A 71,702-nucleotide genomic window follows, 5' to 3' on the forward strand; every position below is an offset into this window, starting at 1 on the left:
AAGGAGATGAGATGAAAACAACACACCAGGCGTTGAGTTTGGCAGTGTGTTAAGAAAAGGCTTGGGGGGGGGGGGGAGAAATGGGGAGCCTGTGAGAGGTAAGGGGTTGGGAAAGAAAAGTATCGCAGAGAAGTGCCCGAGACATGGAGCGGGGAAAAAGGGGGGGGGGGCGCACGTGTAATGAAATAAAGAAGGAAGGAAAGGGAGCGATAGGAGGGGAGGGAGGGGAGAAGAGTTGAGGGGGAAAAGGGAGATATGGGTGGAAAGACCAGTATAGGGAGGAAGAGAGCAGGAAGAAAAGAAAAGAGCTTGAGAAGATGTGGGAGAGAGAGAAAAAAAAAGGGGGGGGGAGAGAGTCGTTGCTCTGCTGTTTCAGTAGTAGAAGGGAGCAAAAAAGAAAAGGAGAGGCAGGGCTTCGACTAAGAGTTACAGTTTAGAGTCAGGGCGAAGGTCGGCTCTCAGGTCCAGTGAGATCCGAGTCCAGCCAGGGTTGCCAGATTTTGAGGAAGGAGTCATGTGTTCTGCTGATTCTACTGGACATTTCCTCGAATCTGCCAATCTGGGCCACTTGGGTGAGCCAGTCCTGTCTGGAAGGAGGGGTTTGTCAGAGCCAGTTAATTGGTATTAGGCTTTTAGCCGCAACTAGCAGGTGGGTAACTAACAAGTCGGAGGAGGGGACATACGAAACAGAGGGACAGCCTAACAGGACTCTCTCAGGGGAGAGTTGCATGGTCGTACCTAAAAGTGCGGAGAGCACAGATTCCACTTCGCGCCAAAAGGGCACGATCAGGGGGCATTGCCACCAAATGTGTACATGGGAGCCGACATGCGCACTGCATCTCCAGCAGAGGTTTGAATCAGAGAGACCATGGGCATGTAGAAATTCAGGTACTTTGTACCAGCGAGTTAGGATTTTAAAGTGGTTTTCCTGTAGACGCACACACCTAGATAGACCATGCGGTTAGTAAGTATGCGTGATACCTCAGTGTCAGTGAGAGGACGTTTAAATTCCCTCTTACGCCTCTCCCTCTTAGTCTTACGCCTCTCAGCCAGAATGTTGGACCACTCTTCCTTTGCAAACTGCTCCAGGTCTCTCTTTATCCAGCAGCAATTTTAAGATCTCTCCACAGGTGTTCAGTGGGATTTAGATCTGAACTCATTGCTGCCACTTCAGAACTCTCCAATGCTTTGTTGCCATCCATTTCTGGGTGCTTTTTGATGTATGTTTGCGGTCATTGTCCTGCTGGAAGACCCAAGATCTTGGAGGCAAACCCAGCTTTCTGACACTGGGCTGTACAGTGCAACCCAAAATCCATTGGTAATCCTCAGATTTCATGATGCCTTCCACACATTCAAGGTACCAGTGCCAGAGGCAGCAAAACAACCCCAAAACATCATTGAACCTCCACCATATTTCACTGTAGGTACTGTGTTCTTTTCTTTGTAGGCCTCATTCTGTTTTCGGTAAACAGTAGAATCATGTGCTTTACCAAAAGGCTCTATCTCGGTCTCATCTGTCCACAAGATGTTTTACCAGAAGAATTTTGGCTTACTCGAGTTCAATTTGGCAAAATGTAGTCTTGCTTTTTTATGTCTCTGTGTCAGCAGTGGGGTCCTCCTGGGTCTCCTGCCAGAGTTTCATTTCATTTAAATGTCAAAGGATTGTTCACTCTGACACTGATGCTCCCTGAGCCTGCAGGACAGCTTGAATATCTTTGGAACTTGTTTGGGGCTGCTTATCCACCATCTGGATTATCCTGCGTTGACACCTTTCATCAATCTTTCTTTTCTGTCCATGCCCAGGGAGATTAGCTACAGTGCCATGGGTTGCAAACTTCTTCATAATGTTGCGCACAGTGGACAAAGGCAAATCTAGATCTCTGGAGATGGACTGTAACCTTGAGATTGTTGATATTTTTCCTCAATTTTGGTTCTTTAGTCATAAGTGTTGCACACACTGACACACAATGCAAAGACTAAGTGAACTTTCTCTCCTATTTATATTCACAAAGGGGTGAGGAAAATGGCCTTGCACGAGCTGTTTTTTTTTATTTTTATCAAAAGGAGCAAACCAGGGACAGTAAAGAAGGCGAATTTACAGCAGTATTGGGCACTCTTAGGTTCAGTGCACATTTCGCCACAGATCCCATGGAAACCAGAGATCTGGAGCTACTACTTAGCCTCCAGGACCCTGAGGTCACATCGAGTAATACCACCAAAGAGCTCCCAGAGTTCAAAGGGAGAAAAAAAAAAGTAAGATTTTGTTCCCTTATACAGAGCGGCAGCAGCCTGGACCACTTCACAACCAGGGTCCTAAAGGATGTCAAGGCTCTTACTTACCCCATTCCACAGGCTAACCTTTCACAAAAAGAGCATTGGATTGGCAAAAAAACAGGACTTGGTCATATAAAAAAGGCCGATAAAGGCAACAGCATAGGGATCATGTCGGCGGAACAATACCAACATGAAGACTTTTGCCAACTCTCAGATGTCACTACCTGTCAAAAAATATTCTGATCCCGCTCCCAAAGTGCTCTCCTAACTACGGACCTTCCTTAGGCAAAAAGTTGAGTCACATCTATCCCTCAAGGCCACAGTGGTACTTTCTCCCAAAGGTACACAAAAGCCTCAAGAGACTACCGGCCAGGCCTATTATCTCAGGCATCAGCTGGGTTATGGAATACCTATCACAATATTTAGATCGGTTGTTGAGTCCAATCCTATCGGATATTCCGTCGTACCTAAGGGACACAAACGACTTTCTAGCTTGCCTAATGTAGATACACCTCGAAGAGGGATGACGCATTGGGTTCCATTGGCGTGGAATCATTGTATACGAGGATCCCACATGAGGAAGGCATCCAACCGATCGCAGAATTCTGCAAAGCAGCAACTAAATCAGAGGCGTACATCAACTTCGTTACAGAAGATCTACGGTTGGTGTTGAGCAATAACTACTTTTAATTTGATGGAACATGGTATAAACAGGAGACAGGCACAGCCATGGGCACGCTGGTCTACTGTACCTATGCAAACACCTTTCTTGCAGTGATAGAGGCCCCGATGATCTACTCCACTGCCAATCCATCTCTGAGGTACATTTAAGCATATAAACGTTATGTGGAGGACATATTTCTTGTCTGGTCGGGGGCAAAGAAAGTTTTGAGAAGTTTGTCCTGTATTTGAACAGTGGTAATACAATGAATATGGCTTTTACCTTTGACTATAATGATGTGGTTGTCTCCATAAAAAACTCAGAACTACAGACTGCAGGCTACAGGAAACCCTCTGCCCCTTTGTTACATGCTTAAATGCAGCCCTAAATGAAACTAATGACAAATCAAGAGAGGAACTTATCATAAAACCTAAGTCCACACTTCCCCCTTCTCCAAGACACTTTGACTTCTCCTTTAAACATAGTGAAATTTCTAGTGCTCTGGGAGCCTCCAGAGTGAGCTCTGCAGGCACGGCTAAGGTGTGGGCAGCCAGTCCTGTCTCCACGGCTGGCAGTACCGCACTGTCTGCTGCAGGAACAGCTCCAGCGGGTGACAACTCTGAGGCCTGGGCCTCCTCCTGCAACCCCCTGTCCGCTACCATTAGCCGATGCTGCTGCCTGCCGGGCGCTGTCCTCCCCGGGACACACAAGCTTCAGGTTACACTCCACATCTGTCTTTACGGGCTACGAGGCTCTGCACCAGTACACTCCTGCTGGAGGCCGCCGCTGTGCCCAAGCTCTCAATCACCGGGAGTCGCCTCCTGTTTACCGGGACCGCAGCGGCTCTTCAGCAGCTGGCCCAACCGCCATGACAGCCCCTTAACATTTCTTTACATCCTGCTCTAGTTACTATTCTTTTCCATCTCATAAAATTATGACATCGCTAGGATATGCCATCACTTATGACCCCCCCTCACTGACCCTGAATTTTCACTACTACACTCTAGGGCAGTATTTCCCAACCAGTGTGCCTCCAGCTGTTGAAAAAAATACAACTCCCAGCATGCACGCACAGTTGTAGTTTTGCAACAGCTGGAGGCACACTGGTTGGGAAATACTGCTCTAGGGATCTGTGCGAGTATTCCCCTAACCCCGCTGATCATTAAGTGATTGCATTTCCTATTGATGTGACATTAGTTTGTAATACTTAAAAGTGTTATTGTTACTTATAAGTATTATTGTTATTGTTACTTATGAGACATCTTATAAAGACCCTTTAGCTGTAATTTATAAACAAGGCGCTAGGAGGTTTGCAATCGGATCCTGCAATCGGCTGCAAGCTAAAAATCAGACAGCGAGCTCTCACAGGTATATAATAAAGAAAAAACATTTATTGTCAGGTGGATTTACACAGTATTGTCTAGAAGAATAAATTATGTCTTCTTCTGTTTCTTCTTCTCATTCTCTTCCTTCTCCTTTTCGATCTCTGCAACGTATCTCTCGATCTCCTCAGGGCTCAAGATCTACCAAGAAAGCAAAAAAGTTGAAAATTCAGCGGGGGGCGGGGGTTGTCTAACTTTTCATGCACCTTCTAGCCTTACACTAAAAAATGCAGTATTAGCTTTACTTGAAGTTGTTGCTTTAAGTTTAATTCCTATAAATAAATAAAAAGACACTGCTATTAAATAGCTCTGCCCTTTACTACACCATAGCCCTATAGCAGTGTTTCCCAGCCAGGGTGCCTCCAGATGTTGCAAAGCTACAACTCCCAGCATGCCTGGACAGCCTTTGGCTGTCCAGGCATGCTGGGAGTTGTAGTTTTGCAACACCTGGAGGCACCACGGTTGGGAAACAATGCCCTGTAGTGATAAGAGATATGTATAGCGCAAGGCCATGGCTACAAATTGACTTCTCTATAATGTACTAAAACCCAATCCACTGCATCTCACACGCCAGCTAAATGAGTGACCAACTAAGGGCTCATGCACAGAGGCATATGACGGCATGTGAGAATGTTAGGAGCAGTAATGTGGCATCCATATCAGTCTCTGGGATCATACGCCACCATTGTGTATCTGATTATATATAGATGGTCACGTGTATATAATGCAGTACAGAGGCAACATATGGTGGCACATACAATACTGCAGAACCATGCCACAGGAACTCCGTGTTCACATCCTGCATGCAATGATCCCATCCTCACCTTTAGAGGTTGGTCTCTCCTCATGACGGCCAATTCAATATTTTTACCTCCAGACTGAACAACCTGGGGAAAAAAAATTATAATAGGATTATTAGAGCATACTTGTAACAGGATAACTATTGTTCTTACAGAGTCTTAAAGGGCTGATCTATGAGTTTATGAAATTACCAATGCAATAAAATGTTATAATATATAAAAGAAAGATTACTTAAATGGGCACTGTCAGATACAAAAACTTTGTGTTGTACATCTTGGCAAAACATTAACCTTTCTAATATACTTCATAAGAAAAATGTTATTTCCTTTTTATAGAAATCATGGCTTATAAAATCATGGCCCAAGCTGAAGCACAGGCATGAACAAAGTCCAGTGAGGGTGGACTAGTACTCCTCTGTACTCTGTCCTATCAGACAGAGGAGTGCTATCAGACAGGAGAGAGCACAGTGGAGTGCTATCAGACAGGAGAGAGCACAGAGGAGTGCTATCAGACAGGAGAGAGCACAGTGGAGTGCTATCAGACAGGAGAGAGCACAGTGGAGTGCTATCAGACAGGAGAGAGCACAGAGGAGTGCTATCCGACAGGAGAGAACACAGTGGAGTGCTATCAGACAGGAGAGAGCACAGTGGAGTGCTATCAGACAGGAGAGAGCACAGTGGAGTGCTATCAGACAGGAGAGAGCACAGTGGAGTGCTATCAGACAGAAGAGAGCACAGTGGAGTGCTATCAGACAGGAGAGAGCACAGAGGAGTGCTATCCGACAGGAGAGAGCACAGAGGAGTGCTATCCGACAGGAGAGAGCACAGAGGAGTGCTATCCGACAGGAGAGAGCACAGAGGAGTGCTATCCGACAGGAGAGAGCACAGAGGAGTGCTATCCGACAGGAGAGAGCACAGAGGAGTGCTATCCGACAGGAGAGAGCACAGAGGAGTGCTATCCGACAGGAGAGAGCACAGAGGAGTCCTATCAGACAGGAGAGAGCACAGAGGAGTCCTATCAGACAGGAGAGAGCACAGAGGAGTGCTATCAGACAGGAGAGAGCACAGAGGAGTGCTATCCGACAGGAGAGAGCACAGAGGAGTGCTATCCGACAGGAGAGAGCACAGAGGAGTGCTATCCGACAGGAGAGAGCACAGAGGAGTGCTATCCGACAGGAGAGAGCACAGAGGAGTACTATCAGACAGGAGAGAGCACAGAGGAGTACTATCAGACAGGAGAGAGCACAGAGGAGTACTAGCCCACCCTCACTTACTAGACTTTGTCCATGCCTGTGCTTCAGCAAAGCCATGATTTCCATAAGGAGGAGATTCAATATTCTTATGAAGTATATTCGAAAGGTTAATGTTTTGCCAAGATGTACAACATACATAAAAAGTGTTTAAATCAGACCTTGCACATTTAACTGTTTAATTCCCTCCTGCGCCAGCCACCTATGTTCTTGTATCCCCTCGTGTCCCTCCTCCCTCCCCAATTACATACATTCATGTGACCACTACAGTTAATCACAGGCATCAGTAGTGATGCTAGCATCTTTCGCATGTGATTGCTGAGGGTATATATTGGTTGTAGCAGTCACAAGGCGAGTTAAAGGGGTACTCCGGTGAAAACCTTTTTTCTTTTAAATCAAGTGGTGCCAGAAAGTTAAACATATTTGTAAATGACTTCTATTAAAAAATCTTAATCCTTCCAGTACTTATTAGCTGCTGAATGCAACAGAGGAAATTCCTTTCTTTTTGGAACACTGATGACATCACGAGCACAGTGCTCTCTGCTGACATCTCTGTCCATTTTAGCAACCGTGCATAGCAGATGTATGCTAAGGGCAGCATGGTGGCTCAGTGGTTAGCCCTGCTGCCTTGCAGTGCTGGGGCCTTGGGTTCAAATTCCACTAAGGACAACAATAAATAAAGAGTTATTATTATAATGACGTCGGCAAAGAGCACTGTGCTCGTGATGTCATCAGAGAGAATTCCAAAAAGAAAAGAATTTCCTCTGTAGTATTCAGCAGCTAATAAGTACAGGAAGGATTAAGATTTTTTAATAGAAGTAATTTACAAATATGTTTAACTTTCTGCCACCAGTTGATTTAAAAGAAAAAAGGTTTTCACCGGAGTACCCCTTTAACCCCTTAAGGACCAAGGGCGTACAGGTACGCCCTTGGTCCTGCTCTCCTGATATAACGCGGGGTTACACAGTAACCCCGCGTCATATCACGGCGGGCCCGGCGTCATAGTGAAGCCGGGACCCGCCTCTAATAGCGCGCGGCGCCGCGCGCTATTAACCCTTTAGCCGCGCGCTCAGAGCTGAAAGCGGCTAAAAGCGAAACCGAAAGTGGCTGGCTAGCTCAGTCGGGCTGTTCGGGATAGCCACGGCTAATCGCGGCATCCCGAACAGCTTACAGGACAGCGGGAGGGCCCCTACCTGCCTCCTCGCTGTCCGATCACCGAATGACTGCTCAGTGCCTGAGATCCAGGCCTGAGCAGTCATGCGGCAGAATCATCGATCACTGGTTTCTTATGAGAAACCAGTGATCAATGATGAAGATCAGTGTGTGCAGTGTTATAGGTCCCTATGGGATAACAATGATCAGTGTGTGCAGTGTTATAGGTCCCTATGGGATAACAATGATCAGTGTGTGCAGTGTTATAGGTCCCTATGGGAGCTATAACACTGCAAAAAAAAAGTGAATAAAAAGTGAATGAATATCATTTAACACCTCCCCTATTAAAAGTTTGAATCCCCCCCCTTTTCCAATAAAAAAAAAAAAAAAAAAACAGTGTAAATAAAAATAAACATATATGGTATCACCGCGTGCGGAAATGTCCGAATTATAAAAATATATCATTAATTAAACCGCTCGGTCAATGGCGTGCGCGCAAAGAAATTCCAAAGTCAAAAATAGTGCATTTTTGGTCACTTTTTATATCATTTAAAAATGAATAAAAAGGATCAATAAGTCCTATCAATGCAAAAATGGTACCGTTAAAAACTTCAGATCACGGCGCAAAAAATGAGCCCTCATACCGCCCCATACACGGAAAAATAAAAAAGTTATAGGGGTCAGAAGATGACAATTTTAAACGTATTAATTTTCCTGCATGTAGTTATGATTTTTTCCAGAAGTCCGACATAATCAAACCTATATAAGTAGGGTATCATTTTAATCGTATGGACCTACAGAATAAAGATAAGGCGTCATTTTTACCTAAAAATGTACTACGTAGAAACAGAAGCCCTCAAAATTTACAAAAAGTTTGTCGCACAATGATTTTATTTTCCGTTTCACTGTAGATTGTTGGGCAAAATGACTGACGTCATTACAAAGTAGGATTGGTGGCGCAAAAAATAAGCCATCATATGGATATTTTGGTGCAAAATTGAAAGAGTTATGATTTTTTAAAGGCAAGGAGCAAAAAACTAAAATGCAAAAACGGAAAAAACCCCGGTCCTTAAGGGGTTAATCATGGATTTAACAGAAGACTGTACTGCATCCACTGTAATTGCTTAAGATATGTTGCAAGAATTGGACATTGATAGCCTTATGATAGACCATCAATATTAAATTGGTGGAGTCCAACTTACAGCAACCCTATAGTTCAGTAGTGACTGTATCTAGTATTGAAGCTTGTGTCTTTCACTTTAAAGGGAGAAGCTGATTGGCTTTGGTGCTAGGTTTATTATAAAATATTAAAGTTTTTGAAAATCCCTATAAGCTATTTATAAGACCCTTTTTAAACTGCATGTGTTGATATTCTGTGCAGGGTCGTTGCTCATAAGAAATAAGTCTGAGTTGACCTACAGGCATGCCTTCTTGTTTATTAATATAGTCCCTGAATCTTTGTTTGCATCCCTCTGCGTAGGGAGATTTTGTTCTATGCTTATATTAAAAATGAAAATTAATTAAAAAGAAATAAATGAAAAGTCTGGGACAGTGGCTTTCACCAACTCGCACCGCAACTTTAAAGTAGTTATCTATGGGACCCGTGTTCCCTAACCAGTAGCTCTGCAGCTATTGCAATAGGCTTGGTACTTACTTCCAGCAGAGCCTTTATAACCAGCTTTATGGTCAGGTCATCTGTCTCAATGGCTTCATCTGTGTAATGTTTCTCCAGGAACTCACGGACAGACTTGGCTCCTCTGCCGATAGCATTGGCCTGTAGGGCAACAGAGCAGATGATAAAGTCTTGGCCATTCACCTAGGTCAGTGATCTCTAAGCTGTGGCAAAGCTACAACTCCCAGCATGCCCTTACAGTCAAATGCTGTAAAATGACATGCTGGGAGTTTGCAATAGCTGGGCAACCACAGGATGGAGACCACTGAACTAGGTACCCCCCCCCCCCACAGAACGGTGGACTCACTTACTTTCCAAGCATGGTAAGTGCCTGAAGGGTCTGTCTGGTAGAGACGAGGAGTTCCATCAAAGTCAAATCCCACAATCAGAGCAGAAATTCCAAAGGGCCGGCGGCCATTGCTCTGAGTGTAACGCTGGAGGAAACAAAGGTGCCAAGTTGCTTTGTGTACTGCGTTAGTTTTGATAACATCCCTCTCTTCTGCCCCCTTACCTGCTTTAGGCTGGCAATGTACCGTGTGATGTACTCGACTGTCACCGGGTCCTCTACTGTCAGTCTGTGGCTTTGACACTCCACGCGGGCACGATTAATTACAATGCGAGCGTCTGCCGTGAGCCCTGGTGGGACAGACAATGGCTTTTGTTATTCATGGAATCAATTCTCTTCGATTAGTTACACAAACATGGCTGCTTTTTTTCCCCCAGAAATAGCTCCACAACCGTCCATAGGTTGTGTCTGGTATTGCAGTTCAGCTCTTTTAAAATCAATGGGGCTGAGCTGTAATAAAAACACAGCCCCTAGACAAGGATGCTTGTGCTTTTAGAAGAAAGCAGCCACGTTTCTCTATTCCTGGGAAAACTCTCAGAAGCATTTGTTGGCACCACATCTAAGTCTCTGCAGTGAAATTTAGTGGTACAACTGTGACGCTAATATGACTTCAGTGCTGGTTACAACATAGGCAAGACGTGGTTGAAAGTTTTAAAAACATTCCAAGTTGACTATTTTGCTACAGAAATAGAGCACAAAACACAGTAATGCAGCGATATTATCAGGACATGCTGGGCCCTACCCTTAGGTAGGATCCAAACACAGGGATGTGGAAATCGTATCGCCCGATGCCAGGGACATGCAGTTCTGGGCACCTGAATTCTTCAGGCATTTAGCCCTGCTTTGTGCAAACAGTGCAAAGTACCTGAAGAAATCACATGACTGTGCAATCAGTCTTGCCCCATCACTATAGCGAGCCACACAGGACCCCAGCATTCCATCACTCATCACCTTCCTCAGGATGAGGTCCCGCAACACCAGCTACCGCCGGGCCTGCCGAAATGCTGTGCCCTGGAGCGCACCGGGGGAAACAGAATGGGTAACGCAAAGCAGGGGATCGGAGAGAAGGGGGGGGGGGCAGTGCATTTAATGGCACAGGGGGATCAGAGGTTGGCATATAAAGGCACAGGGGGATCAGAGGTTGGCATATAAAGGCACAGGGGGATCAGAGGTTGGCATATAAAGGCACAGGGGGATCAGAGGTTGGCATATAAAGGCACAGGGGGATCAGAGGTTGGCATATAAAGGCACAGGGGGATCAGAGGTTGGCATATAAAGGCACAGGGGGATCAGAGGTTGGCATATAAAGGCACAGGGGGATCAGAGGTTGGCATATAAAGGCACAGGGGGATCAGAGGTTGGCATATAAAGGCACAGGGGGATCAGAGGTTGGCATATAAAGGCACAGGGGGATCAGAGGTTGGCATATAAAGGCACAGGGGGATCAGAGGTTGGCATATGAAGGCACAGGGGGATCAGAGGTTGGCATATAAAGGCACAGGGGGATCAGAGGTTGGCATATAATGGCACAGGGGGATCAGAGGTTGGCATATAATGGCACAGGGGGATCAGAGGTTGGCATATAATGGCACAGGGGGATCAGAGGTTGGCATATAATGGCACAGGGGGATCAGAGGTTGGCATATAATGGCACAGGGGGATCAAGAGGTTGGCATAAATGATACAGGGGAAGAGAAGATGTGGCACAGGGGAAACCCACATTTCTAATGCTGATACTGGGATAACGTTGTGCATTGTAAATGCGCAACGTGATACGCGTAATTTGCTGTACGAGGAGGAGTGTGTCACCAAACTATGCGTGTCTCATAAGGGTGTCACCAACATGAAAAGTCTGGAAAGCTCTGACTTAGGGGGTATAATTGTCTAAATGGGAGCCTACCTGATGGGTACATCTCTATCTGGGGGCCTGTCTATCTACTGGAGAAGCCCTACCTGATGAATCATATATCTATCTAGCAGCCTGTCTACTTACTGGAGGAGCTCTACCTGGTCATACCTATCTGGGGCCTTGTCTACCTGTTGGGAGAACCCTTCCTGCCTACCTGATGGGTGACAAATCTGGGGCTCTGTCTACCTACTGGGGGACATATCTATTTGGGACATTATTTACCTACTGGGGGAGCCCTACCTGCATATCAACTTAGGAAATATATTTATCTGGGGCCCTATTTACCAGCTGAGAAAGCCATACATGTCTGCCCACCTGATAAAGGGACATACCTACCTGAAAGGGGGGATTGGGGGATGTACCTACTTAATGGGGTGGACTAACTTATTAGGGGCCCTGTTCACCTAATGGGGTGACATACTGGTCTTCCTATTAAGTTTCTATTAATAAAGACTTTATTTGCATGCTATTTTGGTTGAATGTGCGGAGGGTCACATTCCACTACAGGGACAGTTTTCTTCGGCGTTATGACTGCTCAGAAATACACCATCTCCAGACGACAATGCACTTTCGAGTGGTCTCCAACAAATGAATTGTAATTCTTTCAGCATAGTCTGGTATGCGAAATTTCAGGGGCAAAACATCATCCACAGAAATTCTGTAGTGTGAATAGTGCAGCAGAATCTTGTTGAAAACAATGGGAGGCTGCTGCACTAATTATCTGCGTTGAAACTACAGAGCGGAATTCCGCTCGGAAAATACATGGTTTTCTTTTATGCCATCTAAATAAACTTACCAGCAAAAGCCATGAAGACGTTCTCATCCAGCGCACAGATCTTCCGCACCGTCCTCTCATCCTGAAGCTTAGCTACAGATTTCTTCTCAACACCGAGGACCACGATTTCCTTCCCTCGTACTCCAACCTAAAGCAGACAGTCACACTTAAAGGGGTTGTCCAGAATTAAAGAAACATACCTGCCTTGTTCCAGAAAGCGCCACCCCTGTCTGCAGGTTGAACATGGTATTCTGTTTCGGCCTTGTTCATTTCAATAAAGCTTAGCGGCCATTAGTGAAACAACCCATGGACAGCGTGGTGCTTTTTCTAATCCTGTACTACTAACTTGAGAGAATTCAAAGATGATTAATCAATTTTAAAGGGGGGGGGGACTCTTGCTCTAAACGTAATCAGATAAGAAAGTTCTGCAACTTTTTGATCAATATTCTAGCTAGTATCAAGATCTCCGCTTGCTGTCTGTGAAGAGGGTGAAAACTGATCACAGCGTTTCCCAACCAGGGTGCCTCCAGGTGTAGCAAAACTACAACTCCAAGCATGCCTGGACAGCCTAAAGGGGTGCCCACCCGACCCTGATCTAACCGGGAAGGGGGTGCCCACCCGACCCTGATCTAACCGGGAAGGGGGTGCCCACCCAACCCTGATCTAACCGGGAAGAGGGTGCCCACCCGACCCTGATCTAACCGGGAAGGGGGTGCCCACCCGACCCTGATCTAACCGGGAAGGGGGTGCCCACCCGACCCTGATCTAACCGGGAAGGGGGTGCCCACCCGACCCTGATCTAACCGGGAAGGGGGTGCCCACCCGACCCTGATCTAACCGGGAAGGGGGTGCCCACCCGACCCTGATCTAACCGGGAAGGGGGTGCCCACCCGACCCTGATCTAACCGGGAAGGGGGTGCCCATCCGACCCTGATCTAACCGGGAAGGGGGTGCCCACCCGACCCTGATCTAACCAGGCAGTGGGTGCCCACCCGACCCTGATCTAACCGTGAAGGGAGTGCCCACCCGACCCTGATCTAACCGGGAAGGGGGTGCCCACCCGACCCTGATCTAACCGGGAAGGGGGTGCCCACCCGACCCTGATCTAACCAGGCAGTGGGTGCCCACCCGACCCTGATCTAACCGTGAAGGGGGTGCACACCTGACCCTGATCTAACCCGGCAGTGGGTGCCCACCCGACCCTGATCTAACCCGGCAATGGGTGCCCACCCGACCCTGATCTAACCCGGCAGTGGGTGCCCACCCGACCCTGATCTAACCCAACTGTGGGTGCCCACCCGACCCTGATCTAACCGGGAAGGGGGTGCCCACCCGACCCTGATCTAACCGGGAAGGGGGTGCCCACCCGACCCTGATCTAACCGGGAAGGGGGTGCCCACCCGACCCTGATCTAACCGTGAAGGGGGTGCCCACCCGACCCTGATCTAACCGTGAAGGGGGTGCCCACCCGACCCTGATCTAACCGGGCAGTGGGTGCCCACCCGACCCTGATCTAACCGGGAAGGGGGTGCCCACCCGACCCTGATCTAACCAGGCAGTGGGTGCCCACCCGACCCTGATCTAACCAGGTAGTGGGTGCCCACCCGACCCTGATCTAACCAGGTAGTGGGTGCCCACCCGACCCTGATCTAACCAGGCAGTGGGTGCCCACCCGACCCTGATCTAACCAGGCAGTGGGTGCCCACCCGACCCTGATCTAACCGGGAAGGGGGTGCCCACCCGACCCTGATCTAACCAGGCAGTGGGTGCCCACCCGACCCTGATCTAACCAGGCAGTGGGTGCCCACCCGACCCTGATCTAACCGGGAAGGGGGTGCCCACCCAACCCTGATCTAACCAGGCAGTGGGTGCCCACTTGCCCTATTTCCAGTACCAGAAACATACCCCAGCTCACCCAATTTCCAATACAAGCCCCCTAAATTTAAGGTGGCCTACTGTATTCCTTATTGTGCTCAGAGCCCTCTTCTTATATCTTACAAGTACATTCTCACAGTTTTCACCAATGCCGGAATTATATATGACCGGGGGTTACCCCTTCTTCCTACAGGACAGAGTACCCACTAACACCTCGCTCCTCCATACATAACCCGGAGGTCGCCCCCCCAACCCATTACAATGCGGCTGCCTGCTGGAGGGGACGAGCAATCCTCACCGCGGTTGATCCTTTCTTCACGGCCTCCTGGGCATATTCCACCTGGAAGAGGTGCCCGTCCGGGGAGAAGACAGTAATGGCCCGGTCGTAGCTCATGTTCACAACGGGTTCTGGCTGCTCACAAACTGAAAGCTACTGAAAACAGCGCACTCATCCACCTCCTATTCACAAAGCCACTTACCCTCCCCACTTTACGTAAGGGTACGGACACTCCGCTTCTCTACGCTACGTAATTAGCGCAGCTAAACCCCACCCCCGGGATCCTACGCTACCCGGTGCTTTAGACAGGAAACCCGGCTTGTGGAATGTACCATTTTTCCCTAGGGGGGTGTTATATTTAAACATTACCCTTAACTAACCACTGTGTAGATAAATGCTATAAATTAGATTTCAATCGTCTTATTAAATATAAATCTATACTAAGGAACAAGAACTGACTGTGTATGGGTTATCAGTATAAAAACGAGCTGCTCCATTGCTACTCGCTCCCCCCTGTCTGCAACATAGAATAAGGCTCCTCTGGCTAGTAATAGGGTGCAGATATTAAGAATATCTGTAATAATTTATCCTGCTGTCACCCGGGATCAGACACGCACAGGGGCACAGGGGGGAATCATGTCTGTGGCTTTTGCTTCAGCCAGACCAAGAGGAAAAGGAGAGGTCACCCAGCAAACTATACAGAAGGTAAATGATCTGCAGGGGGGGGGGGGGGGGGGGGGGGTCTGATGGCACCAGGTTTATTCTAAGGAGGGGGAGGGGGATCAATCCCTCATGTGTCATGCATAGTATGGAGAAGATGCAATAGTGCCAGCTCCCACAATATGATTGATTGACATGCATGCACTATATATATATATATATATATATATATATTATATATGCACATTGCATCCAGATTTGCAGGAGGATGTTGGGATGTGCAGGTGCTGCTTATCTTCTGTCCTCTAAGATGTCATTTGCCTCCATGATGACAGAAAGAGCAAGATGCATCCTTAAGTGCCTCATCCTGATGTCTGGATTAGGGAGGAGGGCTTGAAGGGTGAGGCTATAAATCACCATTGTCTGTCAGCTCCTTCCAGACTCCTCTTACTGCTGGGCACCCATCTGATCCATAATAATCTTATAATGGATTGCCACTTATAATCTGCATTGATGCCTATGTGTTGCCCACCCTGGAGATGAAGTAGGAGGATGCATCTGTCCTGCGTGACGGTAGTGAGCGTTGCAGAATTCTACACATTTGGGACAGTTTTAGGGGGATTCGGTTGCAGGGTTTTATTTGCAATGCAAAAAAATAAAAAGTCTGATTAGTGCATACCTGTGTTATGAAACTACAACTCCCAGCATGCCCTTTGTTGTAGCCTTACTATAAGGCTGCATTCACACCACGTTTTTGCAATACAGTACCCGTATACGTTTTCAATGGGAAAACCGTACGGAACCATATTGAAAACCGTATGCCAAAAGATGCATCAGGTTGTGTCCGTTTTCCATCCTGTACGGTTTTGTCAGTTTTTTTTCCCCGTACCCAAAACCGTAGTCTACCATGTTTTTTGGTCCGGGTGAAAAACTGTATTAAACCGTATACGTTTTTTTTTTTTAAACATGGGAGTCAATGGGAACCGTTCAGAATCGTAAGTGCGTATGGTTCCATACGGTTTTCACCATACGGCTTTTGACTTTCCACAGTTTGTTTTTTTCTTGGAATTTCAATCAAACGAGTGAAACTTTATTCAAAATGGAGTGAAAAGTTAATAACTTCTAAGTTTTTTTCTTACAAAACGGATGCAACCGGACATCATTTTTCAAACTGTATATGGTTTTTAACTGTATACGGGTTGAAATTTGTACACACGTTTTGATACAGTTTAGTCCGGTTTTGAGGAATCCGTTTTTCATCAAAAACCTGATACGGGAACTGTATTGCAAGAACGTGGTGTGAATGCACCCTAATATGACTGATGGAATTCCCAAAACTAGTATCGCCTAAGGCTGGGTTCACACCACGTTTTTCAAATACGGTTACCGTATACGGTTTTCCGCTAAAAAACTTATGGCAAAAACCGTATACAACCGTATGACTCCAAATTAAAATGTATACGGTTTTTCCCCGTACGGTTCTATCCGTTTGCATCAGTTTTTGCCAACGGTTTTGCTATTTTGTTGGAATTAGTTTTCCATCAATTTAATAAAGTTACTATTGTTCTATTGAAATTCCAATCTGCGCATGTGTCAACTCCAAAAACGGATTAGAAAAACCGTGTGCACCCGTATTCTGAAATTCTGTGTACGGTTCTCATAGACAACAATGTTAAAAAACCTGCATACGGTTCGCATACGGTTTTCCAACCGGAGGCAAAAACGTGGTCGACAGCGTTTTTGCCTACGGTTGAAAAATCGGCAAAACCGTATCCGAGGCAAAACGGATGCAACCGTACACAACATTTGGAATACGGTTTACAATGCATTTTCTATGCATACTGTTTTGTATTTTTTGCGGAAAACCCTATACGGTTACGGTATTTGAAAAACGTGGTGTGAACCCAGCCTACGGCTGAATTCACACGTGGCAGAAATTTCCGCAACCGAAAATCCCTTCCATTGATGGGAATGGGTTGGTTGCAGCAGGTGCATGGATTTCTGCTATACCCATTGGGATGAATGCAACAGGTGCAGAAATTTGCGCAAGAAATCTGCTGTGTGCGAATTCGCCCCATCACGCCGGTAAATGCATAGTGCAGCTTTTGACGCCTGCAGAGGGAGTTTTCTGCCTGATCTCACCTGTTGAACAGTCAGAAGCAACCTGCCGCTAGGACTGGACGAGCTGTGAGCTATTGATCTTCCTGAGTATTATCTGTAACCACCATTCAGTCTGAGTTACTATTGATTCTATGCGAGGTTGGCAATTGTAAAATGCCTATCACAGTGGTCTTCAACCTGCAGACCTCCAGATGTTGCAAAACTACAACTCCCAGCATGCCCGGACAGCCGTTGGCTGTCCGGGCATGCTGGGAGTTGTAGTTTTGCAACATCTGGAGGTCCGCAGGTTGGAGACCACTGCAGCAAAAATGGTGCATAAGAAGGGTGACAGTGGTGTTATTTATAGCTATAACTAGGCTCTCTTTCACCAAGGGTAAAGGTTTATTGCTGCCCTAACCCTGGCACCCACTAGCACCCAGGGCACATGTCCGCCTGCTCCCACCCTAGGTGCCCCTGCTGTTGCTTTCAGCAACCAGTCAGATTTGGTTAGGTCATTGTTTCCCAACCATCAGCTCTCAAGGTCATGCAAAACCAGGGCTCAAGTCCTGCAGGAATGCATGGGAACTGAGTTCCTGCACTTTTTCCACAGCAGGAACACTGTTCCCATTTTCAGGATTTGGGTGAGTTCCCACACTTTTTTTCCCCAGGACTTGACCTTTGGCCTTTGCCTGTCTGGGCATGATTGGAATTAGAGATGAGCGAACTTACAGTAAATTTGATTCGTCGCAAACTTCTCGGCTCGGCAGTTGATGACTTTTCCTGCATAAATTAGTTCAGCTTTCAGGTGCTCCCGTGGGCTGGAAAAGGTGGATACAGTCCTAGGAGACTCTTTCCTAGGAATGTATCCACCTTTTCCAGCCCACCGGAGCACCTGAAGGCTGAACTAATTTATGCAGGAAAAGTCATCAACTGCTGAGCCGAGAAGTTCGTGACGAATCAAATTTACTGTAAGTTCGCTCATCTCTAATTGGAATTGTAGTTTTGCTACAGCTAGAGAGCCACAGGTTGGGGAACACTGGGTTAGGTTATAAAATTATAAATAAAAAAATTAAAAAATTCCTTTTTTTTGTTAATGTCTAGTTTGAAACAGAAATCTGGATTATTATTATTTTTTGTTAAACATGAAATGAAAAATGGGAAAAAGAAATTAATGGAAAATATGAATAAAAAAAAATTATTTGGAAAAAGAAAATAAATAAAATACCCTTAAAGGGGTACTCCAGTGAAAACCATTTTTTTTATTTTTTAATCACCTGGTGCCAGAAAGTTTAAACAGATTTGTAAATCACTTCTATTAAATTTTTTTTTAATCCTTCCAGTACTTATTAGCTGCTGAATACTGCAGAAGTAGTATTCTTTTCTTTTTGGAACGCAGAGCTCTCTGCTGACATCATGACCACAGTGCTCTCTACTGACATCTCTGTCCATTTTAAGAACTGTCCAGAGTAGGAGAAAATCCTCATAGCAAACATATGCTGCTCTGGTCAGTTCCTAAAATGGACAGAGGTGTCAGCAGAGAGCACTGTGCTTGTGATGTCAGCAGAGAGCGCTGTGTTCCATAAAGAAAAGAATTTCCTCTGTAGTATTCAGCATCTAATAAGTACTGGAAGGATTAAGATTTTTTTTTTAATAGAAGTAATTTACAAATATGTTTAACATTCTGGCACCAGTTGATATAAAAAAAAAAAAAAAAAAAAAGTGTTTCACCGGAGTACCCCTTTAAAATTAGAATGTAATGTGGATGTTATATGGCACCATGTGGACACTGTTTGGCACTATGGGTATGGGATTTATGTGGGCAAAGAGTGCCACTTTTTGGGCGCTTCTGGTGATGCCAGGAAAATGCCTGTCACCTGTAGTAAATGCTGTCATAAAGGCTATAGAGCAATATTCCACAACCTGAGGCTCTTCAGTCTGGGAAAACTACAACTCCCATAATGTATTGATCTGTCCGGGCATGATGGGATTTGTAGTGTCACAAATCCCAGGCGCAGTTTTGTCACGGGTTGTGGAACACTGCAATAGGGCATCTATGCATATGCAAGTCTGTGTATGTGAAAGGTGCCCACGTGAGCCATATTGGTGCTTCTCATTGACTTCCACATTTGCAGACAACTTGGAAAATGAAGCATATTTTCTGAGAGCATCAGGAAGAACAGTAATTGTAAGATTTCTACATAGAGCTAAAATGTGTCAAGATAATTCCTAAAAGAGCCCTGTGCCATACAAAGCCTACAATGGGTGGTAGTATACTGAGCCCAGATAAAGCCTTGAAGATCCTAGGGCCAAGGTGAGCCCATATGGAGCATTAGGGAATTTTCTGCTGCATATTTTCCTACCCATTGAAGTCATTGGGTAGCCAAATACGCAGCTGATTTTGCTACATACTGGACTCAATGGGTAGGAAAATATGCAGCAGCAAATACGGCATGTGTGACCCTACCCTAAAACTCAGTCAGGGATTAGCAAAACATGGCTGATTTCTTCTAAAAACAAACAGCACTCTTTCAGTTTGTTTGTGGTATTGCAGCACAGTTCCAGTGAAGTGATGGAGCTGAGTTGTAATACCACACCCAACCTGATGTGGCACTGTTTTTTTTTTTTTTTCTTTTGTGCAAAGAAACAGCTAGGTTTTACTGATTCTGATTAAGCACTTAAAGGGGTACTCCAGTGAAATTTTTTTTTTTTTTTTTTTAATCAAGTGGTGCCAGAAAGTTAAACATATTTGTAAATTCTATTAAAAAATCTTAATCCTTCCAGTACTTATTGGCTGCTGAATGCTACAGAGGAAATTCCTTTCTTTTTGGAACACTGATGACATCATGAGCACAGTGCTCTCTGCTGACATCTCTGTCCATTTTAGGAACCGTGCATAGCAGTTGTGTGCTAAGGGCAGCATGGTGGCTCAGTGGTTAGCACTGCTGCCTTGCAGTGCTGGGGCCTTGGGTTCAAATCCCACTAAGGACAACAATAAATAAAGAGTTATTATTATTATTATTATTATTATTATAATTATAATGATGTCAGCAAAGAGCACTGTGCTCGTGATGTCATCAGAGAGAATTCCAAAAAGAAAAGAATTTCCTCTGTAGTATTCAGCAGCTAATAAGTACAGGAAGGATTAAGATTTTTTTTTAATAGAAGTAATTTACAAATCTGTTTAACTTTCTGGCACCAGTTGATTTAAAAGAAAAAAAGGTTTTCACCGGAGTACCCCTTTAAAGAGGACCTGCTTGTTTTCCTAATGTGTCTATTTTAATAAATGGTTGTCTTCTTCATTAAACAGTATTTCTGCTATTCTTCCAGGAAATGTATGAGTAAATTGTCACCTGCTTGTGACCACTTGGAAGTGTGTCCATGCATTGTCTTACACTGTCCTATCAGTGCAGACAATATCAGACTGTGTAGGGACAAATCCATTTGCATTATGCTGTTCCTCTCTTATTCCTCCTGTCAAAGTTCTAAGAAAGGATGCTCCAGAATTGTAATTTCAAGGAGAATGCAAGTATTTAAAAAAAAAAAAAAAATATATATATATATATATATATATATATAACAAATCTTGGGTGCTGCTAAATAATAGAGAAAGTCACCTAGCCATTGTCACCCTGTACTACCTACCAGCTTCCTACATGATAATTGGGCAGAGAACTTCTTTAAGGGCAGCCTGATCTCTGTAGTGTAAGAAAATGAAAATTACTGTACACCAATTTATTTTTCTACTTTATGCAGAACAATTGCAAACAATGTAATTTTTTAATTTTTTGATAGATGCTGGATGAGAACCACCACTTGATCCAGTGTATAATGGATTATCAGAGCAAGGGGAAGACAGCAGAGTGCACACAGTGAGTACAGCCCAACGTTCATAGGGCCCGTGCACACTATGAGAATTTTGTGCAGAATACAGCTTGCAGCAGCCTTCACCACAATTGCCACATGGGCATTAAAGGAGATCTCCAGCGAAAAGTAACTTAACCCCTATCCACAGGATAGGAGATAGGTAGCTGATTGCACGGGGGGGGGGAACCGCTGCCCCCCTTCCCCCCGACAATCACCTTGACTGGATCTGAAGCTCAGTGAGTAGCACGTACTGCAGACGGCATGCGTTCCATTCATTCCTATGGGAGTGTTGAAAAGACCCGAGTACACCACTCGGTCATGATCGGCGCTGTCATAGAAATGAATGGAGCGCGTGCAGTCTACCAGAGATAACACGCGCTCCTCACTGAGAACATCAGGCTCCCTTCCTGGTGATGTACAGGTTGACCCAGCTGTTGGACCCCCCGTGATCAGCTGCTTATCCCCTATCCGGTGGATAGGGGATAAGTTGATTTTCCCCAGAGTACTCCTTTAAGCACCATATTATTGACTGTAATGCATTTCCAGGTGGATTCCGGCAAAAGAATGAATGGAATCCAGATTAGTTTGAAAATTTCGCTACAGAACTTCCAAAGTGTGCACAGAGCAGCAGAATTCAATTGAAAACAGGAGGGGGCTGCTGCAAGTAAAAATCTGTGTGAAATAATTCCAAGCAGAATTTCCATAGTGCGCATCAGCCCTAAATGGGTTCACAGGCGGCAGATTTGTGGCAGAATTTCCATTCCCCTGTGTGAGGTTTTAGTGGCAAGCACGTGAATATCTGCATGTTCCATTGAAACCACGGAACAGCCACAGATATTTCTGCAACAAATCTGACAAATGTAAATTCACCCTAAGGGTACGGTCCCGCTAACCCAGTGTATTTCACGCAGTGCAAAATGTGCTGCGCAGCGGGAAATACGCTGCTTATTCTGCCATGAGCATATACACAGGGTTTGGAGGCGGGACTGTGATGTGCGGCCTTGCCCCCCCAAACCTAACAAAGCACACAGGGCTGCCGCCGGGTAGCCCTGTGTGTATGCCGATCGGTGAATACATTTTGTGCTGCATGAATTACGCTGCCTAAGCGCTATGTGGGACCGTACCCTAAAGAAACAATGAAAGAAGTGACACAAGAAGATAAAAGTTTATTTTGAATGTTTGGATTTTCTGCAGCACAAGGATAAATTCACACAGGGGGAATAATTTCTGCAGCAAATACGCAAACAATCTTGATCTATGGGGGAGATTTATCAAAACCTGTGGAGAGGCAAAGTAGCCCAGTTGCCCATAGCAACCAATCAGATCGCTTCTTTCATTCTTAACAAGGCCTGTGAAAAACGATCTGATTGGTTGCTATGGGCAACAGGGCAACTTTGCCTTTCCACAGGTTTTGATAAATCTCCCCCAATGTGTGTGGATTTTGGTGTGGGCATCCTACTGCATTTTTTTTTTAAATGTGGAATCTGAATATAAAAGGCAATGGTTTTAAATTGGAAAAATATTAAAAGTCCAAAAAATTTTAAGTCATGGTAAAATTTTAAAAAAATTACAAAATGCTGTGGTGAGGAACTGTGTGGAAAAGCCTTGTGGGGTGTAGGTTAGTTGGGGTGTTGCTGTTCTAGATGCTGAAAGGGCGCTGGTAACCCTTGTCACTCGTGACGCCATGGTGAGGGTTAAATTCTGTAATGTTGCTGGGCCTATCGCCACCCTTCCCAAAAGCGATAGGTGCGTGCATAATAATTAGATTCTCCACAACCACTGTTGTAATTAAAACTTGCAGGAACTTTTACTGAAGAATTTCTGAAGCAGGCAATATCAATAACAGTCCAGATAACAAAGTCCATTTATAACTGGGCAGCGATTGACAGTTGGTTGGGATCAGATAAGCTTAATGTAGCTTCTCATAGACTCTGTAGCATAGATCCGCTGGATTTAGGGGAGCGTTTAGGTCCAGTGATCTTTGAGAGATCACGGGGAATTGTAAAGTCTAATAGTCTCTAGCATAGGCCGCGGCCGCGGCCGCAAGGCTTTGGGCCTAGTTCTTGTCTTTGGAAGTTGCGGAGGTCCTACCTCATCCAGAGTCAGCAACCCAAGAGAGAGAATAATGGCGGCCGCTCCCTTATATGGGCAGGTGCTGACCGTTTTGGATTGGTCCATAACAACTGTCACTCGCCGTGACATTGCATTGTGGGTGATCACATGTCATGTGAACCACCAAAGGTCCTTCAGAAAACCAAAGTTCTGAGCTAAGTCACATGACCCGCAGGTCCTGCAACGCGAACAAGGTCGGAATCTTTAATAGACATATTTACATGTTTATTTACATACATATTAACTAACTAAGGGGTGATGAGGGGCTAGCTAAGGTAGAGGACCCCCACTGTTCCTTGGGACTCTGTCTTTAGGGACCTCACCACAAGGTAACGTATGAAATACGGTACCAGGACACCACAATGCTATCTAAAAATGCTACAGAAACTGACGCGTTTTGAACCACACTATTCTTAATCATGGCATGATTTATGGTTTTAAAATCCACAGTTGCACATTTTGCAGCAAACGTAACCCTACAAATTTTTTCCATCCCCATTGATGTCAGTGCGGAAAATTGGCAACAAATCCGTGTTCTTTCTGTTTCCGTGACAGAATTGATATGCTGCGTGTTTTTTTCCACATTACATGAATAAGATTTGTTACGGTATTCCATTGTGAATTTTATCAGCATAGATCTGAAGGTAAAATCTGCAACATTTCCTTCCTGTGTGAATTTACCCTTATAGAAATGTTGCAGAGAACATCGGGGCTTCAGTGGTAGAAGGAGATTGCTTGTGTGGCATGTGAGGGTTGGCAGGAATGGCATGCTAGTTGAAGGTAACAGGAACTAACAGGCCATTGTTTATAGGGATGCTGTGTCTGTCACAGTTATGAGGCCATTGTGGTTGTCACGATCATGTTGATACTGTAGAGCCATGTTCTCCAAACTGTGTACCTCCAGCTGTTGCAAAACTACAACTCCCAGCATGCCCGGACAGCCGCTGGCTGTCCGGGCATGCTAAGAGTTGTAGTTTTGCAACAGCTTGAGTTTGGAGAACACTGCTGTACAGTGTCACACAGCATACATTTTACAAAATGTCCTACTGGACATTCCATCTGTGGTAAATGCCGACTCCTCAATCGGCGCTAGGACCGGCACTGTCTCCATAGATTGCAACGTATCTCCGATCGGGGTCGGCAGAAAGAACTTACATTTCAAATCTTTCTGTGGAGGCCAGAATCTGAATTTCCGTGGCTGAAATTCTGCCGTGTGCACGGTGCAGACGAATCCTATTGAAAACAATGGGAATCTGCTGCTACAGAATTTCCAAGCAGAATTTTTCTGCTGGATTTCGCTCAGAAATTCTGCCACGTGGAAGAACACTGGCCTTAGTAGAACACTGCTATAAAGGATAAAAAGCAGGCCTCTGCCAAAGTGTCAGGTGATGGATCAGAAAGTATGTCCCCTACCTGTTGCTCTCCAGCTGATACAAAACTACGGTTTGCAAAACAACAATTCCCATCATGCCCTGATAGACTTCGGCTTGCAGTACTACAACTCTCATCATGCCCTTACACCCTTAGGGTTGCAAAAGTATAATTCTCATCATGCCCTGCGGCAGAGTTGTAACTTCTGGCCCTTGATAAAAAAAAATCCGCAACCGAGTCCCATGTGGCATTTATAATACTGGTCTCTTATGGGGTAGATATGCTTTGAGGCCCCCTTAGACACCAGGGCCCTGGTGTGAATTCTACTTCTGCACCCCTATAGCTATGCCCCTGCCCTGAGGAGCTGTAGTTTTGCAACAGCTGGAGAGCCTCTAGTTGGGGAACACTGGTCTAAGATTTAGGAAGGGTTTCTACTATGGTGGGGTCAGGAGGCAGAAAGTTACCTATTTCCATTGCTGGAATATTTTTACAGTTTAATGTAGAGTTATGTATAGTGCTGCATGTCACCCCTATGGCTATTTCTTGCAGATATCAGCAGATCTTGCACAGAAATCTGGTATATCTGGCAACCATAGCTGATTCTAATCAGAATATGCAATCTCTGCTTCCTGCGGTGAGTATAGATGTCCATGTTCGGAATCCTCCTTCCCTTTCCCATAGTAAGAATGGTTGTGATCATTGCTCAGATTTTCTTACGTGTCATAAGTCATCTCGCAACTAAAGCAGTTGGGGCATCTATGGATCTATGGTCATAAGGCCAGGTTCACATAACGCAGTTTATTTTTTCACATTTAGGGTAGGATCAGACGTAACGGATCCGCAGCGTATTTTACGCTGCAGATCCGCCTGGTGACCTGACCCATTTTGTGCCTCCAGCTGTTGCCACCCCTGTTCCCCCTCCTCGCTCCACCCCTGGCCTATTGCAGCGGCAATCCGCCGCTACCAGCAGCCACACAGGGGGCCTGTGAGTCCCCGGGTCCACTCAGAGGTCTGAGTACACTGCACACGCGTAGTGCACTCGGACATCGTTGCTGTCAGAGTGCACTCGGTGACTCGCAGGGCCCCTGTGTGGCTGGCGAGCAGGCCAGGGGCAGAACAAGGCAGGGGGGCAGGGGTTGGTAATGGCAACAGCTGGAGGCACAAAATGGGTCGGGTCACCGGCGGATCCGCAGCGCAAAATACACTGCGGATCTGTTACGTGTGACCTTAGGTTAGGATCGCACATGTATTTGATGCTGCAGATGCGCTGCCAGCGGTCACAGGGAGATGGCAGAGCGAGCTCCCTTTAGCTCTGTGTGTCTGCTCATAGCAGCAGATTTCCGGCGGGCAGTCATGAGCTGACACTCAGAGCTACCCAGCCGCAGCAGGGCTGCCACTCTGATTGCTGGCAGCGCATCTGCAGCATCAGATATGCTGCGGATGCGCTGTGTGTGATCCTAACCTAACTCTTAGCTAAAACTCAGCTAAACCCATCCTCATCTGTCTAAAAGCTGAACTTAGCTTTCTGCAGTGTATTGCTTTCCTCTGTTATGACTAGCCCGCCGTAGGATTTGCATGCAGGTGTCTGATCTTTAAAAGGTTTTTTTTATTCTGTCTGTATGCAAATAAAGCACATCCACTTTTCTAATGAAAGGTTCTGCAGCTATCTAATATACTTTGTGTTTCAATTCCTCGCTGTTTTCAAGATCTCTGCTTGCTGACAGTAAATAGTAACATTCTTCCTTACACCCAGAGAATAAAAATCCACCCTGATCATGCCCAGTTGACATGGGTGTGCATAACCTGCACCTTTATGTGAGCACAACAGCACTATTTCCCTATTTGTTGACAGCAAGCATAGCTATTGAAAAATTTGTGCAAATGATACGATGATTTAGAATTTTCCATCAGGCTTGGAAGGATTACTCGTGTGGCATTATACCAGATCTTATGGACAGATACTATTCTAAAGGATGAGCCCCATGCCCCAAGAGACTCTTTTAGCTATAATCATTTTCAAGATATCAGATTGCTGTCAGTGTGAAGCAACATGCTTACTAACATCAATAAGAGGAAACCCTTTGAAGTCCTAATACTTTACACCAGTGTTTCCCAACCAGGGTGCCTCCAGCTGTTGCAAAACTACAACTCCCAACATGTCATGCTGGGAGTTGTAGTTTTGCAACAGCTGGAGACACCCTGGTTGGGAAACGCTGCTTTACACAGATGAGAGCTTGTTACGATTGTATCCAGTCTCGACAATGCTCTGCAAGCCAAGGCTAGCTCACAAATGTCCAGCATAGTGTGCAGCATTTTTTTTTAACCCAGCTAAACCACATAGGAGGGCAACGATGCCCGGTGGTCTATAGTTCTAATGCCGTTTCCTTTTCATCTTATGGAGCAACAGATAGGACATATGACGCCAATGATCCAGCTTGTTGGATTCAATGATCCCAACCAGGGTGGCTCCAGATTGCCAGACATATGTGAACCCGGCCTGGTATATATTCTAGTCTGCCCTGATACATTGTAACAAACTACCAGGGCAGGGAGAGTTTATTTTATATATAGATAGATATATATATAGATATAGATATAGATATATTTTTTTTTTTTTTTTTTTTTTTTTTTTTTACTGACCATTCTTATGCATTTAGCTTACGGGGGATTGTGTAGCCTGAACACTATGATAGCAAATCCACAGCTGTGAAAGATTAGATAGCATGGATTTTCAGCCTCTGTATGCCTGTTCCTATTCACTGACTGCAAACAGAGATCTTAAAAATGGCGAGAAATTTAAAACACAAAGCATATGTGTTTATTATTATTGCATTCGTAAGGCTGGCTCCTTATTACTTGCGCATGAATACTAATATATTGAATATTAGGCAGTAATTCAGTGTTCCCCAACCTGTGGCTCTCCAGCTGTTGCAAAACTACAACTCCCAACTCCGGGAGTTGTAGTTTTGCAACAGCTGGAGAGCCACAGGTTGGGGAACACTGCCCCGTTGTTTGGTAAGTGCCTATCATGTAGCAACCTAATCGTCATTCGTATTGTGCCCCCACTCTGTACTATTTGCCTATGAAATGATGTTGTTTTACTTGCAGCCTCCAACACAGAGCATTAATCTGGGCCCCGGAGGAATGAGCCAAACAGGCCCCAGCCAGAGCCTTCACACCCAGGGCAATCTGAGTGATGCGCTGGGTGCCACCTTGCCGCCCTCCTCCCTCATGCAGAGCCAGATCAGTAATGGTAAGGCCCCTCCTTTGATGCGTTACTGTTGCCTAGCAACAGAGGTGCTGGTTCTTAATGGTTATGAGACCCCGTCTGACGGAGATGCCTGGCAGGGGTCCTGGGGACGTTTCTGTGTCCTTGTATAGATTACTGACTGCTTGTTTGTGTAGAAGTACATGCGTGTGATTACGTGTTATATTACACACATACATATATATATATATATATATATATATATATATATATATATATATCGATCTCATCCCGTTTAATATATATATATATATATATATATATATATATATATATATATATATAGTGTGTGCGTTATTATTTATAGTTTTGAATTTACTTGATAATTTTCTTTATTTTTCTACAAAAACTATTTTGTTGCTCTATGGTCTTTTCAGTGCTCAGCGTCTAATTTTTCTCCTCCTTTTTTTTTTTTAAATAAATGTTTTTGCAATAGGCCCCAACCATGTCACCATGCAGCAGTCTGGTCAGACCACTATGCCCACCACTAGTATGAGCATGGCAGTCAGTTCTCATGGCACAGCCCCCGGGTATAGTCACACTGTGCCCAGCTCGCAGAATATGCCAATGCAGAGTCAGAGCAGCATAGGCAACTATGTGTCAAGGGCCAACATTAACATGCCTACAAACCCAGGTAAGTGGAGCACAATATCCTAGATTATGATTAAAAGATAGATAGGTAGGAGATTGATTGATATTAGTTAGATAGAATCAAAAAATGATACCTCCTAAAACATAACCTTTATTATTAGACGCATAAAACGCCATCCAGGCCATAAAGCAGTAAACATGTAGTCTAGCAAATAGAATTATTGTATAGTTGTATGGCCGGGTATAGGGCAATAACCTTGGGGAGGGATTTTTCTTCAGTAAGGCTGGGTCCACACTACGTTTTGTCCCATACGGGAGCGCATACGGCAGGAGGGAGCTAAAAGCTCACGCTCCCGTATGTCACCGTATGCGCTCCCGTATGCCATTCATTTCAATGAGCCGACCGGAGTGAAACGTTCGGTCCGGTCGGCTCATTTTTGCGCCGTATGCGCTTTTACAACCGGACCTAAAACCGTGGAAGACGGCTAAAACGTTGCATCTGTGATGTTTTGGTGAATAAAAGCCACATTACTTCACACATCCTTGAGTGCTGCTGATTTCACTGTGGATGTATCGGACCCTGACCAGTTTTACTCCAGCTTGCACCAACCCTTTATCTTCAGTGCTGCCCATTTCTCTGGACATTAGATAGATAGATATGAGATAGATAGATTGATATGAGATAGATAGATAGATAGATTGATATGAGAGAGATAGATAGATAGATATGAGATAGATAGATAGATTGATATGAGAGATAGATAGATAGATTGATATGAGATAGATAGATCGAGATGAGAGAGATAATAGGTAGATAGAAAGAAATTAGAAATATGGATGGATAGATAGTAGATTGTTATGAAATAAACATAGATATGAAATAGAAGTTCTGTATTATATAGACAGATACTGTAGATAGAAAGTAGATCAATATGAGATGGATGGATAGAAATTAGATATGAAATGAATGGCTAGATTATTAGATAGCCAAGAAAGTAGGAAGAGCAGCTCAACCTCTCAAATATGCAGCAGCAGGTGCCAGCGGTGAAAAAGGTCCCGGGTCAGGGGTCCCATAGATATCCACACCAAGAAAACAGGGACGCAGCACTCCAATGTAGAGCTGGCACTCTCCAGCGTGAGAGACTGCAATTGGGCAGTTGAAACGTTGTTCCTTGATGTCAGGTCAATAAACCTTTTTTCACTTTCTACATTGGAGTGCTGCGGGCCTTGTTTTCTTGGTGTAGATTATTAGATAGATATGAGAAATGTAGATGGATGGATAGTAGATTGAGATCAATATGTACATATGAGATGTATAGATAGTAGTTCAATATAAGATGGATAGATAGATATTAGATAGGAGATTGATTTGCAAAAACTGATATTAGATGAATATGTACATATGAGATGTATAGATAGTAGATCAGTATAAGATGGATCGATGGTAGATCAGTGTGAGATGGACAGTAGATTGATACGAGATGAAGATGTATAGATAGGTCAGTTTGAGATGGATAATTTCCTTTTTTACACCACATGCTCTCATCTTCTCTCTTATCAGTGTCTATGATGCATCAGCAAGCCGCCAGCACCCATTACACCACAGCACAAGGAGGAGGTCAGCATTACCAAGGCCAGTCCTCAATCTCAATCATGAGCCAGAGTAACCAAGGTAGCGGCATGATGGGTCAGAGGCCCCTGGGGCCCTACAGATCATCTCAACAAGGTAGAGTGATTTAGTGGGCATTGTCCATGTCAAGTTTCACCATTAGGAGGCACATGCATATCACTGTGTTACACCTCTTATTAGAAGCCTGGGATTTCTGATGTACCTTATCTTTGTCCTCTGTCTAGGTTCTGCTCAGCAATATCTGGGTCAGGAGGAGTACTACAGCGAGCAATACGCACACAGTCAGAGTTCCTCGGAGTCTATGAGTCAGCAATATTACACAGATGGTATGTCTTCAATTTCTCTTAGCATACATGTACTTAAAGGGGAAGTCCATGATGAGGCCTGTTTTAACATTTAGCATACAGATGCCAGTCAGCTATTGCTCTCTGGTATCAAGCGTTTATGCTAAAGATAGTGTTTTGAGTGCACAGGCGCACTGCAGTAACAGCAAGAGGTTCGTAGAGACAAACCTCTGCACAGACAGCCTATCAGATTAGAAGAATGGCGTTTAGTGATCCATTCTGTACTGCAAGTAAAATTGGACCTCACATGTGAAGCTGAGGGTGTGGAACAGTGTCTACACAAACCATCGGAAGAAGCTTGCATGACTGCTACAAGCCAGTCCAGCTACAGGTGTTCCATTGACCTCACACCAACGGGCGCTGCTTCCTAGATGGGGACATGATGTCACAGCCACGCCCCCTAATGACATCACACCACGCCCCCCTCCATTCATGTCTATGGGAGGGGGCGTGATGGCCATCACGCCCCCTCCCATAAACATGAATGGAGTGTACATGGCTGTGACATCTTGTCCCCATCTCGGAAACAGCACTCGACACAGAATACCGTGACCTGCACAGAGATCACGGGGGGGAGTCCAGCAGCGGGACCCCTGCGATCATACATCTTATCCCTTATCCTTTGGATCCGGAATACCCCTTTAATTGAATTTGGTGGTGGAACCAACAGACGTTTGGTGTGACCCATGAGACGTTTCCCAATACAACAATGCCACACCACATGTTGCTCGTACTATTTTGGTTCTTGGTGTTGTCATTTCAATGTTGAGGAGTGTAGTTGCATTTGTGACTTAGAAAATATTCCTGTTCACAGCCTAAGGTAAAAACAGAAAGAATAGACCTGCTGCTTAGAAACTGTCTATCCCTATTATTATGTCTCTATTACTTTTAGCGGATAATAATGTTCTCCTGTGATTTGCATCTAAGGAGGTTGCAAAGGATTAGAAAAATGTGGCTGCTTTCTTCACCAAAAGAGTACCACCCCTGTCCACAGGTTGTGTGTGGTATTGCAGCTCCTCCTTATTTAATTTGATGTGGCCTAGTTGCAATGCTAGACATAGTCCATTGAAAGGTGTAAATGTAAGATATCTTTTATTGGTTTTTTTTAATTTATTTTATTTATGTTTTAATGCCACAATAAGGGGCTACACACTAGGGGTGTAAGAAAAAATCGATTCACTCGATTATCGTGATTTTTCATTTGGCGATGCTGAATCGATTAAAAATATTTTTGAATCAATCCTTTTAGGGATGTGGAATTTGTATCTCCCGACGCTCGGGACATGTAGTTCCGGGCGCCGGGCAGGTGAATTTTTCCGGCTCGTGCAAGCAGGGCCAGACCTGACAAGCGTGAAAGCGCTCTGGGTGTATGGAGCGGGCTCCCGACTCGTGTCCGCTCCGTACTCTGCAGCCCCCGGCTTATTTCAGTAGCCGGGGGCCGCTGATGCATCACCGCCGCTAATATCCAGCATGCGGCGCTCAGCAGTCTGTATGGAGCGGGCTCCGGACTCTGCAGCCCCCAGCTGTTTTCAGTAGCTGGGGGCCACCGCTAATAGCCAGCATGCGGCGATCGCGGCGGCTGGCTATTAACCCTTTAGATCGCCGCTGTCAAAGCTGACAGCGGCATCTAAAGGGATCTGTGAATGCTCCCTGGTGGGCTAGTGGGGTGGATCGCCGGAGGTAGCCAGAGGGCTTACCTCTGCTTCCTGCTGTCCTGTGGCTCTGTCATTGATAGAGCCTGGCTTGACTGGGCTCTATCAATGGATCGCAGATCAATGGAGTTCAATAAAACTCTATTAATCTGTCTGAGGAATATAATAATTCCTCCTAAAAGTCTAATAGTGTATAAAAAAATAAATAAAAAAGTTTTAATAAAAGTGTAAAGACATTGTTTGAGACAAAATCGCAATATATCGTATCGTCATACGTGTATCGTGATACGTATCATATCGCCAAATTCTTGCCGATTCACTCCCCCTACTATACATGTGTTTAATGCTGTTCTCTTACCTAGGACATGGCGACTACTCATACCAGCAGTCATCGTACGGTGAGCAGAGCTATGACCGGACGTTCGATGACTCCTCCCAGCACTACTATGAAGGAGGTTAGGGAAAGCATCATACTGCATGTGGTTAATAAAACTAAACTGTGCAGAAAAGTTATTGTGAGCATCACCCACCTGTCCATTATTTAGCAGGAAACACCCAGTACAGCCAGCAGCAGAGTGGATATCAACAAGGGACAGGTCAGCAACAGGCGTACACCCAGCAGCAGCAGTACACCAACCAACAGAACTATCCCGGGCAGCAACAGCAGGGATATGGTAAGTGGGGCTGGATATACAGTGCTTGCTTCAGTTTGGATATATGGCAGGAAGCAACATAGCCCGTATGTTGCAAAACTAAAACTCCCAACATCCTAAGAATTGGTTCTTCATTTCAGTTCCAGCACAGGGCTCTTCCTCACAGTATTCAACTTACCAGCAAGGCCAGAGCCAACCATACTCAAGCTACCGGGCACCACAGAGCGCATCGTCTGCCCAGCAACAGAGGCCCTATGGCTACGAGCAGGTAGTAAACAAATTGTTGTGGTATAACTATTTGTTGTCACCCCCCCCCCCCCCCTCAGGATCCTACAGTTGCCATATATATCATGTGTTTCTATTCTATATGCCGCCTCACATATGTCTCCCTTGACCTCCATTTTGAAGGAACTTTTTAGGGGACACTCAATTATTGAGAAAGGTCAATGAGTAGAAGGACTTAGAAGTTCTGCCGTTTCCTAAAACCGTTTTGAAGAAGGGTATAAAGCGCAATGTAATCCTAATCCTCTCCCTGTTTGATTGGGGGTGAGGTTTATCTTACTAAAACTAACAGATACTTCAATGCGGATTGAGAAATGGGGGGGAGGATCCTGCTGCAGTAAACTAGCTCCCAGCCGAAGACTGATCTGACTGGGGCTAGTTTAGCCGTTAAATGAAAATTGTTGTGTCCTCTCCTCATAAAAATTGGCCGTTTTTGGTATTTTGTCTCCACAACTCATAGAACATCTTGAAATGTATTTTTCTCAAGATACCAAGGTGCTGTTTGTCATAGTGACCATTTCTTTCCTTCTCATTTCTTTTCTTCCTTTGTTTTGTTTTGACCTATTAGTCGGTCACGCTTCATATCTACCTACATTTCTTTATGATTACTTATATGTTTTTGGACTCTAATATTGTGTGCCCTGTTTGTTTTTGTCTTACAAACTTCACGGGTCTGATTTTCTCTTTCTGTATAAAATAACTAGAAAATTTCCATTAAAAAAAAAATAAAAATAAAAAAATACCAAGGTGGATGGTCAGACATATGCCAGTCTAGGCCTGTACATGGGAGGTTTTTGAGTAAACATGTCTCCTCATTTGGGCTGATCTCTGCTCAGCCTTTATGTTGGGCACTACCCAGACCTTGCTTGGCCTGCTTTGCGTCTCCTTCTAAACACTTTATACCAACTCTTGTGTCTTTATTGATACCAACCCTTGTCTATATCTTTCCATACAGGGTCAGTACGGAAACTACCAGCAGTAAGGATGTGTTGTGAGCATGGTGCCTCTGCTGTATGGTTGGGAGAACTTTGGATGATACCTGACTCTTGCCACAATGGATTCTGAGATTTCCAAGATGAAGGCTTCAAAACTTCCCAAGGAAAGAATAAGAAGTCAAGAAAGAAGTTTTGTGACAACCCAGCCCCTATGTTATTAGACCCAGCACGCAGTATGGTTTCTAATGGATCAGACTGAGTCAGAACAGCCGGAGTCCAGCCCTCTGTGACCCTGCAGATCAGCAGAGTGAAGGGCCACCGACAGTGGTTAATCCATTCAGATGTCTTAACTGGTACTGCAGCTCAGTTTCATTCAAGCGAATTGGACTATGCTGCAGTACCAGGCATGACGCTGTGTCTTTGTTAGCAACAAAGAAGATTCTGCACTCGATGGAGCATTTTAGCTCATGATGCCATCAATGTTTAGGCTCCAGGAAACCGCTTAAAGTCACAAAGTCCACATTTGTCATAGAGGTCTAGAAAGCTGTGCTATATATGCAGCTGTTTCAAGGAGCCATCATATTGTAAAGGCCCCTCCAAGCTACAGTTTGGTGGAGGTCCTTTAGGTCTGTTTACCTCTAATATAATTAGAAATTCAGAAAGCTGAGATACATGGAGGTGGTTTCTGTCAATCTGCTGTAATTTGTTCTGTGTTGCTGTCCCTTTATTTTGCTGCTTGTTGAGTATCCTGAGGGTCAGACCCCCACTTATCAAACATCAACAGGCCATTAATGTTTAGATACCATTAAACCTAACAAGGTCCAGGAAGATGAGATATATGAAGCTATTTTTTTACGGCCCTTATACTGTTGATGTGATTAGGGGGGAATAATATTCTGTCACCGAAGTATTTCTTACCCTTTCTATAAAGTAGACAGACCTTGAAGGGGTACTCCGATGCTAGACATCTTATCCCCTATCCAAAGGATAGGAGATGTCTTATTGCAGGGTCCCGCTGCTTGGGCCCCCAGCGATCTCCAGCAACACCCAGCATTCTAAACAAATGCCGGGTTCCTGTGGCAGTGGTTGTGACATCACGGCCATGCCCCCTCGTGACATCACATCACACCCCCTCCATTCATAGACATGAATGGAGGGGGAGTGACATGACGTCACAAGGGGCTTGGCCGTGACGTCACAACCACTGCCTCCGGCTCTGAGCGTTGTGAACAAAATGTACCGGAGTAGCCCTTTAATCCGTCTTGCCTTCTCTTAAGCAGCGGATAGGTAGTGCTGCCTCAATAGACTGTGATGTGACCTCCACAGACTTTAAGCTCATTTGTCTGTAAAAAAAACAAAAAAAAAAAAAAACGAAAAAAAAAATTAAGTACATACCAAGCTATCTGTACTCAATTGCTGTGGACTGGCAGCCATCTTGCCCTCTCGCTGGCACTGACTTCAAAGAACTGATGGCAAACCTCATTACCCAATGGGCGACATGCTGGATTGTATTGGATTTCCATACTTGCTGAGGGAAGAATAGGGTGGGATTCCGTGTCTCCATGCTGATCTTCTAGTCTTACTATGAGTGCACTCCCGGGGTATGACTGTGTATATTTGATGTCTGGAGAATATTTTATCAAAGCACTTTTGGAGAAGCAGAATCCTTTTTCTTTTGTATGTATATTATTCATCATTGCTTTAAGAACTGTACAGTACATATATGTTGTATGTTCTGCTTTCTTAATGGTTGTAGAAGACAAGTGCAGTGTTGCAGCACGACAGGCTGGTCAAGGAGAGACAGCAATATATATATATATTTATTTATTTATAAATTAGATTTTATTTAGATTTTGTTGTTTATTTTGTTATACACTGAATGTGCTCCTTGTTCTGATTCTTCATCAGCCAAGTAATATTTAAAAAGGTCTGTGCTTTTTGGCTTATACTGGATGATTAGGGGTAAAGGAGCTGCGCATCAAAGGTTAAGGTTCTTGCCTAGGATTAGAAAAAATGTCTATCTTTCAGAAATAGCGCCACACTTGTCCACACGTTGAGCTGCAGTACCAGGCAAAGCCCATGACAAGAAGTGGCACTGTTCTTGGAAGAAGGTAGCCATGTTTTTCAAATTATTGACAACGCCTTTCAAAGCATTCTGTCTACCACTAATACCATTGTACAGTTTATACATAGACGTAATCTACATAAAATGTTATATCACTATATACATACATTGCATTATTTATCTGTACTGATCCTGAATTACATCCTGTATTCTACTCCAGAGCTGTGCTCACTATTCTGCTGGTGGGGTCACTGTGTACATATATTACATTACTTATCCTGTACTGATCCTGAATTACATCCTGTATTATACTCCAGAGCTGCACTCACTGTTCTGCTGGTGCAGTCATGCATTACATTACATTACATATTCATAAATTACATTACTTTTCCCGTACTGCATAATATCCTGTAATATACCTCAAAGCTCCACTTACTGTTCTGCTGTTGGATTTATCCTGTATAGGGTCAGTTTACACATGAACATTTTTCTTCTGTAGATTTGCTTTAGCAGATTTTGCTGTCCATTAAAGGGGTACTCCGCTGTAAACATCTTATCCCCTACCCAAAGGATAGGCGATAAGCCGTTAAATAGCGGGGGTCCCTCCACTGTGGCACCCCTGTCATTCGGTGCACGGAGCAAACTCCGCTCCGTGCCTGTTGACTGGCGATGCTGACCGCCATGCCCCCTCCATTTACGTCTTTGGGAGGAGTACTATGTACTAGCCTTCACGCCCCCTCCCATAGACATGAATGGAGGGGGCGTGACGTCACGAATGCGGAAGCTGCAAGCTTCCGTGTTCCAGCCGCTGCCGCTGCCAGCCTGGAGATCGCGGAGGTTCCCAGCTGCAAGACCCCCGCGATCTGACATCTTATCAACTATCCTTTGTATAGGGGATAAGATGTTTACAGCGGAGTACGCCTTTAACTTCATTGGGTAGAAAAATCTGCTAAAGTAAATCTGCAGCATATCTTTAGCAGAAAATACACGCGTGTAAACATGTCCTTATGCTCCAGAGCTACACTCACTGTTCTGTTGGTGGACGATGTGAGTCTGAATCAATACAGGATAATTAATGTATTTTCACAATGATTAAACCAGCAGAATAGGGAGTACAGCTCTGGAGTATAATACAGGATATAATTCAGGGTCAGTACAGGATAAGTAATGTAATGTATGTACACAGTGACTTAGCTATCTATATACTCTTCCTAGAGCTGATGATGGTTGCCAAACTTATAAAATTAGCTTTTTATTTCACAGCTAAGTGCCAAAGGGGCGGAGCCAAGCTGCTCATTTGCCATAGCCTGCTATATCTTTTTATTTGCCCTCTTCTCAAAGCTCTTCCTTGAAATACAGGGCTCTGTATGTTAACCAAAGAGGGGCTGGGAGGTAAGGGTGGGCAATAAGTTGTGCCAGGTTGTGGCACTTGAGAAGCCCTACCTTCTTGACACTTGAGAAAAAATAAACTATTTAAGATGTTTATCAACCTCTATTATCTCCAGAAAGGGTACAGCTTGCTTTTATACCCCAGCAGCTCACAGATTTAATTTAAAGTGGTATTCCCTCTTATGTAATGACGACTCGAACGCTTTTACAACATGACTCTATCACAAGTAATAGCTGTCCAGTGGGCCTTATTGAGAGTGTATACCAGAGGTCTGGACATCCAGCTGTTGCAAAACTACAACTCCTAACATATTGGCTTTCCAGGCATTTATATGATTTGTAGTTTTGCATTATCTGGGGGTCCACAGTTTGGAGACCACTGTTTTATACCATCTCCTACTATGACCATTGCATAATGTTACATACGTCCTCTAAAAATGTGTAATGCAAAGTGACTGCAAGGCTGGTTCTACTAGGTGATGTTTAGTTCAGAACTATTACTAGATATCATTGGTGCTCCCCGGATCACAGTGTTTGGGGAGGAAAAGATTTCCCTCTGCTATAATAGCAGTGCCATGTAATGGTAAGGGGCCCTGGTGTATGTTTTCCATAGGGGCCCTTCAGACATGGTAAATGACATTTCTACTAATTCATTAAAGGAGCACTTGAAGAAACCTTACACACTGTGCTAATCCTAGTACAGTGCCTGAGGAGGCAGGGCATGGCACAAGGGATTTAAGATTAAATCCCTGTCATGATCCATCCCCTAAAACACTGCCCCATTTATACCAGTGTCTCAGTTTTCATGCAGTGTTCCTTTTAAAGCATTTATACTATATGGTACAGGAATCCTTACTACTACAAGATACAGGACTATACTGTAAGACATCTTGTGGTCTAAGCTGGTAGTAAAGAGTATCTAAGCTGGTAGTAAAGAGTATCTAAGCTGGTAGTAAAGAGTATTCCATTGGAATAAACTATTACCTGTACAATTGTTAAAGGGTTTGTTCAGGATTAGATGAACATGTTTGCTTTCTTTTTGTAAGGCTGCATTCACACTAAGTTTTGTCCATATGGGGACTGGATCGAGCTGGGAGGAGGGAAAACCGGGCGCTCCTGTATCCCAGCCGGACCCATATCTCTTTCATTTGAATGAGCCGACTGGCGTCAGATAGTGAGTCTGGTTGGCTCATTTTTGGCCCATATCCAGTTTTCTGGCCGGACTATAAACCGTGATATGCTGTGGTTTTCAGTCCGGCCAAAAACCAGATATGGGGCATAAATTAGCCGACCAAAGTCACTATCTGATTACAGTCTGCTCATTCAAATGAAAGAGATATAGGTGCGGCTGGGATACAGGAGCGCCCGGTTTTGCCCTCCTTCCAGACGGATCGAGTCCCTTTATGGACTTAGTGTGAATGCCCCCTAACAGCGCCACAACTGCAAACAGGTTGTGTCTCGTATTACAGCAAAACTCTATTGAAGTAAATAGGGCAGAGCTACAATATGGTAGACAAGCTGTGGCAGTGACAATAAGTGACAATCCCTACAATAGCTCATATAACTAGTTGTCACGCTGTATATTTGTATAGCCCTCAATATGTTTTTTTTTTTTTAACTAGGTAGCACTTACCGTAATTTTTGACAGGTATTGTTGAGAGGACACCGGCCATGAGTCTTATTTTCTCTCATGCATTGGTCTGTCGTTGTTTGCATTTGTTATAACTTTCTGCATTTGTAGTATAGCAGTGGCTCTGGGGTGGGTGGACAGATTATAAATGTCATTTTTTTTTTTTTTTTTTTTTTGCTGTATGGTTTTAAGAATTGTCCTGAAGTTTGCTTTTTATGAAGAATATAGAGAAAAAAAAATATTTCAAAGAAATGCTGCTGTGTGTCCTGTGTCTTATTATTCCAACACTAAGCGGAAGTCCACTGAGGACATGGCTGGTACTGGCAATTTGCCATCCAGAGACTGTAGACAGTTTGTTGAAGACAAGCAGACTAAGGACATGGATTACGGGAACCATGTCCTGTGGCATGATGAGACCAAGATAAACGTATTTGGTTCAGAAGTGTCAAGCGTATATGGTGGCAACCAGGTGAGAAGTACAAAGACAAGTGTTTCTTGCCTACAGTCAAGCATGGTGATGGAAGTGTTATGATCTGGGCCTGCATGAGTGCTGGTACTAGGGAGCTATAGTTCATTGAGGGAACCATAAATGCCAACATGTACTGTGACAGACCATGATCCCCTCCCTTCAGAGACTGGGCTGCAGGGCAATATTCTAACATGATAGTGACCCTAAGCGCACCTCCAAGACGACCACTGTCTTGCTAAAGAAGCTGATAGATTAGCCAAGCATGTCTCCAGATTTAAGCAATACTGAGCACTGGTGGGGGAGCACAAGGTTTCTAACATTCACCAGCTCGTCATGGAGGAGTGGAAGAGGACTCCAGTAACAATCTGTGAACCTCTGATGAACTCCATGCCCAAGAGGCTTAAGGCAGTGCTGGAAAATAATGGTCACCACACAAATTATTGACATTGTGGGCCCAATTCAACTATCTACCTACCTGGCTATCAGCCTAGCTAGCTAACAACCTACCTACCTAACTACTTATCTACCTAGCTACTTACCTACCTGGCTAGCTACCAGTCTTCAAAAATACAGACAAAGGATCACACTCATCATATCAGTGTAGAAAAAAAGAGTTTATCCAATACAAAACGCAAGATGCATATACACAGACAAGTACGCAGCTCTAACGAGTAAATGGGTGACAGCTGTTGTGCGTGCGCTCTACATGCTTCTTCAGACCCTGCCTTCTTACACTCCGACACTCCTTAAATCCAGTACCTGACTGACGTAAGTAAGAAGGGGTGTATACTTAAAGGAGAACTGCGGAATATAAAAATTGGCCCCCATACTGCCGGCAGTAAAAAAAAAAAAGATGTACATACCTTCCTCCGCTCCCCCGGGGCCTCCGGTAACCGTCTCCGGTCTCCGCCATCTTCTTCCTTGTTGCCGGTGCTCGGAGAATCATAAAGCGCTCAGCAAATCACCAGCAGCGAAGTCCGACTTGGCCGACGATAGGCTGAGCGGCAGTGTGAGAACGCTTCAGGACACAAAATTCTTCATTACACCGGCACCTGCTGCCGGGGCCGAAAACGTCACACTGCCGCTCAGCCTACCGCCGGCCGAGATGGGACTTCACTGCGGCTGGTGATTGGCTGAGCGCAGTAAGACTCTCCGACCACCGGCAACCAGTAAGAGGATCACGGCGGAGACCGGAGCCGGTTACCGGAGGCCCCGGGGGAGAGGAGGAATGTATGTTCATCTTTATTTTTTTACAGTATGGGGGACAATTTTTATATTCCGGAGTTCTCCTTTAAGATAAAACAAGAGTAAGTGCAAATTAAAAACAAGCAAAACTCAAAGAACTATGCCCTATGCAAATACACTGTAATCTAGTCTATCATTCAAGCCCAAGTTTCCCTGGGCATTTGGTTTAATTATCCATTTAGCTTAGGCACAGAGCAAGGCTGTCCGCCTATCCACTCCTTCCTTTCTGTTAACTCTCTCGATACCATGAAAGACTAAATCACAGTGATTACCATTATGACATTCATTTACATGTTGAATGAACCTTGGTGACCCTTTCAATGTCCTGATGTAATATACTGTATGTGTTCTCTGAAGTGTACATTAAAGGGGTTATCCACCATTAGGTGATTTTAGTAGGTACCTGGCAGACAGTAATGGACATGCTTAGGAAGGATCTGCGCTTTTCTTGGGTCTAAATGGCTATGTTGTGAGATTACCAACACTGTGACTAGCTTTTTGTGAACTGGTATTTCCTGTTTGTTTTCTATTTATTTATTTATTTATTTTTTACTACAAATACCATAATTCCATTTTCCTCCCTCCCACACATCAGCCACCCCACCCATTGAAACATAAATGAGCTGAATCCATTCAAAAGACCTGTGGCTTTCAATCAGGGTGCCTACAGCTGTTGCAGATTGATCTCTCTCCCACCAAGCGATCGCTCCACCCATTGAAGCAGACAGGCTCCCTGTCATCAGCTGACTAGTGAGTCAGGTCTCAGCCACATTGCAACCTGGGAAAAATCTGAGACAACAGTAATTTTGTATGCTGTTAAAAATAAATAATGGGGTGAAAATCACAGAAGAATTGTGAGAAAACCGTCACACACAGGTACAGGCACTATATTATGAACTACACTAACTTTACAGCCCCTGTAGTATAGTCAAATAAAAAAATCCTGGAATACCCCTTTAACAGGTCTTTCAGTACTTCTCATATAAAACCAGCCATTTGTGCAAACTATGGCATAAACTACCCATTGTGTCCTACATGTAATTGGAAAAAAGGAAGTAACAGCGCTCCGTGGTGTAATAAAAGAGGACGATAAAAACATATAAAAAGCTGTATAAGCTGCTCAGCTGATATAGTTGTGTATCCACAGACACAACAATGGTGAGCATATGATATAAGGGTGTCCGCAGCCCTCCGGCTTATAACAATGGTAGAGAGAAGTTGCTTCGAAGGAGACGCCGGCTCAACGTGGCGCTGGACACAGGCAGCAAGAACGGGTAAAAGCAAGGATGTTTATTTGTCCCAGAATGCGACGCGTTTCACTGCAGAAGCAGCTTCATCAGGCATGGGGGAGAACAACAAGGTAGTGCATTTATCCTAGTACTAATTAGTCACAGCAGGAGGAAAAACTCAGCGGACCAATGAATGCTTGAGAAATGCATTTACAATTGAACTAGAAGCTATAAGGTCATGTAATAACCTAACTTATACATAAAATCTACAAACATATATTTAAACCACTAATACAAAATTCCAAAATTAGAATAATAATGATAAAGATGAAAAAAATATTTCTCCAGCATTCATTGGTCCGCTGAGTTTTTCCTCCTGCTGTGACTAATTACTACTAGGATAAATGCACTACCTTGTTGTTCTCACCTATGCCTGATGAAGCTGCTTATGAAGTGAAACGCGTTGCATTCTGGGACAAATAAACATCCTTGCTTTTACCCGTTCTTGCTGCCTGTGTCCAGCTCTACGTTGAGCCGGCGTCTCCTTCAAAGCTACTTCTCTCTACATGTAATTGAATTGTTAACATAAATGTCAACACCACCAATGGGGAAATGTTTATAAGGTAGAAAATAGAGATTCCGTAGTCTGAACCTAGCCTCATAGTAAGAAGAAATTTAAGAAAGAAGAGAATAAACTATTGGGAGAGTTGTGACGTATGAAGGAAATGTATTCAATAAATTCTTCACGGTGTATAACTTTGATAAATTAAAAATGGCCCAGGAGCAGTCTGAAAATTTCTGTGTTAAGAAGGCACAACAAAAATCTTTTTTGCGATCTCCAGAGGGTGCTAAAAAATGGTTGTAGGCATGTCTACATTGGGCTTTGATGGTATTCCCTTTAAAATTTAGAAAGAATTTTCTGATGTCACAAGTGGAGAAAAAAAGCTGGCACTACTAGTAATGATGCGCAATGTCCATACACAGTGGTCCCTTTTGCCGGTGGCGGTATGCGTACAATACATGGCACAAAGGTGGTGGTGCAAAGACTACAGCAATGCAAATGTAATTAATCCAAGAGAAGAAATGAAAAGGCTGCACTCACCGCTCCGTTTCTTCAGTGCTTTACTTTGGATGCATAGTGGGGGTACTCATAGTGGGTGCTTTCAAAGGCTAGAGCGAAGTATGTTTTGCGCTGTCCAGCCATCGCCTGCCCCCCCCCTCCCCATCGGAGCCAGACGATGCGCTGATCGACGTGAAACATACGTCGCTCTAGCCTTTGAAAGCACCCACTATGTGTACCCCCACTATGCATCCAAAGTAAAGCACTGAAGAAACGGAGCGGTGAGTGCAGCCTTTTCATTTCTTCCCTTGGATTCATTTTCTGATGTACTCCTCCCAATACTACTTATTGTTGTAAATGAATCCTGTATAGAAATGGACCTCCCCCTTCAATGAGAGAAGCTAATATAGTTCTTATCCCAGAAAAGAATGGAGGCATCAGCGAATTAGGTCATATCGGCCAATCTCGCTACTGAACACTGATATGAAGATCTCCCTGCAGCACCCGCATTCTATGCGGGGCTGCATCTCCAGGCTTGGAAGCCCGGAAGTTTCTGGGACTGGAGATGTGACGTAACACCACGCCCCCTCCATTCATGTCTAAGCAAGGGGGCATTATGGCCTGGAGACGCAGCCCTGCATAGAATGCGGGTGCTGCAGGGAGATCGCAGGGAGTCCTTTAGATAGGGGATAAGATGTCTAAAGCCGGAATACCCCTTTAACATTTTAAAGGGGTTATCCACCATAAGGTGATTTACCTGCCAGACAGTAATGGACATGCTTAGGGATGATCTGTGCTTATCTTGGGATAAATGGATATGTTGTGAGATTGCCATAATGCTGTGATATTTTTGTTCGTTCTCTCAAACTACATGTCCCATAGTTCCTTTTTGTAAGTGTGAGGTGACTTTCCTATCTTCCACACATCAGCCACCCCATCTTTCCATACTATTTCTTTATGCATGTGCGTGTGTAAAAAATAAATAAATAGTGTATGATTAAAGGGATCAAAACATTTAGTAATACGATTCAATAGAATTACAGATAGATGTTCAAGGGAATAACCATGTGTATAGCAAAACGTGTTAATGCAATCCTTATCTGTGAGAAATATTTTCTTGAAAATTTCAGGGGTGCCAACATTTTCGGCCATGACTGTATATATAAAACGGACAAAAAACGTCTAAAGACGTACAACATGTCTGATGTTTTAGACACATCTGTTTTGATTCTTTTAGCATACGATTTTCGTCCATTTGTTTCCATAATACGTTTGATGGATGAAAATATCGTGATCACAGCCTAATCTACAGCTGAGGGTGATGTATGGCATCCGTCACAGTGTTATGAGGGTACACCTCTGTCATCTTATCATCTATCTCAGGGGTTCCCAACCAGTGTGCCTCCAGCTGTTGCAAAACTACAACTCCCAACATGCCCAATGGCTTTCCTGGGTATGCTGGGAGTTGTAGTTTTGCAATAGCTGGAGGCACACTGGTTGGGAAACACTTGCACACATATACACTTTCTATCTCTTTCTCTATATAAATAACTATAACGTGTAGATAACAAAGTTACTAATAGCAGTAACATGTTTTTTTTTTAACAATCCTTTAATGGTTGGGTTTCTCGTTCACTATTTGCAGCTGCCAGTGAGATTTTAAACTACAGAACAGAGCAGTCTGGGAGGTTCTGGCGATGACGTATTTCCTGTTATCGCCGCCGATGCCTAGAGTTCAACGTGTCTGCACAGCGCAGTGTGTATACGGCGCGGCCATGTTTACGGAGACCAAGTTACCGCATTGAATACCGGGCGGCTTCCACAAAATGGCGGAACTGTCAGGGTGACAGTGTATTGAAGTGTGTGGAGGATGGGACGGGCTGGAAGGTGAGCAGCATGGCGCTAATGTGGGGTGATATTAGAAATAACCTACTTGTTGCTAGCGCTGTGTTATATTACTAGTGCTGGAAGTAAGCAGACAAGTTATATAACTTAGGGACCAGCGCGGGAGTCTTATTGTGTTCTGCTATCATGGTACTTGTAGTTCTTGACAATGTCCTATGGGTCATCATGTATAATCTGCAGTAAAACTAAAGGGGGTTTCACTTTATGCAATAAGTATAATAAAAAAAATGCAATTTCTCTACTTTTTGTTTTAGTTCCTTACTATTTCAAGATCTCTGCTTACTGTAAGTGAATAGAACCCTTCCTGCCGGCCAACAAACTGCACAGATGTAAAAAAAAAAAGTTCTAGAGAATTCAAATTGATACATTTTCCCTGCACTGATACATTGTAACAAACTATCTGGTTTGGAGAGATTTTTCCTGCTGATGTGTTTAGTTCACAGGGCATTGTCTAAACTGGATGCAGTTTTCAGGCTCTGGATGGAGACATAGCCTTTCCATTCACTGACAGCAAGCATCTGTCGTGCAAAGTATATTACAAAATTGCTGAACTTTTTATTATGCATTGGTTAAAGAGGACATGTGACCAACCTCACAAAATTGAGATTGCATTATCATTAAAGTTGTACTCTGGTATTGGACTTTCTTTGTATCATACTGCCCAGAAGGCCGGTATTTATAAACAAAACAAAACAAAAAAAAAAACACGCACAACCTAAAAAAATTAGTTTTACCTCCTGTCTGTGACTCCGGTATCCTGAAGTCCTTTTTTTTATTTATTTTTTTTATGCCGCCAATCTGGGCAGTATTTTCCTCTTTAAATATCTTAGGGTGCCCTGATAAAACACAGTTTACAGTTTTACAGTTTCTTGATATGCCCTTCCGTTCCTGGGATATGAAGGTTTATAGTATGCCTGACTATTAAATGGGTACTCTCATTAAAGTATTTTTTATTAAAAAGATTATGCTAAAATAAACATATTTCTAATATATGTTAATTTAAATTTTTTTTTGTTTTAACTGTTTTTTTCACATTAGAAAACCTGGCCACTAGGTGTCACCCTACATGGCTCAGGAATCCTTTTCACCCCCCCCCCCTTACGTTGAGCACATTCGGACCACTCCTGGCCGGGCATCGTGGTCCGAAATGCTCGTACACAGCTCGCTCTCTGCCTGTATATGAAACAGGCAGAGAGCGCGCATGAAATTTGAATATCCCCGCCCCCTTCATATCTCCCTGCCCTGTAAAATGCCTGTGTGCGCGCTCCTGAGTGGGAGCGCAGCATATAGGAAGAAAGGTGGAAGCGATCCTCGGCCAGATGGGGAGGGGGATTAGGGAAATTTAAGTTAATGATAGCTACTCTTTAAGAAGATTGGTCAAATGGGCGTGAACTCTATTTTAATAATAGAAGTGACTGGGCGGGATCATACAGTCAGTGGGTGTGTATTAGGCAGACACGCCCCTCATTGTACAACATTCACATCTCATGATGGTAATAATTCCACCCATCACCTGATTCTATAACTCACACCTATTATTAAAATTAAGTTCACGCCCATCTGACTAATTCTCTGAATTGTCAGACTATAAACCCTCATATCTCAGGAACGGAAGGGCGTATCTAGAAACTGTAAAAAGGTTTGGTTGATCAAAGGGGCTTTTTAAAGGGGTACTCCCGTGGAAAACTTTTTTATTTTTTTAAATCAACTGGTGTCAGAAAGTTGAACAGATTTGTAAATTACTTCTATTAAAAAATCTTAATCCTTCCAGTACTTATTAGCTGCTGAATACTAAAGAGAAATCCAAAAAAGAAATGCATTTCCTCTGATATCATGACCACAGTGCTCTCTGCTGACCTCTGCTGTCCATTTTAGCAACTGTCCAGAGCAGGAGAAAATCCCCATAGCAAACACATGCTGCTCTGGACAGTTGCTAAAATGGACAGCAGAGGTCAGCAGAGAGCACTGTGGTCATGACATCAGAGGAAATGCATTTCTTTTTTTTGATTTCTCTTTAGTTTACAGCCCCTAAAAAGTACTGGAAGGATTAAGAATGTTTAATAGAAATGATTTACAAATCTGTTTAACTTTCTGGCACCAAAAAGTTTTGCACGGGTGTACCCCTTTAAAGGGAGACAGTATGCCATAAGTCACATGTTCTCTATACTGTAGTGGGTGGGTGGATAGCAGAGTGGAAGGGATTTACTGAAGTAATTCTATCCACCCACCTACTGCAGCATAGAGAACATGTGACTTATGGCATACTGTCTCCCTTTAAAGGGGTACACCCGTGCAAATAACATATATATGTGACTTATAACATATTGTCTCTGGCCGCATGGAATGCTAGGAAAGGTCAAAGACAGCAGTAAAATAAAAATACTTGCATTACAGAACTTCTCGGTGTGAGTCCCTTGTATGAAAAACGAACAAAGCAGCGCATGTAGGTTATAGAAGCAAATTACAGGAAGAAGAGCAGGTAGCCAGCGCGGAATAAGTAGAAATTCCCATTTATTGAATAAAAACAGAGTTACAGGTCAGCAAACAAACATGACGCGTTTCAGGCGTATACCGCCCTTAGTCATATAACGAATGTTTGACCATCTCTCTCATATATAGTGGGGAAGTGATCCGGAAAGGGCCAAACATCCGTCTCTCACGGGTCATTTAACCCCTTACAAACCATAATGCATAAAGACATATATGTATGTATAAATATACCAAAAATTCTAAATGTTAAAAAGATGATGAACATGAATGTGTCATGAATAGTATCATGTACATAATGTAGATAGTATAGATAAAGCCATATAATCCAGGCATATTCGTCTGTATTCGTACAGATAATGTGACATACATAATGAACGAACAAGATTGATGTCAGCGTTTGAATGAAGAGTCTCCATTAACAAAGTGTAATGTGGATGATATATCATAGAGGAAGGACGTATTTGTTGAAAAATAAATAAATAATATTTCCAAATTAATAATGTAACAAAACGTCCTGTCTTCTATTAAGACCCCCCGGGTAACGGTTGCAAGCAAATTACAGTATTATAACTTGGCATCTTAGGCTCTCAGGCTGTCTCTGCCATGCGCGTGCTGGAATTCACAGAGCCCGGGAGAGAGCGTGCCTCTAAGGGTGCTTTCACACTACGATTGTAGTGTATGGTTGCTGGATCCGGTTGGGAGGGGCGAAAACCGGCCGCTCCCATATCCCAACCGGATTCGGCCCGAACCCCATTCATTTCAATGAGCCGTCCGGAGTCAAACGCTGACTCCGGTTGTCTCATTTTTCCCCGAATACGGTTTTCTGACCGGACCTAGAACCATGGTATACCACGGTTTTAGGTCAGGTCAAAAAACTGTATACTGGGCAAAATGAGACAACTGGAGTCAAAAGCTGACTCCAGTTGTCTCATTTTTCCCCGAATACGGTTTTCTGACCGGACCTAGAACCATGGTATACTACGGTTTTAGGTCAGGTCAGAAAACTGTATACGGGGCAAAATGAGACAACTGGAGTCAAACGCTGACTCCAGTTGTCTCATTTTTCCCCGAATACGGTTTTCTGACCGGACCTAGAACCATGGTATACCACGGTTTTTGTTCCGGTCAGAAAACTGTATACGGGCCAAAATGAGACAACTGGAGTCAGCGTTTGACTCCGGTCGGCTCATTGAAATGAATGGGATTCAGGCCGGATACGGGAGCGGCCGGTTTTCGCCCCTCCCAACCGGATCCAGCAACCGTAGTGTGAAAGCACCCTAACACTGCACATGCGCACGGTGTCAGACGGGGGAGCGAGCGCTTGCTCGGTGAATTTGTGCGTGCACGTCAGAGCCAGCAGGGGCGCATGCTCTGCGGACCTGTGTGTCTTATTACACAGCGGTCCCAGCACTGTCAGAGAGGATAGGTGTGGCAGCTGCTGGGCTTTGCGAACTCCAAGCCACGCCTATCGACTATGGGTGACCGCCGAAAATTTTAAATATGAAAAAAGATGAACAAAGCACAGCGAAAGGTATGGCTGTATTTAGTTTCATGACATCAGTACTATATTGGTAGCAAATTAGGGACATTTGTGCCGCTATATTGCAGGTAGCCATGCAGAGTGCACAGTTGTGGTCCCAGCTCAGTGGTCTCACTCGTACGTTCCGGCTGTGCAGAGCTGTTACTTCCCAGACTATACCCTCCGGAGGCTTGTCGCCTGCCCCCCATGTGTCACATCTCCGCCTTCTCTCTACTGGATCCCCTTTGTGTGCCAAACTACGAAACTTAGTCAAAGGCAAGAAAGATGTGACGGAAAAGAAGCTGGTGAGTAGTCGAACCAACTCCTACTTCCTTACAAAATATATAACAGTGGTCTTCAACCTGCGGACCTCCAGAGGTTGCAAAACTACAACTCCCAGCATGCCCGAACAGCCGTTGGCTGTCCGGGCATGCTGGGAGTTGTAGTTTTGCAACATCTGGAGGTGCGCAGGTTAAAGACCACTGCTGTAGTAAATATAGTGTGTATACATATATATTATTTTGCATAATTTTCAATTCCAGACTCGTTATTTTGTCGATCATCGTAAAGTCCGCGTGGTGGGAGGAGCCGGTGGAGACGGGGCGTCCTGCTTCCATAGTGAGCCGAGAAAGGAGTTCGGAGGACCAGATGGGGGAGATGGTGGAAATGGAGGGCATGTGATATTTAAGGGTAAGACCTGTTATACCATCATGACACATATAGTGAATATTTACTACCTATATTCTTTTTACTGCTCAAATACCTCTGAGATAAGATAAGAAATCTATCTTTTTACATATACAGCATATTCTATGCAAATGTTTTCCCATATAAATATCACAGAGATTCCCGTAATATCCTGAAAATCCCACGCAAGTAAACACTTGAATCCAAACGAACAAAAAACGTGGATGCGGATCAATTACTTTATTGAGGTATAAACATTAAAAACTACAACAATGAAGGCCAAGGGGCCTATGCAAACATATAGATCCAGTGACATAAATAAAATTGAAACTGGACACACAAAGAAAATAAACTGCACAAAAAGGGCACTACCTCAAGGAAAGAACCCCAAGCAAGTAGGGTAGAAATGGCAGATATAGGGATCACTCAGGTGAGTTAGAACCAACCATAAATAAGGCATAGATTAAGCATATTCATATTACCTAGTGGTATAAAACTGCAAATGAGGAGCGCCAGTGCCCGACGTTTCGCCACCAGTAGGCTTCTTCCGGCGCCCCGTCGAAACATCGGGCAGTGGCGCTCCTCATTTGCAGTTTTATACCACTAGGTAATATGAATATGCTTAATCTATGCCTTATTTATGGTTGGTTCTAACTCACCTGAGTGATCCCTATATCTGCCATTTCTACCCTACTTGCTTGGGGTTCTTTGCTTGAGGTAGTGCCCTTTTTGTGCAGTTTCTTTTCTTTGTGTGTCCAGTTTCAATTTTATTTATGTAATTGGATCTATATGTTTGCATAGGCCCCTTGGCCTTCATTGTTGTAGTTTTTAATGTTTATACCTCAATAAAGTAATTGATCCGCATCCACGTTTTTTGTTCTTTTGGATTCAAATGTTTTCCCATGATAACTGTGTAGTCTGACACATTAGTTGCCTCGCTTCCTTTCTTATGAGCCCTCTTCCAGATTACCTTTCAGTAAGTAGAAGACAGGTGATCGTTCTCATCAGTCTTCAGGCTCGTTCCCATCCGTGTTGGAGCTATGTTCGCAGATACCATTTAAATGGCAGGAAAAAGTTACAGATGGTTGTTGTTGTTTTTTTCCCGCTCAACTTTTGCGAAACAACAGAAACACCAGATAGAAACCCGCCGGACTGCATTCAAAGTCAATGGGACTAGCTGGTAAACGGACCTCTGACGCAGATGTGAACCTAGCCTAAGGGTGCATTCACACCATGTTTTTGCAGTACAGTTCCTGTATACGCAGAGCAGAGTTGACACAGCTCACCCTTGTGCCCTCGCCACGAAACGGACAGGACTGGACCCCAGTCCAACAATAGTAGTAGAAATGAAGAGAGAGTCCAGCGTGGTGGCAATTCAAGCAATGCTCGGTACTTTATTCAGCAATCAGCCAACATGGAAGACAGGTGACGCGTTTCGGCCACAGTGCATAGCCTTAGTCGTACTAAGTCGACTAAGGCTACGCACTGTGGCCGAAACGCTTCACCTGTCTTCCATGTTGGCTGATTGCTGAATAAAGTACAGAGCATTGCTTGAATTGCCACCACGCTGGACTCTCTCTTCATTTCTAGTTCCCGTATACGTTTTTAATGTGAAAACTATACGAAACTGTATTGAAAACCGTATGCATTGACTCTCCATTGAAAACCATATGCCAAATGATGCATCCGTTTTGCATCTTGTACGGTTTTGTCCGTTTTTTCCCCCTGTACCCAAAACCGTAGCCTACCACGGTTTTTGGTCTTAGTGATAAACCGTATGTTTTTTTTTTTTTTACATGGAAATCAATGGGAACCATACAGATCCGTATGTGCGTACTGTTCCATCCGGTTTGCACCATACGGTTTTTGACTTTGCACAATTTTTTTAAATTTTATTTGGAATTTCAATCAAACAAGTGAAACTTTATTCATAATGGAGTGAAAAGTTAAAAACGTATACGATTTTTTTCTTAAAAAACGGATGCAACCGGACATCATTTTTCAAACCATATACGGTTTTTAACCATATAAGGGTTAAAATTTGTACACACGTTTTGATACAGTTCAGTCTTAGTTTTGGGGAATTCGTTTTTCATCAAAAACCTGATACAGGAACTGTATTGCAAAAACATGGTGTGAATGTACCCTTACCTCAATTTTGTGATCAGCAGCAGAAAAGCTGAGAACATTTTCTAGATATTTAAATTTTGTTTTGTTTGCTCCTAGTGGATCCCTGTGTGAAGTCCCTCTCCTCTGTTGCTCCAGTGTGCCAAGGATTTCAAGGCGAATCTGGCCGGAGTAAGAATTGTTATGGAAAAGGGGGAGAGAACCTATACATTAGGGTGAGCAGCCGAGAGTAGGTACATAGGAAATATACTTAAAGGGGTTATCCAGGAAAAACATTTTTTTATATATATATCAACTGGCACCAGAAAGTTAAACAGATTTGTAAATTACTTCTATTAAAAAATCTTTATCCTTTCAGTACTTATGAGCTTCTGAAGTTAAGGTTGTTCTTTTCTGTCTAAGTGCTCTTTGATGACACCTGTCTCGGGAACCGCCCCGTTTAGAAGAGGTTTGCTATGGGGATTTGCTTCTAAACTGGGCGTTTCCCGAGACACGTGTCATCAGAGATTACGTAGACAGAAAAGAACAACCTTAACTTCAGAAGCTCATAAGTACTGAAAGGATTAAGATTTTTTAATAGAAGTAATTTACAAATCTGTTTAACTTTCTGGAGCCAGTTGAGATTTATATATGTGTATATATATATATATAAGTTTTTTCCTGGAATACCAATAAGAGATCGATCTATTATCTAATCTATCTATAATATAATCTGTCTTATTATTGCATTGTAATGGCTTTCATAGTGACCAGTTGGTGTCTGTGCACATTGTCAGGTCCCTGTTGGTACGCTGGTGAAGGAGAATGGGGTGACCCTTGCTGACCTGTCCACACCGGGGGAGGAGTTTGTTGCAGCTTATGGAGGTGTTGGAGGAAAAGGGAACCGTTTCTTTCTCAGCAATGAGAACCGGGCTCCAGTAATGGCCACACCAGGGGCGCCTGGAGAAGAGCACTGCCTGCACCTGGAGCTGAAAACTATGGCTCACGCTGGCATGGTGAGGGTTAATACCATTTGCATTTACAGGTGGTGTTTTGGTCGTTACAGTGTGTTTGTCAGGGTTATGTCTACCCTCTACCAAGCTCATGTATATAACAGCCCAGATGTGCCAACATATGGTGGTATTCATTAGACATTTTGACGGTCTCCTCAGAGAGCCATATGTGAAGTTTAGCCATGGCTGGGGCAAGGATTAAGCCTACACATATATAGGATTTTCTTACGTTTTCTTTGTCTACACAGATTTCAGACTTTGTCACACAAACAGACCTCATATCTACATGTATTCTGGCCCTGCTGGAACATGAGTAGAGCTGGGCACAGTTTCTTTATAACAATGACATTGCCTCTAAAACACCATATCAGTTCAGCTGTGCCACCTTAAAGGGGTACTCCACCCCTAGATATCTTATCTTCTATCCAAAGGATAGGGGATAAGATGTCTGATCGCGGGGGTCCTAGCACTGGGAACCCCCCGTGATCTCTCCTGTCATCTGCCGCATGGAGCGAAGTTCGCTTCGTGCCTGATGATGGGCGATACTGGGGTCGGAGTATCGTGATGTCATGCCTTGCGCCCTCAATGCAAGTCTATGGAAGGGGGCGTGGTGTCTGCCACGCCCCCTCCCATGGACTTGCATGGAGGAGGCAGGGTCATGATGTCACAATACTCCGGCCCCTGTATCGCCCGTAATCAGGCACAAAGCGAACTTCGCTCCATGCAGCAGATGACGGGGGGTTCTGCAGGAGAGATCGCGGGGGTTCCCAGCGGCAGGACCCCCGCGATCAGACATCTTATCCTTTGGATAGGGGATAAGATGTCTAGGGGTGGAGTACCCCTTTAACAGCGACAGCCATAGAGCTCCCATTACAGTCACAGTGACATTCACAATGCCCCCACAATAGTGACAGTAACTGCCCCAATGACAGTGATCCTATAATAGTCCCTCTAGAATAGTGAGAGCCATGTGATTCCAGAATAGATACTGTGACATAAATAGTGACAATGAGGGAGATTTATCGAAACCTGTGTAGAGGAAAAGTTGACCAGTTGCCCATACAACCAATCTGATGGTTTCTTTCATTTTTCACAGACCTTTTTAAAAATGAAAAAAAAAAAGTGATCTGATTGGTTGCTATGGGCAACTGGACAACTTTTCCTCTACACAGGTTTTATTAAATCTCCCTAAATGTCCTCATAACAAGGACCATGACACCATAACAGTTACAGTACATCCATAACTGTGACAGTCACGAGTTGCCACAACAGACTTAGTGACAGTACCTCCATGACAATAGCAGCCGTAGGGCTTACATATGTGACAGTCCCATGTCATAGTAACAGATAACGCCAAAGTGGCCCCATAATTGTGATAGTTACTGAGCCACGATAAGGGTATGTTCGCACTTGCTATTTATGCTGCAGATTTTATGCTAGTAAGTCAGTGATGAAATCCACTGCAGAAAATCTGCAGCATATATATATATACACCTGTGAACATACCCTAACAATGACAGCCACAGTGCCCCCACCCCCAACAGATATTCACCGAGTCTCCATAAAATGTACCCCCTGTCCCCACATAAACATAATTCGCAGGGAAAGACTTTACCCTCCAGGCTGCCGCGTGCTCTTCGGGCTGAAAGCTATGAGTGTCCAGTCAGCCGCTGTTCTGTCGTTTCTCTTGTGTGGTATCTTACTCTCTCTCTCGCTATGGACACATAAGTCCCTATTTCCCCTACTCCTAAAGCATCAGTTCACAGCCTCTGATTAGACTTGACCAGTACCTAAAGCAAAAAGTGTAGCCCCATTCTTCCCATAAAAGCACGGTTCGTGTCCATTGTTTGATGTTTCTGGCACTGCGGTCATGGATTCTGTTATAATGGAAACATGACGGTGATGTGAACAGTCTCCGTTACATGGCTGATGTTGTTTTCTAGTCTAAGTAGTTTTTCTGCTTTCCAGGTAGGATTTCCTAATGCTGGCAAGTCATCTTTGTTGCGCCTTCTGACCAATGCCCGTCCCGCTGTGGCTGCCTATCCCTTCACCACCCTCAATCCCCACGTTGGGGTGATCAATTACCAAGATTATGAACAGATAGCAGGTAGGTTATCCGAATTAGGGTCCTTTTTATCTTTTGTATGTTAAAATAAAATGGAGAGCTGGTAATCTTTACTTCTCTGGGACACATACCAGCACAGGGTCTCACCCCTCGACCCCCATTCAAGTTGGCCATAGACATACAATGTCTGCCAAAGGTTTTAAAGGGATTCACCAGCCATGTTATGTCTGTGGGGGATTGTCAGATACTGTCCTTCCTCTTGTTTTTCCAGAGATAAGCAGCATCAGATGCACCACTTACTGTGTAAACCTATTGTGATAAATAGAACATTTATACAATGTGTATGAACTCCCAAGTAAATTCAAATTTCCTTTTGCAATGTCAATGTCAGCCTCTTGGTGGCACTGTAATACTTTCTATATTTTAATGACTTGGTGATGTTCTGTACATAGAATTTTCCAGGGGGAGTTATTGTTAGCCAGAAAATGTATCCCATACTTAATACCTGTAACTACTCTTTCTCATTGGCATCTCAGTGGCAGATGTTCCAGGCATCATAGAAGGAGCCCATCAGAACCGGGGTTTGGGCCTGTCATTTCTCAGGCACATTGAGAGGTGTCGGATTCTGCTCTACGTGCTGGACCTCACACACCCAGAGCCATGGACTCAGCTGAGCTCCTTACAATATGAACTGGGTCAGTTTGACGAGAGTCTCCCACTCCGTCCCCATCTTATTGTCGCCAACAAACTGGACCTTCCTAATGCCAGAAGGACCCTGGTATGTCTGCGGGAAAAGGTGAAAGGAAGGATTGTTGCAGTGTCTGCACTGACTGGGGAGAATGCTGAAGAGCTTATACTTCATCTTAGGGAGCTATATGATGGACACAGACCAGAAGGAAAGAAAGCTGAACCTTACACAGGCTGGTGAAGAAATTGCCTTACAAAACTGTTAAAGGGATACTCCGGCCCTAAGACATCTTATCCCCTATCCAAAGGATAGGGGATAAGATGTTAGATCGCGGGGGTCCTGCCGCTGGGGACCCCGCAATCTGTCATTTCCGCACCCACCTTTGTTAGCTCTCCGCAGCGCTGGAGGCTCCAAGTGTGAAACGTTATGATCATGGGGCCGGAGTATCGGGACGTCACGGCCTGCCCCCTCAATGCAAGTCTAAGGGAGGGGGTGTGACGGCTCACAAAGGTGGGTGTGGAATGACAGATTGTGGGGTTCCCAGGGGTGGGACCCCCGCGATCAGACATCTTATACCCTATTCTTTGGATAGGGGATAAGATGTCTTAGGGCTGGAATACCCCTTTAAGACTGTGGCTGAGGTGGATTATGGCTACAGAGGGCTGTTGATTGCATACCTGTCTGCAGGAGGAATTGGTTTGATCTGTTCTGTTCATTCCTGTAATACAGGAGGATTTATGCTGTACCTTTTGTGTAAACACTGTTTGTTGATTTTCCATTTATTTATTTTTAACATTAATCAGGTTACAATTAAACAGAATAATGAACGGCATGAGAAAAAAGTGGGTATGAGGAGAACACAGAATGTAGTCATGAATATAAAACACTGTATATGCAACATGATAAAACAAAACACAACCATCCCTGTACCCCACCCCCACCTAGAGTGAAAAAAACATCTATTAATAAGAATGTAGGGGTAAAAGTAAGGAAATCATAGGGGTAGAAGTAAAGAAAGCAAGAAAAGCAGAGAGGTAAGCACCACTCCAGAAGTGGAGACTAGAGATGAGCAAACTTACAGTAAATTCGATTCGTCACGAACTTCTCGGCTCGGCGGTTGATGCCTTATCCTGCATAAATAAGTTCAGCTTTCCGGTGCTCCAGTGGGCTGGAAAAGGTGGATACATTCCTAGGAAAGAGTCTCCTAGGACTGTATCCACTTTTTCCAGCCCACGGGAGCACCTGAAAGCTGAACTAATTTATGCAGGATAAGCCATCAACTGCCGAGCCGAGAAGTTCGTGACGAATCAAATTTACTGTAAGTTCGCTCATCTCTAGTGGAGACCATAAACAGAGCTCCATTAACTTCGCAAGGGCATCATTTTCTTTTTATTTATTTATTTTTATTTTTTGCTTTTTTTTCCTCCTCCCCCTTCAAATAATCATAATGCTTTCAATTTTCCACAAACCCATATGAGGACATGTTTTTGTGCCAACAATTGTACTTTGTAATGACATTGCTCATTTGGCCACAAAATCTATGGTGAAACAAAAAAATTATTTGTGGTGCAAAATTGGAAAAAAAAACAACAAAAAACCTCATTTTGCAACGTTTGGGGTTTCCGTTTCTATGCTTTTAGGTAAACATGACACATTATCTAACTTTTGTAGGTCCATACAATTAATCTAATACCCAATTTGTATAGGTTTTATTTTAACACTTATATAACACTTATATATATAAATTATATCTTTATGTATGAAAATGAGTTTGCTTAAAATTGTCCTCTTCTGACCACTATACCTTTTTTATTTTTCCGTATACGAGGATGAATGAGAGCTCATTTTTTTTTTGGCCGTGATCTGTACTTATTATCTATACTGTTTTTGTTGTCATGCAACTTTTTTTATTGCTTTCTATACATTTTTTTTATGATATATGAAGTAACCAAAAATTAGCAATTTTAGACATTGGCACACAATCACACTACATATGTTTATTCTTGTTTACGTAATTGTATTTAAAAAAAATAGGAAAAAGGGGGGGGGAAGTGTTATTCAAACTTTTATTAGGGAAGGGGTTATTTCACGTTTATTTTATTTATTCATTTATTAATTTATCCGTACTTTTTTTTTTTTTTATGCCCCCATAGGGAACTATTACATGCAAACATTAGATTGCATACACTGTTCAATGCTGCTCCATAGAACAGTGTTATTGGTGCTCCATTGTTTCAGCCTTCCATGGCTGAATGGAGTATTGGAGTGTCGATCGGCCAGTAGGGTGCCAGGTAAGGGACCTCCCGCCATCCTCTCAGCTGATTGGGATGCATCGATTTTGTCGCAGTGGTCCCAATCAGCCAACTGAGCTGCCGATGTCCGTTATTGATGCTGGACATCGGCAGTGCGCATTTCATACAGTGGGAGCCTGCAGTGGACGTTAATGTACGTCTATTGTCGTTAAGGGGTTAAAGTCAAAACAAAAATTGCAGTAGGTCTTCTTGCAGGTCTCCTTGCCTGTAGACTTAGGGGCTCTGCCAGATTATATAATTCGGTATGCTGGAAAGGCTTGACAACGTAGTCAATTTGCGCTTTAGTGTAATGAGCAACCAAGAAAGTATGCCACTTTTTCATCTCATTTCTTTCCCTGTGCCTTTCCGTATCAAGTCTGTTGACCGTAAAAAGTTTGCTATTCTCGTAATATTACACATTTGGCCACAAGCAAGATGATGTTGATGAATCTAGGGTTTCTGACACAGAAGGGTCAACAGACTGGAAAAGAAGAGCCTGTGGGGTCAAGAGAACACAAACTGTCCATAACTTAACAATGTAAGCCATCACTGTTTCCCAAAATGCCTGAGTTTACGGACAAAGCCAAGTCCCATGAAAAAAAATTCCATACCCGGAGTACTCCATTTCGGGCAGGATACGAATGTATTAAGAAAATTTAAATGGGTACTCCGCCCCTAAACATCTTATCCCCTACCCAAAGCATAGGGGATAAGATCCATGCCAGATGACAGGCGACCACAGACCCCTCTATTTGCATCTATGGGAGGAGGTGTGACAGCTAGTACATAAACATGAATGGATTGGTTGTGGCGTGATGTCACGAACACGGAAGCTCCAAGCTTCCGTGTTCATGAACCCCACGGTGTTGGCCTGGAGATCGTGGAGGGTCCCAGCGGCCGGACCCCCTGCGATCAGACATCTTATCCCCTATCCTTCGGATAGGTGATAAGATGTCTAGGGGCAGAGTACCCCTTTAAAGAGACAGGAAGATTAAAACCAAGATAGCCACTCTGCATAATTTTAAAGAACATCTCTCTCCAGCATTCAATAAAGGAGTTATCCAACATAAGGTGACTTTAGTACTTACCTGCCAGACAGTCATGGACATACTTAGCAAGGATTTGTGCTTGTGTTGGTTGTAAATGACCGTCTCCTGGGTCTCCTATCACGCTACTGGTCTGTTTGTGTGAACTGGCTATTTCCTGTTTCTGTGCCTCCCTCCATCTACAATCCCCAGAATACCTTTACTGCATGCTGTGCTTGAAACTACAATTCTTGCAGCCCTGTGGAAAATCTCCCTCTCACCCAGCGGTCGTTCCCCCATTGAAGCACAGACATGCTTCCTTTCAACACCTGACTAGTGATGTAATGTCTCGGACTGCACTGCAACCTGGGAAAAGCCAGAGACAACACTAATTTTGTATGCTGCTAAAATTGAACATTGGGGGCAAAGATCACATTTGAATTGTGAGACATCCTTCAAACACAGGTACAGACACTATATTATAAACTACACTAACTTTACAGCCCCTGTAGCATAGTCAAATAAAAAAATATCCGGAATACCCCTTTATTAATGTTAATAGAGAAAGAAAACAAAGGTGCGCTCCTAGTGTAGAAGTATAAGGTAAGTGGGTGCCCTCAAATGGGTTAAAATCTGCTTACCAGAAAACGTTGCGCTGAGGGCGCAACACTGTGAATTGCACGTAGTGTCACAACGAAGACTGTGGTCAGCTCGCCGGGGCATCCTCAAGTGGCTCTGGGTCACTTCAGTGTTGAATAAACGTCAAATGGATAGGCATCCGAAAAATAGGACTCTGCCAGGCACTTCTCCTCAGGTGAGGAGAAGCGCCTGGCAGAGTCCTATTTTTCGGATGCCTATCCATTTGATGTTTATTCCTTTAATAACGTTAGCTCTCACTTTTGTCCAACCCTCAAAGATCTTCCTTTGAACATCAGTATGCACTTTCTGGAAGCTATCATTGAAGCATCTGTAAAGTCTCAACAAAGACCGTTCTAGGGCGTGTCCATTCCATGTCTTGAAAGGTAAAAGGAGACACTTCTGAAGGATCTTTAAGCTAAGAACTGCAAAATGACAAGAGCTGAGATACTTGAAGAAAATGTGATTGTGGCAAAGAAAATTGACAGCACCTATTGAGGCGTGACCCACCTCTTGAGCTCCATATGCATCAAATGGTGGGTCAAATGTATGCACTTTGCTTGCAAGGGCCAAACAAATGATTTTTCTTACCCTGAGAAAATTCTGGGTGGCCAGAGATCTAGACACTCATACAGCAGATATCGTAGCCCATATGCCTTGGGTACAGTTTTTAATGTCAAATGGTATCCCTGATCACCACGGAGCACTTTACATGGGTTGGGAGGTACGGTATGCCAAGAAGAGAGTTCCCGAGGAGAAACCAGATCAGCCTCTGTCTTGTATTCTAAGTGATTTCTGGATCCATGTAGCCAATTCATGATGCATGAAAAGTTGTAGCCGTGAATATTAGAAAAACGTTCCTCACCATCTATCCTATGTAGCGCCAACATTTGTAAGGCCATCCCAGCCCATATAAAGTTTGTGATGGCTGAATTAAGTAAAGAGACATCATGAGGAGATGTATTATAAGGAGAGGTAATGTTTGAAGATGGTAATGCAGCCTTGAAAAACTTGTCATTTTAGGGTTTTGCCTTTTCCCAAAAAGAAGATAGGATGGGGAAACCAGCACTACAGTTCTGCGAATGTTTTATTGTATGAAGGCAGGTAGTTTAAGGTATTCATAAAAGGAGGAACCTTCCCAATTTTAATTTCTAGATATGTGATATTAGGCTAAGTAAATGACTGACAATAACTATATGGTTTGGGGAGTCCCAAGGAGAGAGTTTCACTTTTAAGCTGATTGACCGCATATCCTAAAAAGAATCCAAAATGAGACAAGGTGGACGTCAGCGAGGCATAATATCAATGAGGATGAGACATAATAAGCTGGAATAGGTATGAATGCTCCAAAAACTGAGCTTATAGTTCTAGAGCAAGATTTAAAAGGAAAGGGGATGAGGGCACCCCTGTCTTGTTTCCTTAAATAGCAGAAATATGGGAGACAATAAAGCTAGAGGGTTAGAATATAGACTAAAGGAGAAGAAGCTTCCCACAGTCCGGCACCATGCCGAGCTAGTCCCAACATCTGTGGTCAAATGCCTTTCCAGCATCCAGTGCTATCAGAACTGGTGTATCTCATTGCTCGGGATGGGGCTGCACTCTATCCAGTAATGTCAACACCTTGAAAATGTTGGCTACCGCTAAGCAATTCTTCCTTGAGAAGGGTGAAAAAGAGAGGGCAATATGAGCCTTAAACGATCCGCAAGGAGCAATTTGATATCTGGATTTATTAATGAAATGGCTCAGCAATAATATAGCCGCATAGGATCCTTATTAGGTTTCAGTTTATAAGGGCTGTATTAGAATGCAATGGTAAGAGATGGTTGAAGTAAGACGTCAGTGGAGCTGCAATCTGAACAACAAAAACTTATAGAATTTGCCTGATAAGCCATCAGGCCCAGGAGCTTTTGTGTAATGTGCCTCTAGATGGAGATGTGAGCTAAGGGAAACTTATTGTGTAAAAAATGTAATACTTAAATTTACCTCAAGGGGGAGATGTGAACTAAGAAACGGTTCATTGCCTAAAAAAATAGTACTGGATCTTATTGAACTACTATGCAAAAAACACAAAGATAGCCAGCACAACCACCAAACGCACGGGTACATGTCTTTATGGCAAACACAAAATACACAAAGGGAGTTTGTAGCAGCACTTTATATTTGGTCCCAAAAGTAAAAATTTAAGGCTGTTAGCGTTTTTTTTTGCATTAAATGTAAGATGGTATGGCAACTTCTCCTAGCCATGCACCCCTCTATAGGATGCATTTGGTTTGGGATCCCACGGGTGGTATTAGGTATGTTGCAGGTGGTCACATGCGATACCTGCAGGTTACATTAATCCCACATAAATAGCCTCTCTGTCTGTTCTATGTAATGCCAATGCCAAAAGATCAAGCCACTTTCCCTTTTTTTTAACCTTTCGGCATCCAGAGTGCATCAAAAAGCATTAGGGGTTCTCGCCTAGCTTTTATATGCTCCTAAAAGACGTATCTGCTTATATCTGTATCAATTTATGCACAGGAACACTTCAAAGCTGTATATTAATGGCAGTACTAAGCAGATGCACCATTTAGGAGTCTAGAAAACTGGGGGATAGTCTTTAGCTGCCTCTATGACTTTATGACTAGGCAAATGGCGTCTTTCAGAATGTTTTCAGGAGCAGGCGGTAGTGGAACACATGTTGTGGTAGGAGGCAATAAAGGTCAGAAATTCATTAGGAGTGGGATAAATACAACAGTCTTCCCTATTCATTTAATTTGATAGCTGGATGCTGCATATACCCAGTTCGAGGCTTTATGCCCAATAGAGGTGAGTAGAGTAAGTTTGGTGAATGGGGGACATATTTTGATCAAAAAGTGAGCTAAGATCCTCAATTTTAGTTTTGGGTTCAAATATAGAGTGCAGCAAACTTCTTTTTGTGTAATTGAACTACAAGGTGGAGTGAAGAAAAAACGTACCTTAAATAATTCCTAAATGAACCTCTAGGTGGACATATAAGCTAAGAAAAGATACAATGGGTATCTCCGGAACTGGACTGCAGATCCAGGTAAGTGATATTTGGTAATCTGGTTCATACTATAACCCTGTGTAGTGGGTTTAGTGTGGGTGAAGAGGCTGACAGTTTCCCTTTAAATAATACCTAAAATTACCACTAGGGGCATTCTTTTGTAGCCTTTTAGAGATGAATAACAGCTCAATAAACCTACTGATCTCCCCCAGTGTATTGTGGGTTTACAGCAATTATCTGAATGGTAGCAGTTCTCCTGAAAACAATTTGTTAAACATAAAATGTTTATGAATATGTTTTGCTTTCCCAGTTGTAAGGTATATCCAAATCTACATTTGTTGCTGCACGGTTTATGAAGCAAAGGTAAAAATTGATGTTTTTTTCAAAATTTTTATTGTGGGTTTCCAAATCCTGCATGAATTGAGGTATATACAGTCATGGCTTGAAATTTTTCAAGAAAATTAAGTATTTCTCACAGAAAAGGATTGCAGTAACACAAGTTTTGCTATACACATTTTTATTACCTTTGTGTGTATCGGAACTAAACCAAAAAGGGAGGAAAAAAGCAAATTGGACATAATGTCACACCAAACTCCAAAAATGAGCTGGACAAAATTATTGGCTCCTTTCAAAATTGTGGATAAATACGAGTGCTTCAAGCATGTGATGCTCCTTTAAACTCACCTGGGGCAGGTAACAGGTGTGGGCAATATAAAAATCATACCTGAAAGCAGATAAAAAGGAGAGAAGTTCACTTAGTCTTTGCATTGTTTGTCTGTGTGCCACACTAAGCATGGACAACAGAAAGAGGAGAGAACTGTCTGAGGACTTGAGAACAAAAATTGTTGAAAAATATCAACAATCTCAAGGTTACAAGTCCATCTCCAGAGATGTAGATTTTCCTTTGTCCACAGTGCGCAACATTATTAACAAGTTTGCAACCCATGGCACTGTAGCTATTCTCCCTGGGCGTGGAAGAGAAAAATTGATGAAAGGTGTCAATGCAGGATAGACCGGATGGTGGATAAGCAGCCCCAAACAAGTTCCAAAGATATTCAAGCTGTCCTGCAGGCTCAGGGAGCATCAGTGTCAGAGCGAACTATACGTCAACATTTAAATGAAATGGAATGCTATGGCAGGAGATCCAGGAGGACCCCACTGCTGACACAGAGACCTAAAAAAGCAAGTCAAAAAGCACCCAGAAATGGATGGAAACAAAATGCTGGAGAGTTCTGAAGTGGCCAGCAATGAGTCCAGATCTAAATCCCATTGAACACCTGTGGAGAGATCTTAAAATTGCTTTTAGGTAAAGGCGCCTTCCAATAAGAGATACCTGGAGCAGTTTGCAAAGGAAGAGTGGTCCAACATTCCGGCTGAGAGGTGTAAGAAGTTTATTGATGGTTATAGGAAGCGACTGATTTCAGTTATTTTTTCCAAAGGGTGTGCAACCAAATATTAAGTTAAGGGTATCAATACTTTTGTCCAGCCCATTTTTGGAGTTTGGTGCGACATTCTGTCCAATTTGCTTTTTTTCCTCCCTTTTTTGGTTTAATTCCAATACACATAAAGGGAATAAACATGTGTATAGCAAAACATGTGTTACTGCAATCCTTTTCTGTGAGGAATACTTCATTTTCTTGTATGTATGGTATAAGCATGAGGCCATCCTTCATAGTATATGTAAACATAACAGTTTAGGCCAGGTTCATATCAGTCTGAAATGAAAGAAGTAGAGAGAAGAAGAAAAATACTGCAGTTCTCCTCACAACTTCTGCAAAACAATGGACACCAGAAGGACAGCCGATAGAACCCATTCAAAGTCAATGAAATCTGTTGTACCTTGTGCAATGATCCGTCCAGGTCCATTTTTGTTAATGGGATGGACTCCGAGACAGAACTCCTGAATGGAGCTCCAATGCAGATGTAAATTGTTGCTGACCATGTCCATCCCTTTAAGAACATGAAAATGAGTTCACTGTACTCCAATGGCCTTCACAGTCACCAGATACCAAACCAATAGAGCCCCTTTGGGATGTGGTGGAATTGTAAGTGGTGGAATTGTAAAAAAAAAAAATCAAAGCTACCCCTATTTGTAGGCTTAACTTGTGTGTTGGTATATCCAGTATCAGAAAAGAAACCAATAAGCACTGCAAACACAGGAAAAATCTCTGGAAACAAAATTTATTCAAAATTATTTGAAATATTTTTTTATTTGAACAAAAATTATGATATACAGAAAACATTAGTTAAACACCACACAGAGACCACACACAGAATGGGGAGAAAATTGGTACTGGAGTGAGATACCTGTAATTGCCTGTTACACGTTCATAAACCGGTGGCCGTATAACAAATATTATTATGAAAAAGGAGAGAAGCAATATTAACCAGGGGTATGACACATGTCTAGTGGGTGCAGTATGCTAGATACTTGCAACACAAAACAATAAATGATTGTCCCCCCAGAAATAAAGTGTTATGGTATATTAAGTGCAAAAAAACAATAGCCAAAAGTTTGCACAGATGTAGTCGCCAATCCAGAAAGTGACAATGCAAATAAAAGTGCTCACAAGTTCATACAGAGGACAGGACTCACCCAGTACCATTTCTCTTAAAGGGGTTCTCCGGTGCTTATACATCTTATCCCCTATCCAAAGGATAGGGGATAAGATGCCTGATCGCGGGAGTCCCGCCGCTGGGGACCCCCGGGATCATGCACGCGTCACCCCGTTTGTAATCAGTCCCCGGAGCGTGTTTTCTCCGGGTCTGATTACAGGCGACCACCGGGCCGGCGGCGTGTGACGTCACGCTCCGCCCCTCAATGCAAGCCTACGGGAGGGGGCGTGGTAGCTGTCATGCCCCCTCCCGTAGGCTTGCATTGAAGGGTGGAGCGTGACGTCACACGCCGCCGGCCTGGTGGTCGCCTGTAATCAGACCCGGAGCGAACACGCTCCGGGGGCTGATTACAAACGGGATGCCGCGTGCAAGATCCCGGGGGTCCTTTGGATAGGGGATAAGATGTATAAGCACCGGAGAACCCCTTTAAGTAAAAGGACATATTTGATCGTACTAATGCCTATAGAGTGTGAAATATGATTTATCATTGGTGACCAAAGATTTGTACATTTTCACCTGAATTTAGAGCCCACAAAATTATATATTTTTATTAAGCATGTAAGATAAAGAAAGTGTAGCTCAATAGTAATGTCAGAGAGGAAGTAGCTGGCTTCTCCTCCTACTTAAAGGGGTACTCCACCCCTAGACATCTTATCCCCTATCCAAAGGATAGAGGATAAGATGTCTGATCGTGGGGGTCCCGCCGCTGCGGACCCCCACAATATTGCATGCGGCACCCACCTGTTTCTTGTCCGGAAGCGCTGGAGGGTCTGGGTCGCGACCACGGGAACGGAAGTCCGGGACGTCACGACTCCACCCCCGTGTAACGTCACACCCCGTCCCCTCAATGCAAGTCTATGGGAGGGGGCGTGATGGCCGTCACGCCCCCTCCCATAGACTTGCATTGAGGGTCTGGGGTGTGACGTCACACGGGGCGGAGTTGTGACTCCTTTAAAGGGGTTGTTCCATCAACAACACTTTTCCTTTATTTACAGCATACGGGATTAGTGTATAATTGTGTGTGTGTGTGGTGATTGCGGGGAGGAGGGGGGCAGTGGTAGGGGGGGATGGGACAGGACGGGTTCTAACCACTGAGATCCCTTCAGTCTCAAGACTGGTTCCAGGGATTTTTGTTGGAGTTGAGCAGCGGTCACATGTGCATACTGCAGCTCCCTATCCTATCTATGAAACTGTTAAGTACAGTTGGCAGCTCTATAGACAATGAATGGAGCTGCAATGTGCTTGCATTGGGATCCCTGTTTTCATGATCACTGGGGTCCCAACAACTGGACCCCAGCTATCATACACTTAAGTTTTGTAACTCGAACAGTCAATAGAAATAACGCATCAGTCAATAGTAGTATGATGTTCCCCAAGTACATTACACTCCTCATCTTGCAGATAGGTCTTCGAACTACCAGCACACAAACGGTTAACATCTCCCTGTTCCTATATCGCCAAGTAATTAACTCTCCCAGACAGCAAAATGTCTCAATTGAGACTGATGAATTAATCGTGAGGCTTCTTGTACCTCCCCCGGCATCTGTACAAAACAGTTAAATGGCGCAAATTGTATTTGTCAGCATTTGGAATTAAGTTCATTTCTAGAAACATTCATCATAATTAAGAGCCACAGGGCCAAGTAGAAGTCATGAATGCAAGACGGGACCTCAGTGGGGGCCTGACCTGTTTGCGGTGGCCTCTCATTGGAGTTTGCTCTGGCGGTAGACAGATTCTTGTTGTGGATGTGGTAATATTTTATGGGATTACTCTGCAGCATTCCTTGTTTTCTAGATACATTTAACAAGAAGGTTTTCCATGTGAGAATGTCAAAAAATGCGTTTGTCCTGTTAAATGGTCCTTAGTAAGAGCCTATGGTTGGGGTTTTCTAAAGAGTCCTACCCTTGAGTTGTACATTGGGATATGTACACTGCTAAAAAAAAAATTAAGGGCAAACTAAGATAACATATCCTAGAGCTGAATGAATGAACTAATCGTATTTACATAGTTGAATGTGCTGACAACAAAATCACATAAAATTATCAATGGAAATCAAATTTATCAACCCATGGAGGTCTGGATATGGAGTCACACTCAAAATCAAAGTGGAAAACCACACTACAGGCTGATCCAACTTTGATGTAATGTCCTTAAAACAAGTCAAAATGAGGCTCAGTAGTGTGTGTGGCCCCCACGTGCCCATATGACCTCCCTAATCTTAGTACCTAATGGCAGTCAGGCTACCTCTGGCAAGCACATGGAGGGCTGTGCAGCCCCCCAAAGAAATGCCACCCCACACCATTACTGACCTACCGCCAAACCGGTCAGGCTGGAGGATGTTGCAGGCAGCAGAACATTCTCCATGGCGTCTCCAGACTCTCACGTCTGTCACATGTGCTCAGTGTGAACTTCCTTTATCTGTGAAGAGCACAGGGTGCCAGTGTCGAATTTGCCAATCTTAGTGTTCTCTGGCAAATGCCAAACGTCCTACACGGTGTTGGGCTGTAAGCACAACCCCCACCTGTGGATGTTGGGGCCTCATACCACCCTCATGGAGTCTGTTTCTGACTGTTTGAGTGGACACATGCACATTTGTGGCCTGCTGGAGGTAATTTTGCAGGGCTCTGGCAGTGCTTCTTCTGCTCCTCCTTGCACAAAGGCGAAGGTAGCGTCCTGCTGCTGGGTTGTTGCCCTCCTACAGCTTCCTCCACATCTCCTGATGTACTGGCCTGTCTCCTGGTAGCACTTCCATGCTCTGGACACTACGCTGACAGACACAGCAAACCTTCTTGGCACAGCTCGCATTGATGTGCCATCCTGGATGAGCTGCACTACCTGAGCCACTTGTGTGGGTTATAGACTCCGTCTCATGCTACCACTAGAGTGAAAGCACCACCAGCATTCAAAAGTGACTAAAACATCAGCCAGGAAGCATAGGAACTGAGAAGTGGTCTGTGGTCACCACCTGCAGAACCACTCCTTTATTGGGGGTGTCTTGTTAATTGCCTATAATTTCCACCTGTTGTCAATCAATTTCACATGCTGTTGTGCAAATGGAACAGTCAATCAGTGTTTCTTCCTGAGTGGACAGTGTGATTTCACAGAAGTGTGATTGACTTGGAGTTACATTGTGTTGTTTAAGTGTTCCCTTTATTTTTTTGAGCAGTGCATATGTATAGAGTCTTGGGCAGTAGATGCAAAAGTAATAGTCTAATTGGCCAAATTATTGATGTCTGTGGGCATTTTATAGAACATTTTGTACCCAGTACACCTGCCCCTTTGGAGCCCTGCCCACTTACCTTGACAATGGTGAACAGGGCGGGCTTCTGGTTCAGGAATTCATCGGCGCTGACCGGGAGAAGGACATCGGACAGGTAGGATACCTTGACAGAGGATTTTATTGTGGATAATGCAAAGCGTTTCACCACGCATGCGTGGCTTCATCAGGCATCAATGAACTCATCCCTTGTCAGATTATGTCATCACAGCTACACTGTGACATCACATAGCTTTCAGTGGAGCCCTGCCTACTTGTCTGTCCAATCATTACATCCGCTCCTTTGACTGCCGTGTTCTTTCTAAAGACTAGACCTACTTGGGATCCCTAGGCTCTATTCATGTAACATTTGAATCTTGAGAATTTGGGTTGTATACCTGACCAATACTTGGAATTTATTATCCATAACATGTGCCATAAACATAATGTGAAGAGAGCCTTACACGACTCTCCAGAATACTTCAGATCGAAAAGGCAATAGGGCTGGTAAATATATGGTAGTATATGTTGTATATTACCTTTACCTCTAGTTAGCAGTCTTGGTAGTCATTCTAAATGAACTCCCAGGACAGACTGTTCCAGCAAACAATTCCTAAGTCTTTAAATCATTTGAGAAGGAAACATTACAGAAAAATTTACTTTTCTAAGCTTCACTATGGATGCACTTAAACAATGTTTTCAGTTGTAGGAAAACTTGAATGGACACGTATTCCAGGAACTGCAGAGCATTTAAAGGGGTAATCCACCATTTTCCTTAAAATCATATCCTGCAGGAGACAGGGAAAAATAATAGAGAAAAACCCTAAACTTACCTACCCCTTGTCCACTGCAGCTACCGTTCAGCACTGTCCGGACCCCCGTTCTGTCTTCTTCCTGCTTTCTATGACCTATTTCATAGTAGTCCTGGTGGTATGTGTGCAGGTTCCCAGTAACTCATGTCATTCATTAGGAAGGATGTCAGCATGCAGCAGCAATTTTCATCAACTTGTTTAGATTAATGCCGTCTCCAGAGACCATCACATAGTTACATCTTGGTAGGTTACAGGCCAGCACAGTCCATTGATCAAGTTGTGTGTGTCCCTTCGCCGGCCGCAGTCCAATGCCACGCTTCTACCTTTATTACTGCCAATGTCCCTTCTCATTAACAATGAGATGAATAGACTTCTGTGCCCAATTGTTCCAGTGTGTCTGTGAAATTGATCGGGATCCATGCTCGCTTTTATCAGCTGGCTTTCATCTCTTTATCTGCCGCGTGTCACTTATGTTGTCATTTGCCAAGCCTGAAATCAAATCATTATATAGAGGAGGGGGGAGTATACCAGATACTCTCCTATCATCACTTGGACTCTGTTGGGTTAAGTGTAGATGGGGAAATCCATGTCCGGCTGTGTGTGTTTGCTTGAGGGATCTGTTTAAATTTAATAGTATTATTCCATTGACATCTCTAATGTATAGTGAGGGCTTTTGTGCATAGAATTTTGTTTCTTTATGACACCCTCCTTTTCCCCAACCACTGAGGGAGAAAATCTTCAACTGCATCCCCCTCCTCCTTCCTGTATTTTACTGACATGGATTTTCTGGTAACTGTGGGGATTTGGGAACATTAAGGCTGCATTCACATAATGTTTCTTACATATGGGGACTGGATCCGGCTGGGAGATGGGAAAATCGGGCGCCTCTGTATCCCAGCCAGAGCCGGCCCCCATCTCATTCATTTGATTGAGCCGATCAGAGTCAGATAGGCACTCCGATCGGCTCATTTTTTCCTCGTATCTGGTTTTGTGACCGGACTTAAAGGGGTTCTCCCTTGTTTATACTGTTTTTTGTTATTATGTTTGTGTGTTATGTGTGTATAAGTATGTGTTTTTTTATGTGTGTTGTGATCATGTATATATGTATTTTCTTACCTTTTGTGAAGATCCGGAAGCTAGACCCTTTTTCTTCCAGCGGCTTGCTGTGTAACCTCGGCCTCCGCCATGTTGTGTTCGGTAAGTGGGATGTCGGGGGGTGTGTTTCTGACGTCCGAGGCAAATCTTTTCTTCCTGTTTCTTCCGTGGCTCAGCGACGAATCTCCGGCCTCTTCCGGCGCATGTGCAGGTAGTTTTTTTTTTTTTTTTTTACCAATAAGTATTTCTTTGTCTAATTGACAAACTGTCTGCGCATGCGCGAGTACGCAGGTGCTACGCTGACAGCGTAGCGTACGTTAGGTCTACGCTAATAGCGTAGCTTCGCGCAAGCGCAGACAGTTTGTCAATTAGACAAAAAACTTTATTGGTAAACAAAAAAAAAATCTACCTGCACATGCGGCGGAAGAGGCCGCAGATTCGTCGCTGAGCCACGGAAGAAACAGGAAGAAAAGATTCACCTCGGACATCAGAAACACACCCCTCGACATCCATCCCACTTACCGAACACAACATGGCGGAGGCCGAGGTTACACAGCAAGCCACTGGAAGAAAAAGGGGCCAGCTTCCGGATCTTCACAAAAGGTAAGAAAATACATATATACATAATCACAACACACATAAAAAAACACATACTTATACACACATAATGACAAAAAACAGTATAAACAAGGGAGAACCCCTTTAAAACTGTATTATACCACAGTGAATAAAAAGCTGCGCTGGTCCGGCTGGGATTCAGGAGCACCCGGTTTAGAAATCTCCCAGCCAGACCCGGCAGCCGTAGTGACTAACTGTGATGTGTGCAGCGTAACATAGAACTGGCAGAACTACTGGCTACTTAAAGAACAGGAGACAATCCTATAATAATTGATATTACAAAGCTTCATGTTTATCATGGAAAAACACTATATACATAGGTACACAGTTTAAAAGTTTGTCGTGTGGCATAAATATTTTTTTTTTAAACGGGGACATACTGGCTTAAAGAGTACCTGTCATTAAACTAAACTTTTAATATATTATTCCTCATGTAATTAGAAGACACTTTGCTATTTACTTGCTGTTAAAATTCTCAACCTTTTATATGTTTTTAATGTGATTGAAAAAACGGCCACTAGGTGGCTCTATTCTTTTCCCTGCACAAGTCAAACAGTTAGTTTGGTCTCCTCCCAGCCTGGCAGTAGACCAAACTCAGGGAGTGTGTGTGGGGCATAGCTCTCGCAGGCTTCAGTGACGTTGAGCCTGCTGGGGAACACCCACTTTCTCCTGCTGGGAGCTCACACACTGTGAGCAAGGGGAAAGGTATGATACACAGCTTTGTAAAGCTTGGAAAAAAAATGTAAGGACAGGAAGGGTGTTAGGAGTAGTTAGGGAATATAATCGGAGTTAGTTTAGAAAATATGGTTTGATGACAGGTACTCTTTAAAGAGATATTCTGGTTTCAGAAAGTTGTATTTAAATACATGCTGTCTCAGGATGGTTGGTTGAATCTTGTCTCTGAGCTCTAGCTCCACCCCCTAAGTGATGCCATCACCTCCGACCAGCCCC

The 71,702-nt window shown here is 43.8% G+C and overlaps 3 protein-coding genes across 5 annotated transcripts; 2 read left to right on the plus strand and 1 right to left on the minus strand.

The window, feature by feature from the left end:
• Positions 1-4,306: 4,306 nt before the first annotated feature.
• On the minus strand, positions 4,307-14,561 carry PSMA7 (proteasome 20S subunit alpha 7). Its single transcript, XM_056549285.1, has 7 exons — positions 14,395-14,561; positions 12,243-12,369; positions 9,703-9,827; positions 9,503-9,625; positions 9,174-9,293; positions 5,142-5,204; positions 4,307-4,458 (listed from the first exon to the last, which is right to left on the minus strand). Exons 1-7 carry the CDS (start codon positions 14,488-14,490, stop codon positions 4,369-4,371), a joined length of 744 nt encoding a protein of 247 aa, XP_056405260.1. The 5' UTR covers positions 14,491-14,561; the 3' UTR covers positions 4,307-4,368.
• Positions 14,562-14,946: 385 nt separating this feature from the next.
• SS18L1 (SS18L1 subunit of BAF chromatin remodeling complex) lies at positions 14,947-34,928 on the plus strand. 2 transcript variants are annotated; one of them, XM_056549284.1, is made up of 11 exons: positions 14,947-15,078; positions 20,926-21,002; positions 25,030-25,114; positions 27,589-27,733; positions 28,185-28,382; positions 29,901-30,065; positions 30,194-30,295; positions 32,328-32,420; positions 32,514-32,639; positions 32,759-32,886; positions 33,856-34,928. In XM_056549284.1, the coding sequence occupies exons 1-11, from the start codon at positions 15,010-15,012 to the stop codon at positions 33,880-33,882; spliced, it is 1,215 nt and encodes a 404-aa protein (XP_056405259.1). In that variant the 5' UTR covers positions 14,947-15,009; the 3' UTR covers positions 33,883-34,928. The 2 variants fall into 2 exon arrangements, with proteins under 2 accessions (XP_056405259.1, XP_056405258.1); XM_056549283.1 differs by having other exon boundaries at positions 14,949-15,078; positions 32,511-32,639; positions 33,856-34,926.
• A 9,726-nt stretch (positions 34,929-44,654) lies between these two features.
• MTG2 (mitochondrial ribosome associated GTPase 2) lies at positions 44,655-56,140 on the plus strand. 2 transcript variants are annotated; one of them, XM_056549282.1, is made up of 8 exons: positions 44,690-44,809; positions 45,082-45,111; positions 48,926-49,141; positions 49,379-49,526; positions 51,750-51,865; positions 52,427-52,645; positions 54,611-54,749; positions 55,244-56,140. In XM_056549282.1, the coding sequence occupies exons 3-8, from the start codon at positions 48,932-48,934 to the stop codon at positions 55,633-55,635; spliced, it is 1,224 nt and encodes a 407-aa protein (XP_056405257.1). In that variant the 5' UTR covers positions 44,690-44,809; positions 45,082-45,111; positions 48,926-48,931; the 3' UTR covers positions 55,636-56,140. The 2 variants fall into 2 exon arrangements, with proteins under 2 accessions (XP_056405256.1, XP_056405257.1); XM_056549281.1 differs by lacking the exon at positions 45,082-45,111 and having other exon boundaries at positions 44,655-44,809.
• Positions 56,141-71,702: the final 15,562 nt, after the last annotated feature.

This window comes from Hyla sarda, chromosome 12 (assembly GCF_029499605.1).
Source record: "Hyla sarda isolate aHylSar1 chromosome 12, aHylSar1.hap1, whole genome shotgun sequence".
NCBI lineage: Eukaryota > Metazoa > Chordata > Amphibia > Anura > Hylidae > Hyla > Hyla sarda.

Bases quoted from the DNA above. Each gene is read 5' to 3' on its own strand.
- PSMA7 (XM_056549285.1), bottom strand. From the start codon at position 14,490: ATGAGCTACGACCGGGCCATTACTGTCTTCTCCCCGGACGGGCACCTC. The intron at 12,370-14,394 runs GTGAGGATTGCT...TGTCTGCTTTAG, and splicing joins TGAAGAAAGGATCAACCGCG to GTTGGAGTACGAGGGAAGGA. The intron at 5,205-9,173 runs GTAAGTACCAAG...TTTTTTCCCCAG, and splicing joins TTATAAAGGCTCTGCTGGAA to GTTGTTCAGTCTGGAGGTAA.
- SS18L1 (XM_056549283.1), top strand. From the start codon at position 15,010: ATGTCTGTGGCTTTTGCTTCAGCCAGACCAAGAGGAAAAGGAGAGGTC. The intron at 15,079-20,925 runs GTAAATGATCTG...ATTTTTTGATAG, and splicing joins CCCAGCAAACTATACAGAAG to ATGCTGGATGAGAACCACCA. The intron at 21,003-25,029 runs GTGAGTACAGCC...TATTTCTTGCAG, and splicing joins AAGACAGCAGAGTGCACACA to ATATCAGCAGATCTTGCACA.
- MTG2 (XM_056549281.1), top strand. From the start codon at position 48,932: ATGCAGAGTGCACAGTTGTGGTCCCAGCTCAGTGGTCTCACTCGTACG. The intron at 49,142-49,378 runs GTGAGTAGTCGA...TTTCAATTCCAG, and splicing joins ATGTGACGGAAAAGAAGCTG to ACTCGTTATTTTGTCGATCA. The intron at 52,646-54,610 runs GTGAGGGTTAAT...TCTGCTTTCCAG, and splicing joins CTATGGCTCACGCTGGCATG to GTAGGATTTCCTAATGCTGG.